The sequence below is a fragment of the Gorilla gorilla genome, chromosome 16 (assembly GCF_029281585.2).
Source record: "Gorilla gorilla gorilla isolate KB3781 chromosome 16, NHGRI_mGorGor1-v2.1_pri, whole genome shotgun sequence".
NCBI lineage: Eukaryota > Metazoa > Chordata > Mammalia > Primates > Hominidae > Gorilla > Gorilla gorilla.
In genome coordinates, this window is record NC_073240.2 from 85,961,305 (window position 1) to 86,033,393 (window position 72,089).

Here is a 72,089-nt window from a genome sequence, read left to right on the forward strand (position 1 = left end):
AGGCCATGAGTTTTAAGATTAAGGAATGCTGTTCTACAGGAAAGTTGAAGATTCCTGGTTTAGATGGGTAGATGGTCTTTTGTGAAGTAGCTTTTCTGCAGAAGTTGCCAAACTATACCTACACTGGAACATTCGCTGAAATAGCTCTATCATTAGACTAATTAGTACAGGGGTTATTGTAAAAAAAAAAGTCACGCAGCACAGTTAAGAAATTTCTTGGTTTTCAGATACATTATAAGTTTTCTCTTTTAATTTCATTTTATACCCATTCCATAAAGCACATAAATGACTAGTTCCGAACCTCTTTGCATTAGCAGCTAAGGACTGAGAGCCAAAGCTATGGATCTATACCAGTAGACAACAGAATCTTTTGATATGTCCTGTAGGTACTAACCTCACCTCTGATTTCTTTCTTTACTTTCTTTTTCTTTTTTTTTTTTTGAGATGGACTCTTGCTCTGTCGCCCACACTGGAGTGCAGTGGTGCGATCTTGGCTCACTGCAACTTCCGCCTCCCAGGTTCAAGAGATTCTCCTGCCTCAGCCTCCCAAGTAGCTGGGATTACAAGTCATGGCTACCACGCCTGGCTAATTTTTGTATTTTTAGTAGAAACGGCATTTCACTATGTTGCCCAGGATGGTCTTGAACTCCTGACCTCAAGTGTTCTGCCTGCCTCAACCTCCGAAAGTGCTGGGATTACAGGCGTGAGCCACTGTGCCCGGCCTCCTCACCTCTGATTTCATCCTTTTCTTCTCCCACATTTCTCTCAACCTGAATTCTTCAATTATTTTCTATTTCATCACATAGTACTGGAGGTATCTTTATGGAACAAGAGAGTATAAATAAGTTTAAAATATGCAAAGCACTGCAATAGGGACTAGCAGATATCAAAGGATAAATCAGAGGCTGACTCTGTCTTAATGCCCTCCAGGAGCTGACCCTCTGGTGGGGGAGAGAGACACACATAAGGCAAACCACTCTGAGGGCAATGTTCGAGAGGAGCACGAACAAAGTACGGGACAGTGCAGAGCAGGAAGCATGACATGGGCTCAGAAGCTCCATCCGGAGTAAGAAACACTCCTCTCTGGAGCTCCCAGAGCATCTCTATCATTGCACTTATTTTTATGTATTTACTTATTTTTTTGTGATTGCGGGAAGAATATAATTATACTTAAGATCCTATGTGGAAAAATCTGTTTATGTCCATTGCCCCTGTTAAGGTACTGAGCAGGAGGGACATGGTCTTATCCATCATCTTGGTATCCCCAGGGCCTAGCCCAAAATCTGGCACAGAGCAGATGCTCAATAAATGTCTGCTAAATGAATGAGAAAGCTTTCAGTAGGTAGGGAAGTGACCAGGCACTCCAGGCAGAGTGACCAGCATAAACAAAGACAGAATGTCTGTACCGTAAGACCAACGTCCAGGGTGCAAGAATGTGATGTCTGGTGAGAGTGCAGCTGGAAAAATCCTTAGGACCTAGAATGACACATGGAAGGCAACATCTTCACCATTTTTTGGTAAGCCCTGCGCATTCTAGTTTTGATAATGCTTTTTGGTTACACAGCATTCTTTCTATATCCAGAGAGGTTTTATTTGCTAATTGAATGGCAATAACTATGGTGGCTTCACACCCACCATAGTTGTGTGTGAAGGGTCATATTTGCTATTTTACTTCTGAAAGCCTACCTTGTATTACTTATTGTTCTAGCAAGAGACAGTAGTGGTGAAGATATACCTGGCTACAAAACAACCTGAACAGGCCGTCCTGAGTGAAAGAGCTGCTTGATGAAGGTAGACATCCATTTACCTAGCTAGAACCAGCTGGGTCATCTCTGAAGTTTAACAGTGGAAAATGTCATAAAAAGAGGCCCAGCCCTCAGATTCTGAAATCAGCCTCCATGCCACCTTCTGAGAGGTTAGCTAGACTTGGTAAAAGGCTTATGCAAATACTAAGAAATGCACTCAGGATAACAGAGAATTTCTCTATTCCAAGCCCTGGGTCTCTAAGAAGGAAGCCTGTGATTCCTTAAGAAAAATGATACATGCCAATACTTCTCCCATCAAGAAAGAAGACACAACAGCCTAAGCCTAAGGACACACACAAAAAAGAAGGAAGCAGGATTAACAGTTAAAAATCTGGGAAGGGTACATGCTGTTTAAATGGAACCATGGAGAGAGAAAGTTTTCAGATAAATTTGGCAAGACCAAGAAAATGTACTTACTAAATAACAGGAAAGTACAGATCACTTTAATGATTCATACGCTCTGCCTCCAAATAACAGGCGCAACAACAATGCTAACTGAAGCTACTGCCTCTGGCTACAATGCATGATCATACTGAACATTTAATAGATGCTGTTTCAGGCTACTGAGGAAAGACAGAACAGTGTCTATGAAATGGGGCTCCTGTCCTGGAGGAGCTTACAATCTGCCAAGGACCTCGAGGCCATATCCACAAATTTAAACAAACAGTGTGAGGGTGCAAATGCTGAGTGACAGCAGAACTTGTGAAGACGGTAAGACTCAGATAAACAGAAATAAGATGACATAATACAAGTGGAAACACTCAGCAAAGGAGGAAAAATAATACTTTTTTTTTTCTTATTAAGCATGTGAGGGGTCCACTTTCTTTTTTTTTTTTATTATACTTTAAGTTTTAGGGTACATGTGCACATTGTGCAGGTTAGTTACATATGTATACATGTGCCACGCTGGTGCGCTGCACCCACTAACTCGTCATCATGCATTAGGTATATCTCCCAATGCTATCCCTCCCCCCTCCCCCCACCCCACCACAGTCCCCAGAGTGTGATATTCCCCTTCCTGTGTCCATGTGATCTCATTGTTCAATTCCCACCTATGAGTGAGAATATGCGGTGTTTGGTTTTTTGTTCTTGCGATAGTTTACTGAGAATGATGATTTCCAATTTCATCCATGTCCCTACAAAGGACATGAACTCATCATTTTTTATGGCTGCATAGTATTCCATGGTGTATATGTGCCACATTTTCTTAATCCAGTCTATCGTTGGACATTTGGGTTGGTTCCAAGTCTTTGCTATTGTGAATAATGCCGCAATAAACATATGTGTGCATGTGTCTTTATAGCAGCATGATTTATAGTCCTTTGGGTATATACCCAGTAATGGGATGGCTGGGTCAAATGGTATTTCTAGTTCTAGATCCTTGAGGAATCGCCACACTGACTTCCACAATGGTTGAACTAGTTTACAGTCCCACCAACAGTGTAAAAGTGTTCCTATTTCTCCACATCCTCTCCAGCACCTCTTGTTTCCTGACTTTTTAATGATTGCCATTCTAACTGGTGTGAGATGGTATCTCATTGTGGTTTTGATTTGCATTTCTCTGATGGCTAGTGATGATGAGCATTTTTCCATGTGTTTTTTGGCTGCATAAATGTCTTCTTTTGAGAAGTGTCTGTTCATGTCCTTCGCCCACTTTTTGATGGGGTTGTTTGTTTTTTTCTTGTAAATTTGTTTGAGCTCATTGTAGATTCTGGATATTAGCCCTTTGTCAGATGAGTAGGTTGCGAAAATTTTCTCCCATTTTGTAGGTTGCCTGTTCACTCTGATGGTAGTTTCTTTTGCTGTGCAGAAGCTCTTTAGTTTAATTAGATCCCATTTGTCAATTTTGTCTTTTGTTGCCATTGCTTTTGGTGTTTTGGACATGAAGTCCTTACCCATGCCTATGTCCTGAATGGTAATGCCTAGGTTTTCTTCTAGGGTTTTTATGGTTTTAGGTCTAACGTTTAAATCTTTAATCCATCTTGAATTGATTGTATAAGGTGTAAGGAAGGGATCCAGTTTCAGCTTTCTACATATGGCTAGCCAGTTTTCCCAGCACCATTTATTAAATAGGGAATCCTTTCCCCATTGTTTGTTTTTCTCAGGTTTGTCAAAGGTCAGATAGTTGTAGGTATGCGGCATTATTTCTGAGGGCTCTGTTCTGTTCCATTGATCTATATCTCTGTTTTGGTACCAGTACCATGCTGTTTTGGTTACTGTAGCCTTGTAGTATAGTTTGAAGTCAGGTAGTGTGATGCCTCCAGCTTTGTTCTTTTGGCTTAGGATTGACTTGGCGATGCGGGCTCTTTTTTGGTTCCATATGAAGTTTAAAGTAGTTTTTTCCAATTCTGTGAAGAAAGATATTGGTAGCTTGATGGGGATGGCATTGAATCGGTAAATTACCTTGGGCAGTATGGCCATTTTCACGATATTGATTCTTCCTACCCATGAGCATGGAATGTTCTTCCATTTGTTTGTATCCTCTTTTATTTCCTTGAGCAGTGGTTTGTAGTTCTCCTTGAAGAGGTCCTTCACATCCCTTGTAAGTTGGATTCCTAGGTATTTTATTCTCTTTGAAGCAATTGTGAATGGGAGTTCACTCATGATTTGGCTCTCTGTTTGTCTGTTGTTGGTGTATAAGAATGCTTGTGATTTTTGTACATTGATTTTGTATCCTGAGACTTTGCTGAAGTTGCTTATCAGCTTAAGGAGATTTTGGGCTGAGACAATGGGATTTTCTAGATATACAATCACGTCGTCTGCAAACAGGGACAATTTGACTTCCTCTTTTCCTAATTGAATACCCTTTATTTCCTTCTCCTGCCTAATTGCCCTGGCCAGAACTTCCAACACTATGTTGAATAGGAGTGGTGAGAGAGGGCATCCCTGTCTTGTGCCAGTTTTCAAAGGGAATGCTTCCAGTTTTTGCCCATTCGGTATGATATTGGCTGTGGGTTTGTCATAGATAGCTCTTATTATTTTGAAATACGTCCCATCAATACCTAATTTATTGAGAGTTTTTAGCATGAAGGGTTGTCGAATTTTGTCAAAGGCCTTTTCTGCATCTATTGAGATAATCATGTGGTTTCTGTCTTTGACTCTGTTTATATGCTGGATTACATTTATTGATTTGCGTATATTGAACCAGCCTTGCATCCCAGGGATGAAGCCCACTTGATCATGATGGATAAGCTTTTTGATGTGCTGCTGGATTCGGTTTGCCAGTATTTTATTGAGGATTTTTGCATCAATGTTCATCAAGGATATTGGTCTAAAATTCTCTTTTTTGGTTGTGTCTCTGCCCGGCTTTGGTATCAGAATGATGCTGGCCTCAAAAAATGAGTTAGGGAGGATTCCCTCTTTTTCTATTGATTGGAATAGTTTCAGAAGGAATGGTATCGGTTCCTCCTTGTACCTCTGGTAGAATTCCGCTGTGAATCCATCTGGTCCTGGACTCTTTTTGGTTGGTAAACTATTGATTATTGCCACAATTTCAGCTCCTGTTATTGGTCTATTCAGAGATTCAACTTCTTCCTGGTTTAGTCTTGGGAGAGTGTATGTGTCGAGGAATTTATCCATTTCTTCTAGATTTTCTAGTTTATTTGCGTAGAGGTGTTTGTAGTATTCTCTGATGGTAGTTTGTATTTCTGTGGGATCGGTGGTGATATCCCCTTTATCATTTTTTATTATGTCTATTTGATTCTTCTCTCTTTTTTTCTTTATTAGTCTTGCTAGTGGTCTATCAATTTTGTTGATCCTTTCAAAAAACCAGCTCCTGGATTCATTGATTTTTTGAAGGGTTTTTTGTGTCTCTATTTCCTTCAGTTCTGCTCTGATTTTAGTTATTTCTTGCCTTCTGCTAGCTTTTGAATGTGTTTGCTCTTGCTTTTCTAGTTCTTTTAATTGTGATGTTAGGGTGTCAATTTTGGATCTTTCCTGCTTTCTCTTGTGGGCATTTAGTGCTATAAATTTCCCTCTACACACTGCTTTGAATGCATCCCAGAGATTCTGGTATGTTGTGTCTTTGTTCTCGTTGGTTTCAAAGAACATCTTTATTTCTGCCTTCATTTCGTTATGTACCCAGTAGTCATTCAGGAGCAGGTTGTTCAGTTTCCATGTAGTTGAGCGGCTTTGAGTGAGATTCTTAATCCTGAGTTCTAGTTTGATTGCACTGTGGTCTGAGAGATAGTTTGTTATAACTTCTGTTCTTTTACATTTGCTGAGGAGAGCTTTACTTCCAACTATGTGGTCAATTTTGGAATAGGTGTGGTGTGGTGCTGAAAAAAATGTATATTCTGTTGATTTGGGGTGGAGAGTTCTGTAGATGTCTATTAGGTCCGCTTGGTGCAGAGCTGAGTTCAATTCCTGAGTATCCTTGTTGACTTTCTGTCTCGTTGATCTGTCTAATGTTGACAGTGGGGTGTTAAAGTCTCCCATTATTAATGTGTGGGAGTCTAAGTCTCTTTGTAGGTCACTCAGGACTTGCTTTATGAATCTGGGTGCTCCTGTATTGGGTGCATATATATTTAGGATAGTTAGCTCTTCTTGTTGAATTGATCCCTTTACCATTATGTAATGGCCTTCTTTGTCTCTTTTGATCTTTGTTGGTTTAAAGTCTGTTTTATCAGAGACTAGGATTGCAACCCCTGCCTTTTTTTGTTTTCCATTTGCTTGGTAGATCTTCCTCCATCCTTTTATTTTGAGCCTATGTGTGTCTCTGCACGTGAGATGGGTTTCCTGAATACAGCACACTGATGGGTCTTGACTCTTTATCCAATTTGCCAGTCTGTGTCTTTTAATTGGAGCATTTAGTCCATTTACATTTAAAGTTAATATTGTTATGTGTGAATTTGATCCTGTCATTATGATGTTAGCTGGTGATTTTGCTCGTTAGTTGATGCAGTTTCTTCCTAGTCTCGATGGTCTTTACATTTTGGCATGATTTTGCAGTGGCTGGTACCGGTTGTTCCTTTCCATGTTTAGCGCTTCCTTCAGGAGCTCTTTTAGGGCAGGCCTGGTGGTGACAAAATCTCTCAGCATTTGCTTGTCTGTAAAGTATTTTATTTCTCCTTCACTTATGAAGCTTAGTTTGGCTGGATATGAAATTCTGGGTTGAAAATTCTTTTCTTTAAGAATGTTGAATATTGGCCCCCACTCTATTCTGGCTTGTAGGGTTTCTGCCGAGAGATCCGCTGTTAGTCTGATGGACTTCCCTTTGAGGGTAACCCGACCTTTCTCTCTGGCTGCCCTTAACATTTTTTCTTTCATTTCAACTTTGGTGAATCTGACAATTATGTGTCTTGGAGTTGCTCTTCTCGAGGAGTATCTTTGTGGCGTTCTCTGTATTTCCTGAATCTGAACGTTGGCCGGCCTTGCTAGATTGGGGAAGTTCTCCTGGATAATATCCTGCAGAGTGTTTTCCAACTTGGTTCCATTCTCCGCATCACTTTCAGGTACACCAATCAGACGTAGATTTGGTCTTTTCACATAGTCCCATATTTCTTGGAGGCTTTGCTCATTTCTTTTTATTCTTTTTTCTCTAAACTTCCCTTCTCGCTTCATTTCATTCATTTCATCTTCCATTGCTGATACCCTTTCTTCCAGTTGATCGCATCGACTCCTGAGGCTTCTGTATTCTTCACGTAGTTCTCGAGCCTTGGTTTTCAGCTCCATCAGCTCCTTTAAGCACTTCTCTGTATTGGTTATTCTAGTTATACATTCTTCTAAATTTTTTTCAAAGTTTTCAACTTCTTTGCCTTTGGTTTGAATGTCCTCCCGTAGCTCAGAGTAATTTGATCGTCTGAAGCCTTCTTCTCTCAGCTCGTCAAAGTCATTCTCCATTCCGCTTTGTTCCGTTGCTGGTGAGGAACTGCGTTCCTTTGGAGGAGGAGAGGCGCTCTGCGTTTTAGAATTTCCAGTTTTTCTGTTCTGCTTTTTCCCCATCTTTGTTGTTTTATCTACTTTTGGTCTTTGATGATGGTGATGTACAGATGGGTTTGCGGTGTGGATGTCCTTTCTGTTTGTTAGTTTTCCTTCTAACAGACAGGACCCTCAGCTGCAGATCTGTTGGAATACCCTGCCGTGTGAGGTGTCAGTGTGCCCCTGCTGGGGGGTGCCTCCCAGTTAGGCTGCTCGGGGGTCAGGGGTCAGGGACCCACTTGAGGAGGCAGTCTGCTGGTTCTCAGATCTCCAGCTGCGTGCTGGGAAAACCACTGCTCTCTTCAAAGCTGTCAGACAGGGACGTTTAAGTCTGCAGAGGTTACTGCTGTCTTTTTGTTTGTCTGTGCCCTGCCCCCAGAAGTGGAGCCTACAGAGGCAGGTAGGCCTCCTTGAGCTGTGGTGGGCTCCACTCAGTTCGAGCTTCCCAGCTGCTTTGTTTACCTAAGCAAGGCTGGGCAATGGCAGGCGCCCCTCCCCCAGCCTCGCTGCCGCCTTGCAGTTTGATCTCAGACTGCTGTGCTAGCAATCAGCGAGACTCCGTGGGCGTAGGACCCTCCGAGCCAGGTGTGGGATATAGTCTCGTGGTGCGCCGTTTTTTAAGCCGGTCTGAAAAGCGCAATATTCGGGTGGGAGTGACCCGATTTTCCAGGTGCGTCCGTCACCCCTTTCTTTGACTCGGAAAGGGAACTCCCTGACCCCTTGCGCTTCCCAGGTGAGGCAATGCCTCGCCCTGCTTCGGCTCATGCACGGTGCGCGCACCCACTGGCCTGCGCCCACTGTCTGGCACTCCCTAGTGAGATGAACCCGGTACCTCAGATGGAAATGCAGAAATCACCTTCAGTCTTCTGCGTCGCTCACGCTGGGAGCTGTAGACCGGAGCTGTTCCTATTCGGCCATCTTGGCTCCTCCCCGGAAAAATAATACTTTTACACAACTGGTTGTGAATGAAATTTTTTTTTTTTTTTTCTGAGATAGAGTCTCTGTCACCCAGGGTGGAATGCAGTGGCACAATCTGCAACCTCTGCCTTCCAGGTTCAAGCCATTCCCCTGCCTCCACCTCCCAAGTAGCTGGGATTACAGGCACATGCCATCAGGGCCAGCTAATTTTTGTATTTTTAGTAGAGACAGGGTTTCACCATGTTGGCCAGGCTGGTCTCTAACTCCTGACCTCAAGTGATCCACCCACCTCGGCCTCCCAAAGTGCTGGGATTACAGGCATGACCCACCACGCCCAGCCCGAGTGAGTAAAGTATTAATGTCTTCCTCCCAATAAGTGTATAAGGAGGAGGGATTGGATAGATGAGGACATAAGTACAAGGATGTTTGCACTCATAAGGATGCTTACTGTTGGTGGAATTCAAAGTTTGAATTCAATGTAGGGAAAGGGTAGTATGAACACAAAATTTATGGTCCAAACAAGAAGCATTTCTGAAAGTAAAAGGCAGGCTAAAACTAAGTATTAATAACAGGTGATAATTATCCAAAACAGGCACAGACTGGCACACTGCAGGGGGACCAGTACACAAGCAACAGGGAGCCACTGAATAAGTATTTCTGGATTCAGGCGATGGCAATGAGAATGGAATGATGGGGTAAATGGAGGACTTAGTACGTGGCTAGATATGGTAGGGAAATGACAAATCTAGGTGAATATTCCTTCACAGAAAACATGAAATATGGAGGGGAAGTTTTCAGGAACTTGAGTTTAAAGACGGGACAATCAAGTGGAAGTGTCCAGAGGAAAGGGAGACATGGAACTAGAACTGAGGACAGACATTGGAAATAATTTAAAAAGATTGATTAGCAGGCGGTATAAGAGCAGACAAGTAACAGCCAAAGAGATAATCCCATTATCAATTTCTCATTTGAAGTTTGATCAATTTTCATACTCTTCTTCAATTCCTTTCACTCACAATCGTTGAGCCCTCCCTATTCTCCACTTGCCCTGCCAAATCTCAAAGAGCTTATCACGCCATTCAATTAGCAAATAAAACCTCTCTGGCATTTCTTACATTTGCAAAGAGCTTTTAGGATATATTTGCTAATAAAATCTCCCATTTTAAGTCTTATGTTTAGCACTAAACTAGACAAGATAAAAATTGGGAATATAATACCCCTCCCCACAAGTAATCTTTTTATTTTTGGCTAATGGAGTGATTCAAATATTATTAAATGATTTGATTACCTTTTCAGAGAAACTTAGTTGTTGCTTGCAACTACAGCATCCAGGAAAGGAGGAAACATCATACTTATATAAAACTGGTTGCGAATATATGCAAGGGAAAAAAGTATTAATGTTTTCCTCCCAATACATTTATAAGGAGAAATCTGGAGTAGATGAAGATACAAGTACAAGGATGTTTACATTCAGGCAAGCTAGGATCACAGAGAACCCTAGGATCCCAACCTTGGCCAGCAAAGCACACTGCTTCTCCCCTAGAGTAATCCTAGAAAGGCTGGTACAAAAACCAGTGTACTGATTAGGCTGAGCAGTGAACTGCATCTTCCACAGGTGATGAGGGGGGAAAAAATGGAATAAATGGCAATTTCCTGCTATTCCACACAGGGAATGTTCAGCTTCTGGTTCATGAGAAAATATAAGTACTATATACGCCTCACAGACAGGTTCAAAAAAGCATTTGTTAGCAGTGATTTGCCAAGTTTCATACTCTGTTGAGAATATTAAGAGCCCATATCCAAAGTAGGAAGGCTAACGCCTGGTTAATGGGTTTAGGAAGGTACTATTCTCCACAGGGGAGGGCTTCAGAAGAGTAATTGTCCCTGTTCTCATGCCATTAGCATTACGGCATAGATTGATTTCCACTGCAGTTGAACAAATAATAGAAACTGTTCAAGTAGCCTAACACAGAAAACTCACTTTAAGATTTCACATTAATACAATAAGAGAACAGATAGAATTAAGAGTATTTTGTGCTCAAAAGATATTGGTTTACTCTATACTCCCTATTTCCCTCACTGCCTTGATATTAAAAGAAAACATACAATTGGGTTGTGCACTCACTACTTTAAACTGCTTGCTTTAAGTCTGCATTAGAGAAATGCAAAGTCAGGCACTTGAGAGAACAGGTTCAGACAAATGAGACTTTAAAGACACCAAGCAGAATGCTTGTCCTCCAGCCCTTTCCTCTGCCTCTAGATGCTAATGCACACTGCCTTGGTGTAGAAACGACTGAGAATGTCTCAAGTGTAGAAAGGGTTATGACTTTTTATAACCAAGTGAGATTTTCTGAACCTCTCAGCAACACTAGCTGGATTTCATACACATCTGAGTCATGGGAAGAATCAATTTTATGACTAAGAGATTTCCTCTGACTGTCAGTGGCTACTTTTGCTTCACACACACATACACACACACACACACGCAAAACAGACAAAAAAACTAGTTGTTAGTATCAGAGCAACCTTCTTAGCTGAAGGACTGTTCACACCAAGCCTTTATATCCCCCAAGGGGTACTAAGAACCAGCCAAAGAAGGCAAATTTCAGAAGCTTTCCCGACAAACACAATTCAGGGATAAGGGGTTGAATGTGCAAAGTCTTTTATTTAAAATTTTAAAAGTTAAGACTTACGACCACCTCAGTATATGCCATTCCTAATAGAAGGAGGTATGACGGTTTCAAACTCGTGCAGAGCTGCATTTTCATTTACAAGTCTCTGTAGGCACTTTAGAAGTGAAGCTTGGCTTCAAAATACAAACACTGGGGGCTTTGGCTCAACCTTTTAATATAAAAAAATTCACTGATGTACAAAAATTTGAAAGTGTGACAATGATAATTATGAAATCCTGTGACTGAAAGTCCCCTCGAGTGCACTCTGTGGTGCACATGCGCCCGCCCACACAAACTCTGGCGTGGAAACATAAACTAATGCAAACCAGTGCTACTCAGAAGCACCAACACGTGTGTTCTCCATTCCACCAATCACAGACCAGTATCTACTCCAAACATCCAGTAACGAAAACTATGGCATCTTCCCAGGAACAGCAAGGCAGGCTTCTTACTCACGATGAACCAGCACGAATAAACCCAGCAAAAAGAGCACTGCATACTAGAAAATAAACACAGAACCACAAGTCAGAGAAGCGTTGAAAAGTTCAGAGGTTCTAAGAGTTAATTAACAAACTGGTCTTTGTGAATATATTGCTAAACTACCCAATTATTCTTTCATCTTTTAACTGTAATCCATTTAAAAGTTTCCAATACTAAGCAAAAGATCACATTTCTTTAAATAATTTTCTTTTTTTTTTTTTTTGAGACAGTCTCACTTTGTCACCCAGGCTGGAGTGCAGCAGCAACCTCCACCTATCATATTCAAGCAATTCTCGTGCCTCAGCCTCCCCAGTAGCTGGGATTACAGGTGTGTACCACCATTCCTGGTTAATTTTTTTGTATTTTTAGTAAAGACGGGGTTTTGTCATATTGACTAGGCTGTTCTCGAACTCCTGACCTCAGGTGATCTGCCTGCCTCAGCCTCCCAAAGTGCTGGGATTACAGGCGTGAGCCACTGCGCCCAGGCTAATAATTTTTTTTTTTTTTTTTTTTTTTAATAGAGACGGGGTTTCGCTATGTTGCCCAGGCTGGTCTTGAACTCCTGGGCTCAAGCGATCCACTCACCTCGGCCTCCCAGAGTGCTGGGATTACAGGCGTGAGCCACTGTGCCTGGCCCAAAAGATTACATTTTTTAATAAAACAAATAATACAGACTCTTACCTTAAATTTAGGATAGTCATTCATGAGGATCGTCACAATTCCAATATAAGGAACAAATCTAAAACAAACAAAAAACTGATTATCACAGAATTTCCGATGTAAAGCAGCTGTTGTCATTCACTGAATATTATCAATATCTTCTATAGAATACTAATTTTCAATTCACAAAGTCCATTTCTATATACTGCCCTATTTGATCCTTTCAAAAGCCCAAGTGATAGGAAAGTTAGGAATATCACCATTTTAGAGATGAGGAAACAGATGATCATGCCCAAGGTACATGGTTTCTGTGTGGCAGAACCAGCACCAGATAGAGCCAAGGTCTTAGATCTCCAGGTGGTGACTCTAATGCTACATGTTGATACAGTGCTAGGGGCTAGGTTTATCATCATAACCTTCAGGAAGCTGTCAATCTAGCTGGGGAGACAAAGCAAGCACAGCCAGAATATTACAAAGTACTTCATGTTAAGTGGCCAAAAAGTGAGTGTAAGAGCTCATTATAGTACTTAGGATTTCACCACCTTCTCATTTTTTAACCACCTGTAAGCTGTGTTTGGTCCTATTAACTTGAAACTTTTCTAGAACAGTTTTCATCACCATATGTAGCAAACCAGTCTCAACTCCCATTTTCCTTTCCATCTTGGCAGCATTTGACTTTCATGACCACAAATATGCTCTGGAAATTCCTCCTTCTTGGTTTCTTAATGTACCACAAATTTGTTTCTTCACCTAACTCTTTGGCTGCTACACTTTCTTTTCACTAGCTCTTTCTAATTCCTCATGCCCCTAAAGTTTTTCCCCTCAAACTAAGCAAAACCACCTGTTAAATTATCTTACAGCACCTGATACATTTCCTTTGAGGTCTTTATAATAATTATCATACTTTTACTTAAATAATTAGTTGTACAACAGATTCGATACATGTCTGTCTCCCCTACCAAACTAGAAGCTCTATAAAGGCAACAATGATGCCTATCTTGTTCCCCCTGTATCCTCAAGGTCAACATAGTGCCTTACACATAGGAGATATCCAGTACATCCTGCCTGATTGAATGTCTGAATGTCCGGGCCTCTTCTTTTTGCCCTCTCTTGGGGAAATCCTATTTTCTCCCAGGGCTTAAATTCCTCTCCATGCAAAAGACTACTTTGACATCATAAGAATTCACGGCAGAAAGAGAAAATTAGCAGGGTACCATCGATGTGGGCGGAATAGGTGGTTAGCAAATGTAAAACTTTCTTCTTTATCCTCCTCTTCTATCGCTGGACTCCAGAGCGGACTGGCAATATTGTACTAAGCTAGAGCCTGTCATAGGGACACTGAGCTGAAGTGGAGGCTGACCTTTGCACACTTTAAAACAGCCCAGACCATGCCAAAGACAGCACAAACAGAAATTACCTCCCACCTAATATCTACGCCATCAAAGCCTCAGGCAAACTTGAAAACATACATTTTGTTTTTGACACATTTCACTTCCCTTTAAGAATTCCCCTTACTTCCTGTCTCTTGTCTTCATCCCTCTCTGTCCTCTCCCTTCTGGCAGGATCACTGAGACCTGTCTCTCTTGCCCCATCCCCAAACTCCCATTCCATATACTGGTGTTTCTTAAAGCCTAGACCTCCTCTGTCACAACCGCTTGATGGCTTGTTAAAAATGCAGATTCTTGGCTGGGCACGGTGGCTCACGCCTGTAATCCCAGCACTTTGGGAGGCTGAGGTGGGTGGATCATGAGGTCAGGAGATCGAGACCATCCTGACCAACATGGTGAAACCCTGTCACTACTAAAAATATAAAAATTAGCTGGGCATGGTGGTGCACGCCTGTAATCCCAGCTACTCAGGAGGTTGTGGCAGCAGAATCGCTTGAACCCGGGAGGTGGAGGTTGCACTGAGCCGAGATTGTGCCACTGCATGCCAGCCTGGTGACAGGGCGAGACTCTGTCTCAAAAAAAAATAAAAAATAAAAATACAAATACAAATGCAGATTCTTGTATCTTTCCCAGACCAACTAAGCCAGGGAATTTCTGAAAGGTGGGGCCGAAATAATGCTCCTGTACATCAAAATTCAAGAAGTACAATTTTAGTGTGAGATGCACATATAGGTATGTGATGGCAAATAATATCCCTTCTTAGGGTTCATGCTTTCATCTCAACCCCTGGGATCTCCAAGAGCTGAAAAGTAACAGTCGTTAAAGAATGGCACGGCTAAGCTCTAAGAGGATGGATAGAGGTTTTCTACATTTTATATATATTTATATATATATATTATTTTTCCTTTTTAATGCAGTAACTGTTATTTCTTTTGTCTCATTTTTAACACTTCCATAAAAGCAATAGCTTTCAGTAAATCACCTAATTTAAGAACATAAAGGCAAATGCCTCACAGTAAAGTACAGATTAAGAGCTATAAAAGCATCTGTGATTTCTACTAAAACATTAAGCTGCTAATTCTGATCTGATGATCAATAAGCAGCCATTCTAATACACAGAGACTCTGTTACCTCCATGCAATGATATCTATGCCCAAAGAACCACAATCCTCAGCTCCCAGCAACCACATAGCCTGCTTGTGAATAATCCATGGAATTTAAAAAAAAAAAAATTTTTTTGATACATGATCTTACTCTGGCACCCAGGCTAGAATGCAGTGGTGTGATCATAGCTCACTACAGCCTTGAACTCCTGGGCTCAAGCAATCCTCCCACCTCAGCCTCCCAAGTAGCTGGGACTACAATTGCACGCCACCATGCCTGGCTAATTTTTAAATTTTTTTGTAGAGACAGCATCTCACTACATTGCTCAGGCTGGTCTCAAACTCCTGGGCTCCAGCAGTTCTCCCATCTTGGCCTCTTAAAGTGCTGAGATTACAAGCGTGAGCCACCACACACAACCTGAAACTTTTTTTTAAAGGTTGGCTTTTCTTTGCCCACTGTAAGTGAAATGAAAGCAACTTGGTCTTTAGGAGTAATATAAGCAAGATCTAAGGATCCCAGAATATGACGAGGCAGTCCAAAGTCAAACAAAAGATTTAATTGTCTGTACCACTGTTACCCTCCATGGACAGAGATAAGCAAAGAGCTGATAATCAAGTGTATAATGCTGCTATCATCAGTCATCTTAAATTCAAACCATTTGCACTTTTTGCCTATTTTGCTCAGATAAACTCATGTGCTAAAGCAGAGTTGCTAATAAGCAGGAGGTTTAAAGTAAGTAAAATGAATGCCATCCACAAAGCCAACTCCAACACCAGCCTGTGCCAAGTTAATATCTAGAAGGTAAAATGCATTTCATAGAGTTAAATACATTTCCGTGGGAATTCTTGGGATCAAAGGTACTGCTGAGGAAGTAGCCTCAGAAGAAAGCACTGTCTCCTGATGCTCATAGAGATCATTAGACAAAAGGCCAAACAGTAAAGAAAAGATGCCACAAAAGTTAAGAAGAGACCCCAGCACAATTCTGTCAAATATCAAAAGGGGTCTATATCTGGGAAGTCTGAAATCCAGCAGCAACTAAATGAGAGAGTAAGAGAATATACGACGACCAGAAAAGGATCATCTTGTTTCTAGAATGACTTGTTTCAAGTAAGAAGTACATTCAAAAAGTCTTATCCATAAAACTGATTTCAGTTAACAGAGAGCTCAATTACTCTACTCCTTCCTTATATATTTTTAATTCTTCTTTCCATTTTCAACATTGCTGTTCCCCGATCCTCTGCCAATCTTTCACCCTTTTCACCTGCTGCTTTCTATTCCTTCTTAACTAATGGGTGCTCTTGAATTTTTCAACTTCCTGAGTTTAGAAAGAAATCACCTTTATTAATACTTAATTGGTTCAGTATTAGTTTCATTTTCTAAAATTGTTTTTATTACATGCTACGACATGAATAAGCCTTAAAAACATTATGCTAGGTGAAAGAAGCTGGACACAAAAGACTACGCATTGTATGATTCTGTTTATATGAAAAGTCCAGAATAGGGAAATGCACAAAGACAGAAAGCAGATTAGTGGCTGTCAGGGGCTACAGGAAGTAGATGGGGAGTGACTGCTAATGAGTACTGAGTTTTATTTTTGGGGTGATAGAAATGTTCTGGAATTAGATAGTGGTGACGGTTGCACAATCTTGTGAATATACTGAAACCCACTGAATTGTACTCTTTAAGATGGTGAATTTTATATTCTAATATATGTGAATTATATCTCAATAAAAGTTTTTTAAAATTATTTTAATTTAGAGCCTTAGGCCTCAACATAAAATTTTTTTAGTGTGCAGCTGTTAAAAAAAGAGAGAGACCAGCCTGGCCAACATGGTGAAACTCCATCTGTACTAAAAATACAAAAAATTAGGTGGGCATGGTGGCACATGCCTGTAATCCCAGCTAACTGGGAGGCTGAGGCAGGAGAATTGTTTGAACCTGGGAGGTGGGGGTTGCCGTGATCATGCTGTTGCATGGGCAACAAGAGTGAAACTCTGCCTCAAAAAAAAAAAAATTTTTTTTTTTTAATGCATAAAGGAGGTGGAGTGCAGTGGCTCACATCTGTAATCCCAGCACTTTGGGAGGCCGAGGCGGGCAGATCACCTGATGTCAGGAGTTCGAGACTGCCTGGCTAACATGGTGAAACCCTGTTTCTACTAAAAATACAAAAAATTAGCTGGGCATGGCTAATCCCAGCTACTCAGGAAGCTGTAATCCCAGCTACTCAGGAAGCTGAGGCAGGAGAATCCCTTGAACCTGGGAGGCAGAGATTGCAGTGAGCTAAGATCGCACCATTGCACTCCAGCTTGGGCAACAAGAGCAAAACTCCATCTCAAAAAAAAAAAAAAAAAAAAAAGCATAAAGGAAGCCAGGCACAGTGGCTCACACCTGTAACCCCAGGACTTTGGGAGGCCAAGGTGGAGGACTGCTTGAGCCCAGGAGTTCAAGACCAGCCTGGGCAACACAAGGAGAACCAATCTCTACAAAAATTAAAAAAATTAGCCAGGTGTGATAGCATGCACCTGTGATCCTAGCTACTGAGAAGGCTGAGGTGGGAGGATTGCTTGGGCCTGGGAGGTGGAGGTTGCAGTGAGCCATGATTCTGCCACTGCACTCCAGCCTGGGTGATAGAGTGAGATTCTGTCTCAAGAAAAAAAAAAGCATGAAGACGTATGTACTACAGTAACAGACTTGCCTGTGGAAAAGCTCTGTTCTTAAGATTTGTGTACATCCTGACTTTGAAATACCAGTTTAGTGTTTTATAAACACAATTTCCACAAAAGAAAGTGTTATGTTCCATTACGTGTCAAGCTCAGTAGAGGTACAATCAATGGAAAGTAAATTTATATAGTTAAGATTCTGTGCTTCTGCTGTTCATGTCTTAGGTTTTTTTTCCCTACAGAAACTTCCTTAATGCAGAGAGTACTAGACTATTACATTTTTTTTAAGTAAAAGCTCAAAATGGTCTATAGTTTCAATGTTGGGATTTTAAAAATAGCATTAAATAGTGTGGAATTTTTTCTTTTCTTTTTTTTTTTTTTTAAGACAGAGTGCCGCTCTGTCGCTCAGGCTGGAGTGCAGTGGCGTGATCTCGGCTCACTGCAAGCTCCACCTCCCGGGTTCACGCCATTCTCCTGCCTCAGCCTCCGGAGTCACTGGGACTACAGGCGCCCGCCACCATGCCCAGCTAATTTTTTTGTATTTTTAGTAGAGACGGGGTTTCACTGTGTTAGCCAGGATGGTCTCGATCTCCCGACCTTGTGATCCGCCCGCCTCAGCCGCCCAAAGTGCTGCGATTGCAGGCGTGAGCCACCACACCCAGCCCAGAATTTTTTCAAAAATTCTCCAGAAGACAAGTTACTTGAGTGAAAGCTCCCCTAACCTTTCGTAGGATGATGCATCTTTTACCCAACCAATGGGCCAGAGTGAGCAGACAAAGCTGTAATAAACACTTAAGAATCAAGACCCAGGCCAGGTGTGGTGGCTCACGCCTGTGGTCCCAGCACTTTAGGAGACCACGGTAGGCAGGTCACTTGAAACCAGGGGTTCCAGACCAGCCTGGCCAACATGGCGAAAACCGATCTCTACTAAAAATATAAAAAATTAGCCAGGAGTTGTGGCACACACCTGTAATCCCAACTACTTGGGTGGCTGAGACATGAGAATCATTTGAACCTGAGAGGCAGAGGTTGCAATGAGCTGAGATTGCTCCACTGCACTCCAGCCTGGGCAACAGAGCAAGACTCTTCAGCCTGGGCAAAAGAGCAAGACTCTGCCTCAAAAAAAAGAAAAGAAAAAAAAAAAAGAAGACCCAGATAAAGGAACACTCAGTTGTACTAGCAGGAGTATAAATGAAACAGGCTTGGCAAAATTTGTCAAAAGCCTTAACATATGAGTATGCTTCACCCAGTAATTCCACTTCTAGGAATTTACTCTGAAGAATGATTGGGCAGAAATGCTGAGATATACATAATAAGGATATTTATCATAACATTGTTCACAATAAAAAAGCTGGAAACAATCAGAATACCTAACAACAGGAGACTGACTGAATAAAATCTATATGTTCTATCCATAGGATAGAGTATATGGTCTTTCCATACAGTGGAATAGCATACAGCTTTGAAAATGATGATATGATGATAAATATATTGATTTGTAAATATGCTAGTAATTTTTTGGGTAAAAAAGGGGTTATAAGATAGTGTGACCATTCTCCTTTCACACACAAAATGCATTTTATGTTTGTATAAATATGTACATACTAGGGCTGGGTGCTGTGGCTCATGCCTGTAATCTCAGCACTTTGAGAGGCCAAGACAGGTGGATCATTTGAAGCTGGGAGTTTGAGACCAGCCTGGGCAACATATCGAGACCCCATCTCTACTAAAAATACAAAAAATTAGCTGAGTGTGGTGACACACACCTGTAATCCCAGCTACTCAGGAGGCTGAGGCACAATAATCTTTTAAGCCCAGGAGGCAGAGGTTGCAGTGAGCTGAGATCATGCCACCCACGCTCTAGCCTGGGTGACAGAGCAAGACTGTCTCCAAAAAAAAAAAAAAGGCAAAAAAAAGTACTCATTAATATTTTTATCTCTACACATAAAGGCTAATATAACGCAAACCAAAAAGTTAATAGTAAATATTTATGGAGATCAAGAAAAAGGAGACAAGAAGTGACTCTGCTTTTTGATTATCGATATTTTCTTATGTTTCTACATGAATCTGACATTTATAATTTGAGGAAAAACAAAGACTCAAAGAGATTGGAGAGTTTAAATAATCACATTTGCAGCATCTTGGGAACTGAGGAAGATGGGGACTAGTATTTCTCAGAAGCACTGATGACCTAATTTGGATTATAAAAGTATTTTTAGCTCCATCAAAGGAAAAGTTCCTTAAAGCGGGGACATATTAAAACAACAATAACAACCACAGCTCTGAAGCAGGCAAAGCACAATGATACCTGTTCTGATCTGATCTCTTTGGCCCCAAACTGAGCATCTCTCGTGCTGTAACTGAGGAAGCTTTCACTTAGCAACTCATACTTCCTTCTCTATGGGAACTGCGTATCTCAGACCTGCTTACTGGTGTAATAACTCTGTATCCATACAGTCTGTTCTAGGTCAAAAGGAGCAGAGGTTCTGACAGTGGCAAAAGTGCCATGTGGCATCTAACTAGTGAGAATTAGCAACTATCCATTTCAGAAATGTTACACTAGTAATTTTTGTATGATGGTTAAGGTGGACTATGCAGCCAGCCACTTACGATCATCAGTATAATCTTAGATACATAACCTAACTCATTTATGTTTCCTCATCTGTAGAATGGGAATATTAGGGTTGTTCTGAGGTTAAAATGTGGTAATACTTGTAAAGCACTTAGAATGAGTCTCTGGTACACAATAAGCCCTAATAAACGTGAGTTATTGTTAATACTATTAATTACATTAAGGGAGCAACAATGCCATACTTCCTTAATACCAACAACTTACAATTCCTGTCCTCCACTGAACTGTTCTCCTGACAAAATCTGAAACAAACAGGCTTAATATAACTTTTTAATTTCATTCAACCTCATCAATTTCAAGACTAGAAATATTATGGATTAAATTAACATGATAAAACTAATTTGGATGAACACTTTGAGTTATTGACTTAGTACTTCTTAAGAAATATAAGTATAACCCCATCCCTACTAAAAAAAAAAAAAATTAGCCGGGCATGGTGGCGGGCGCCTGTAATCCCAGCTACTCGGGAGGCTGAGGCAGGAGAATCGCTTGAACCCAGGAGGCAGAGGCTGCAGTGAGCTGAGATCGCGCCATTGCACTCCAGCCTGGGTGACAGAGCAAGACTCCATCTCAAAAAAAAAGAAAAAAAAAAAGAAATGTAACTTTCATGAGGCAGGATTAATAGTGCTCTAGACCCCCAGAGGCTAGCATAGTGTGGACGTAAGAGCACATGGAAGGTGCCCACTATTTCTTGAGTGAACCAAATAAGTGAACACATTTTTTAAAATTGTCACATCCAATTCACCATCTCATCACTAGTATTCTATTATTCTTTTATTGCACCCCACCCAGTTCCTCACCTTTGGAGTAGTATACCTGAAATTTTAGACACTTTTTAAGAAGCAAAATTTTCAAAGGACACAAGGGTGATTTGGTGGAACCAGAACCAAACCTCTATATTCAACTGTGTATGATCAAATAATATGATTGAGAGGGCCACACTTCAAGTGATATAAAAAGTTTGAGATGCTCCCCTCTATACTTACCCCCTGGCTCTCCCCACAACGTCTTTTTTCTCTAGCCAATGTTGTCCTTGTTTATAGAGGCCTCGGTCATCAACCGCATTATTATCTCCTTTGGTCAAAAACTTGATATGCCCATTTTGCCTTAAAAGAGTAAAGGAAACCCAAGTCATCAAATACCTTCATGGCATTTAAAGCACAAAATCTGTTCTTGTTAACCAAAAATGTTTGTGGCACTGGGGTATCTTATCACCATTCTAGTGTCAAAATAATTATTTATGGAGCTACAAGAATGTTAATAGCTGTGTTGTTTATAAACGACTAAAGACAAACTAAAGATCCAATATTAAGGAGCTCAAATATTATGTAAGCATTAAAATAATGGTATAGAAGAATGACAAGACTGTACAAATTTTATGAAGTGAAGAAAAGAATACAAAATAGCATGTACAGTACAATCTCATTTTTATATTAAAATAAATACACACTACCAATTTTCTGGAAACACAAAGAACAAAGGAACATAATAAACTATCTCACAGGATATAATTGGCAAGATACAGACTATGGGAAACTACAGAATAACCCAGTTTCTCCAACTAATGACTTGCAAGGAACAAAGAAAGTTAGGGAAGTAACCTATAGATTAAACAAGAGACGGCCAGGCGCGGTGGCTCACGCCTGTAATCCCAGCACTTTGGGAGGCCGAGGTGGGCAGATCACCTGACGTCAGAAGTTCGAGACCAGCCTGGCCAACATGGCGAAACCCTGTCTTTACTAAAAATACAAAAATAAGCTGGGCATGGTGGTGGGTGCCTGTAGTCCCAGCTACTCAGGAGGCTGAGGCAGGAGAATCACTTGAACCCGGGAGGCAGAGGTTGCAGTGAGCCGAGATCATGCCACTGCACTCAAGCCTGGGCGACAGAGCGAGACTCCATCCCAAAACGAAAAAAACAAAAAAACAAGAGAGTATAAAGCCACATCAACTAAGTGCAGCTGAGGACTTTATCTGGGTCCAGATTCAAACAAATTGTTTAAGAAAGTTATGACACAGGGCTGGGCGCGGTGGCTCACGCCTGTAATCCCAGCACTTTGGGAGGCCGAGGCGGGCGGATCGCGAGGTCAGGAGATCGAGACCATCCTGGCTAACATGGTGAAACCCCGTCTCTACTAAAAATACAAAAAACTTAGCCGGGCGTGGTGGCGGGCGCCTGTAGTCCCAGCTACTCGGGAGGCTGAGGCAGGAGAATGGCGTGAACCCGGGAGGCGGAGCTTGCAGTGAGCGGAGATCGCGCCACTGCACTCCAGGCTGGGTGACAGAGCGAGACTCCGTCTCAAAAAAAAAAAAAAAAAAAAAAAAGAAAGTTATGACACAATTGGGGATTTGAACAAATATCAAAAACTTGATGAAACTAAAGAATTGTTTGGCCAGGGGCAGTGGCTCACTCCTGTAATCCTAGCATTTTAAGAGGCCAAGGTGGGTGGGTGGATCACTTGAGCCCAGGAGTTCAAGACCAACCTGGGCAACATGGCAAAGCAAAAAATACAAAAAAATTAGCCAAGCATGATGGTGTGCGCCTGTGGTCCCAGCTGAGGTAAGAGGATCACCTAAGCCCAGGGAGATTGAGCCTGCGGTGAGCTGTGATCGTGTCACTGCACTCTAGCCTTGGAGACAGAGTGAGACACTGTCTTGAATAACAAATAATAATAACACAGGAAGGGGAAGAGGTGGGAGTAGAGATGGAGCAGAATTGGCTATCATATTAATCATCACTGGGACAGGGATGATAGATACATGGGGGTTCCTCATACTCTTCTGTACATGTCAGAAACTCCCCAAATTCAGAAAATAAAAGCAAAAAAAAGGTATTAGACAAGATCTAAAATAATACAGACCAATGTATAAATAGACCAATGGATAAACAGTGGCTATCTATGGCTTTCTTTAGATTACCTTTATCTTCTTTTTTCTCTAACAAACATGAATTACTTTTATATTAGGAAAAAATGTTAGCTTTCAAAGAAGAAATACCTCAATTCTTCAGATATGCCAGGGTTTACAGGAACAGTATTTTGTTTTTTTGTTTTGTTTTGTTTTGTTTTGAGACAGAGTCTCACACTGTCACCCAGGCTGGAGTGCAATGGCGTGATCTCGGCTCACTGCAACCTCCGCTTCCTGGGTTCAAGCGATTCTCCTGCCTCAGCCTCCCAAGTAGCTAGGATTACAAGCGCCCGCCACCACACCCAGCTATTTTTTTGTATTTTTAGTAGAGACAGGGTTTCACCATCTTGGCCAGGCTGGTCTGGAACTCCTGACCTCATGATCTGCCCACCTTGGCCTCCCAAAGTGCTAGGATTACAGGCGTGAGCCACCGTGCCCAGCCAGGAACAGCATTTTGTTGATCAGAAAATTATTAGTTTAATTCTACTAAAGAACCATGAAGTTTCTAGTAATTTTAAAATTTAATTGAAAGCAAAGTATATTTTACAGTTGATAAAGACTAGCTGAAAATTAATTCAAAGTGCATTTGGATTGACCACCGTAGTAGAAAGAAGAAAATTAGCTTCAGGTTTCTACGGGCTAATATCCACTTAGATTCTAAGTCGGAAACTGGCTCACTAGATGTTAAATCTGCAGAGGAAACTAAATTGGGAGGTGTTGCAAACACCAAAGATGGTTAAGTGCAAACAGTCACATTAAAAATAAGATGCCAGTTAGAAAAAATGCAAATATATACAGAGAAAAATAATCTGTAGCTGACAATTCAGTAAGTGAAAAAAGGAAAAATTCTGAAGGGTAAAAGAGGACAGGTGCTAGGAGGGGCTCACTGCAAGAGTGAAAGTCAGGAACAGCAGGAAGGAAAACTGAATTCAACCCAGAAAACAATATCAACTCCACACATGCAGAAAAGGCAAATCAGATATGAGGAGATAAAAATCCAGGAAATGGGGAACTCCCCAGAAAAAGGAAAGGGTGCTAGAGAGATCTGGACTATTCCCAAAGACTTGATTTGCTGGCAAAACAAACAAACAAACAAACATACTAACACACCCAATTTCCCCTTCTGGGATGTAATCAGGAGTTATCACTATAGTTTTTTTGAAAAAGCATAGATAGATATTCTTCATCTACTTAGTAGTGAAACAAATATTCTCTGGTGGCTACCGACTCTTATTAGACCTATTTTTTTTTTTTTTTTTGAGACGGAGTTTCGCACTTGTCACCCAGGCTGGAGTGCAATGACGCGATCTTGGCTCACTGCAACCTCAGCCTCCCGAACAGCTGGGATTAAAGGCGTGCACCACCATGCCCAGTTAATTTTTGTATTATTAGTAGAGACAGGGTTTCACCATGTTGGTCAGGCTGGTCTGGAACTCCTGACCTCAGGTGATCCGCCCTCCTCGGCCTCCCAAAGTGCTGGGATAACAGGCGTGAGCCACCGCACCTGATCTTACTAGACCTATTAAGTCCTACTCCAGCATTTCACAAGTCATAGGCTCAAAATACTGAGTGAAGGCATATTTACATAGGATTTTTCCCTTGCTGGAACAAGGACCAAATATTTAATATTATCTACTTCTAGGGAGATCAAAGAGTTTAGAATTTAATTCACCCATCACAATACTGCGAAATTAGGAAGAATGAAATAACCACTTTACAGATGAGAAAAAATAAGACCCCAAAAGCTAAATGGGTACAGAATAACGTATCCATCTGCATGGGAAAAGCAAAGCTAAGGATTAAGTCACCCAATGGTAAAATTTCTCTTTCCAAATACTTAATCACATGCCAGTGTTCAGTATCAGCCAATTATAACATCTCCTGATATGGTTTGGCTGTGGTCCCTACCCAAATCTCATCTTGAACTGTAGTTCCCATAATTACCACGGGTCATGGGATGTACCCAGTGGGAGGTAACTGAGTCATGGGGGCAGGTCTTTCCCAAGCTGTTCTCATGATAGTGAATAAGTCTCATGAGATCCAATGGTTTTATAAATGGGAGATCCCCTGCACATGATCTCTTGCCTGCCGACATGTACGACATGGATTTGCTTCTTCTTTGCCTTCTGATTGTGAGGACTCCCCAGCCATGTGGAACTGTGAGTCCATTAAACCTCTTTCCTTTATAAATTACCCAGTCTCAGGTATGTCTTTATTAGCAGCATGAGAACAGACTAATATACCTCCTATAGGATGAACTTACTAAATACATACATTTTGAATATTATTTGTCCCCATATTTAAGAACAATGTTAATACTATTAAACCAAATAGGGCTGGGTGCAGTGGGTCACGCCTGTAATCTCTGCACTTTGGGAGGCAGAGGTGGGTGAATCATTTGAGGTCCGGAGTTCAAGACCAGTCTGGCCAACATGGTGAAACCCTGCCTCTACTAAAAATACAAAAATTAGCTGGGCGTGGTGGCAGGCGCCTGTAGTCCCAGCTACTTGGGAGGCTGAGGCAGGAGAATTGCTTGAACCCGGGAGGCTGAGGTTGCAGTGAGCCAAACTCGCACCATGAACTCCAGCCTGGGCGAAAGAGCGAGACTCCGTCTAAAAACAAAAAACAAAAAACAAAAAACCCAAATGGTAATCCTGACCAGATATTTCAGTCTCCCCAAAAGAAAAAAGAAAATTGAAAATTTCTGAATATTAACAGGGTCTGTTATCTACACAGGCCTGCAAGTTGAAGGTATCTCAAGAGTCTGAAATAAATCACCAAAAACCCCAGATTACAAGTACCATATTTAAAATCATCAGAATTCTGTACAAAATTATTTTAAAAATTTAAGGATTTTCCAATTAATATATTCTCTGTCTATGAATCTGCCCAGAAGCAGTTTTAAACTGAAGTCTATGACTCATTCAATTTCTTTTTCTTTTCTTTTTTCTTTTTTTGAGATACAGTCTCACTCTGTTGCCCAGGATAGAATAAAGTGGCATGATCTCGGCTCACTGCAGCCTCAACCTCCTGGGCTCAAGTGATCCTCCTACCTCAGCCTCTTGAGCAGCTGGGACTACAAGTGCACACCACCGTACCTGACTAATTTTTTTTTTTTTTTTTTTTTGTATTTGTAGATACAGGGTTTCACCATCTGGTCTAGATGCCCAGGCTGGTCTAGAGCTCCTGCGCTCAAGCACTCCACCCACCTCAGCCTCCCAAAGGGCTGGGATTACAGGCATGAGTCACCACACCCAGCCAAACTCACTCAATTTCAAAGGATCACAAATTAAAATGGAGAAATTTTCCTCCAGCTTAAACAAGGCCTGAGCTCAATTTGATTCTCTCTGATATATTTAGGGGAAAGTTGGTTCAGCTTTGTTCACAACAGGCATTGCTGAGAATGAACAACACAAATCCACTTTCAGAATCTGGAAAACATTATCCATGCTGAATAAACCTCTGTAATTCCAAAATAAATTTCTTTTTTTTTTTTTTTTTTTTGAGATGGAGTCTCACTCTGTCATTCAGGCTGGAATGCAGTGGCGTGATCTCAGCTCACTGCAACCTTAGCCTCCCGGGTTCAAGTGATTCTCCTGCCTTAGCCTCCTGAGTAGCTGGAATTACAGGTGCCCACCACCACGCCTGGCTAATTTTTGTACTTCTAGTAGAGACGGGTTTTGCCATGTTGGCCAGGCTGGTCTTGAACTCCTGAGCTCAGGTGATCTGCCCGCCTCAGCCTCCCAAAGTGCTGAGATCACAGGCATGAGCCACTGCTCCCGGCCCCAAACAATTTCTAAAAATTTAAGTTATTCCTTCCCAGTCAATAATATAATGTCACTTTAAATTATAGTATTTCCACATACATACTGATATCTGATTTTATTAAAAAAAAATAAGCAGTCATATCTTTATTTCGCCAATGAAGAAAGAACTCTTCTAAACCAGAATGTTTATAGGAATTTCAAAAAGCAACAGTTGACAGTTTTCTCTTCTTTCAAGAACTGAAATCCACCAGGTGCAATGGCTCATGCCTGTAATCCCAGCACTTTGGGAGGCCAAGGCAGGCGGATCACTTGAGGCCAGGGGTTCGAGACTAGCCTAGCCAACAAGGTGAAACCCTGTCTCTACTAAAAATACAAAAATTAGCTGGGCATGGTGGCACATGCCTGTAATCCCAGCTACTCAGAAGGCTGAGGCATGAGAATCACTTGAGCCCGGGAGGTGGAGGTTGCAGTGAGCCGAGATAGCGCCACTGCATTCCAGCCCGGGTAACAGAGGGAAACTGTCTCAACAAACAAACAAAAAAAGAACCGAAATCATGCCTACTCTTTCACTTCTCGTCTGTGTGTCATACAGGATGCCTCCCTTTTCTTTCATTTCTTTCTTTTTTCTTTTTTGAGACAGGGTCTCACTCGGTCGCCCAGGCTGGAGTGCAGTGGCACAAACACGACTCACTGCAGCCTCAAACTCCTGGGCTCACACAATCCTCCCACCTCAGTCCTCCAATTAGCTGGGACTACAGGCACATGCCACTACGCCCAGCTATTTATTTATTTATTTATTTTTTTTTTTTTTTGAGACGGAGTCTGGCTCTGTCGCCCAGGCTGGAGTGCAGTGGTGCAATCTTGGCTCACTGCAACCTCCACCTCCCAGGTTCATGTGATTCGCCTGCCTCAGCCTCCCAAGTAGCTGGGATTACAGGTGCCCACCACCACACCTGGCTAATTTTTATATTTTAGTAGAGACAGGGTTTCACGATGTTAGCCAGGCTGGTCTTGAACTCCTGACCTCAGGTGATCCACCCACCTCGGCTTCCCAAAGTGCTGGGATTACAGGCGTGAGCTACCATGCCTGGCCTTTTTTGGTTTTGTTTTGTTTTAATAGAGAAGGAGTCTCACCATGTTGCCCAGGCTGACCTCAAACTCCTGAGCTCAAGCCATTCTCTCACCTTGGCCTCCCAAAGTACTGGGATTGTAGGCGTGAGCCACTGTGCCCAGCCAGAAGATTCTATTTAGGATCTATCTTTATGTCACAGTTTTTTGGAATTATATACAGAGTCACTGACAGGTTGGGAAGTAAAAGGGAACCAAGAAAAACCTCTGGAAAAACCTTCAGGGAAAGAAATGAACTAATAAATAATTATTTACAGTTTTCAAAATGTTCACTAAACTTTCCAGCATTCATAAAAATGGACTGGAAGAAGGCCTAGAGGTTCCTCACTGTTTTACAATCTTTAGGCTACCAAAACTAAATACCACAAACACTTAAACAAAAGCACTTAGAAACAAAGATGCTATACTTTGCACATACTTTTCATGAATCTTCAAGACTCGGTGAACTATAGGAATCTCTCTTCCTTCTATCCTAAAAACAACAATTTCTCCCACTCGTATGGGATCTTCAACTCGATTTGTTAGAAAGAGAAGATCTCCTCTATGAAATGCAGGTTCCATGCTGCCACTGGAAGGGAAAGAAGAATATAACAGCAAAAAGAAAGTATGAGATTAAATATACTTTCAAAATTAGATATTCAACAAAATAAAAAATATCACTTTTGGCGCATACTCAATACCCTAACAACTATATCAACAGAAATGTGTATTGTTCTCAAAATATGGTTTCCTCAGACTAAAAAGTTACGCCAAAGGATTTTTGTTTTAGTTATTAACCTTCACTAACTAGTTCCATTTCAAGTATCACTAGTCAAAGAAGCTTAAATCTTGAAAAGGTCAGTGTTACTAATTCCTTAACCTTTTAAAATTTCAAATGACAAACAGAATATAAAAGAATGAACTTTAAAACAATGCCCTTATTCTCACTTCATCTGAAAACACTAAACATATTCAAATATGCAAATGAGAACTGGATCATCTTCCTCTGCCATTTATAAAGATAACAGCCAAGATGACCTTATATGTTCAACTCATTTAGAAGGAAAAATGGCTCATCAAGTCAAAGAACAGCCAGCTACAGAGATAATGCTTGTGTTATCAATTTACTTATTTTAAAAAGAGAAAAAAAGAAAACCAAGGAATAAGCAGAGATTTTTGCCTAAGAATTTCCGAAGCCAGGAAAACATTCAATTCTATGGTAACAAGTAAGACTAACTTCTACAGAGTATCTTCTTACCTCTTACCTCTTCCATCCTACGCCAAGTGCTAAAAAGGTCCTAAGATATTTGCACTAATTTATGAACCCCTTTTTATCTATAAAGAAGTAGCCCATCAGTCTTTTTCAGAAACTCAAGCTCCGGTTTTCTATAACAACAGCTTAAGTAAGAACAGAAAGACAAGAAATAAAGTTCAATGCACGAATAAGTACAAACTCCAAACACTTTTGTTTAAAGACTCTCTTCCCTCTATGTAAAGGGATATGGCAGTGGGTCTCAAATTTTGCTGCACATTGGAATGACCTGAGGGACTTTTAAAAAATCTCAGCCAGGTGCAGTGGCTCACACCTGTAATTCCAGCACTTCGGGAGGCCGAGGTGGGCAGGTGACCTGAGGTCAGGAGTTCGTGACCAGCCTGACCAACACAGTGAAACCCAGTCTCAACTAAAAATACAAAAATTAGGTGAGCATGGTGGCGCACGCCTGTAATCCCAGCTACTCAGGAGGCTGACGCAGAAGAATCACTTGAACCCAGGAGGCGGAGGTTGAATGGGCTGAGATTGCGCCATTGCACTCCAGCCTGGGCAACAGAGTGAGACTCTGTCTCAAAAAAAAAAAAAAAAAGAAGAAGAAAAGAAAGAAAAGAAAAGAAAAGAAACTGGGGGCCAGGCATGGTGGTTCAAGCCTATCATCCCAGCACTTGGGAGGTTGAGGGGGGAGGATCACTTGAGATCAGGAGTTCAAGACTCAGTCTCTGTAAAAAAAAATTAGCCAAGTGTGATGGCACACTCCAGTCTGGGCGATGGAGGGAGGCCCTGTGTTAAATGTTCTTATCACAAAAAAATAGAAAGGGAAGAAACTTTTGAAAGTGATGAATATATTCACTTGCTTGATTGTGATGATGGTTTCACAGGAATATACTTACCTGCAAATTGATCAAGTTGTATATATTAAATATGTACAGCTTTTTGTATGTCAATCATATCTCGATAATTTGGTTAAAAAAGAGTAATCTAAGTACTATTACTTAGGTTCTAGATAATGTTAATGCACTATTACTTAGATTCTAGATAATATTAATAATTCCATTTATTTTAAATATGCACTCCATTATCTCCAGAAAAGATTTGGGCTTACAAAATTAAGCCCAAAATATGACAAAACTGTAATGTTTCTTTTCTTTTTTTTTTTTGAGACAAAATTTCAATCGTCACCCAGGCTGGAGTGCAATGGAGCGATCTCTGCTCACTGCAATCTCCGCCTCCTAGGTTCAAGCAATTCTCCTGCCTCAGCCTCCTGAGTAGCTGGGACTACAGGCGCCTGCCACCATGCCCAGCTAATTTTTGAATTTTTAGTAGAGATTGGGTTTCAACATGCTGGCCAGGCTGGTCTTGAACTCCTGGCCTCAAGTGATCTGCCCGCCTTGGCCTCCCAAAGTGCTGGGATTACAGGTGTGAGCCACCACACCCAGCCTATAATGTTTCAGTCAAACAACCAAGTGGTAATTCTCTAAAAACGAGTTACTAAATTAGGTTTTAAAATCACTAAGAGTGGTTGCGCATGGTGGCTCATGCTTGTAATCCCAGCATGTTGGGAGGCCAAGGTGGGAGGATCCTGGGTTGGGCAACACAGTGAGATCCTATCTGCTATGGTTTGGCTGTGTCCCCACCCAAATCTCATCTTGAATTCCCACGTGTTTTGGGAGGGACCCAGCAGGAGGTAACTGAATCATGGGGCAGGTTTTTCCTGTGCTGTTCTAGTAACAGTGAATAAGTCTCACGAGATCTGATGGTTTTAAAAAGGGGAGTTCCCCTGCAAAAGCTCTCTTCTCTTGTCTGCCGCCATGTGAGACCTGCCTTTCACCTTCTGCCATGATTGTGGGGCCTCCCCAGTCACGTGGAACTGTAAGTCCATTAAACCTCTTTCTTTCGTAAATTGCCCAGTCTTGGGTACGTCTTTATCAGCAGAATGAAAATGGACTAATACTCCGTCTCTACAAAAAAATTAAAAAATTAACCAGGCATGGTGGGGCAGGCCTGCAGTCCCACCTGCTCAGGAGGCTAAAATGGAAGGATCCCTTGAGACTGGTAGGTGGAGTCTGCAGTGAGTTATGACGGCGCCACTGCACTCTATCCTGGGTAACAGAGCGAGACCCCATCTTTAAAAAAAATATTCACTAAGAGTATGAGTGCAAAGATAGGGAAGGAAGCAGAGTGGAGAAAAAAAATTCAGTACTATTTGTCACCATAAGAGATGGTATTAATGCCTTCAAAATTCCTGGAGTCTAGTTTAGAAGCGATATTTAAAGGTCAGCAGGAAACTTGGAAATAATTAGTGATGATTCTATCCTGACATTGAGAACATGCTACAGAAAAACTCTTAATTTGCGGAAGTACTATAACATCTAATGAACTAACAACTAAATATCAGGCCTGGTGTATCAAAATGAGGAATATAAAAAGACAGAAGAATTTCAGGAAAATAAAGTACAACGAGACACTTTATTAAGGGATGTGACAAAAACAAACCTTAACATGGTAACCTTTTTGTAGAAAGGTCATGAGCCCTTTGGAGTTCTGAATGGAAATGCCTAACAAAGTTAGAATTTCTTTTCTCTCTTTTTTTTTTTTTGGAGACAGGGTCTCGCTCTGTCACCCAGGCTGAAGTGCAGTGGTGCAATCACAACTCACTGCAGGCCTCAACCTCTAGGGCTTAGGTGATCCTCCCACCTCAGCCTCCCGAGTAGCTGAGACTACAGGTCCATGCCACCACACCCGCTAATTTTTGTATTTTTTGTGGAGACAGGGTTTCACCACGTTGCCCAAGCTAGTCTCAAATTCCATAGCTCAAGCAATCCGCCTGCCTCAGCCTCCCAAATTGGTGGGATTACAGGCATAAGCCACCGTGCTCAGCCTGAGAATTTCTTACAACTGATAAGTAGTGACTAATTTTCTTCCAGGCCCTTTTCTGGAAAAGAGTAGTTTCTAAGAGAATGATATGCCAGTTATTTCATATCTCAATTTTTCTCCCAAGTAATGCCATGCAATTCCATGCCTTGAAAGGAAAAACTGTTACCTGAGCACCACTACAATTGGACTTTCACTTCCAGTTATTACCATTAACCCCTTCCAGATCATTAGTGCCGATGAGACAATCATTCCAAAATTTAGGACTTGATAATAGAGCTGCAAGAACAAAAGAGAAGAGATCAGATCCATCATTATCCCCACTTCGGAAAGCAACTGAAAGCAGTAACAATTTGAAAGTTTCAAGCAGTACTATTAGGACAACTACAGTTCTGAGACATTCTTTAATATATTATAATAATTATGCCATCAGCACATCAAAACAGGCCCCCCTTCTTTCACCCAAAGCACCCTGCTCCATTTTGTTTGGTAAAACATCAGTTACATTTATATAACACCATATTATTTTAAGAACATTTCACACAAGTTATTTCATTTGGGCTCCATAATCATTCAGCTTAAATTTATCACTCATGCTACTTACCATCCAAGAGTAATCTGTCTCTGCTTCTGAACTCCTCTATTACTTTTTCTTTTTCTTTTTCTTTTTTTTGAGATGGAGCCTCGCTCTTGCTCAGTCACCCAGGCTGGAGTACAGTGGTGCCATCTCAGCTCACTGCAACCTCCGTCTCCTGGGTTCAAGAAATTCTCCTGCCTCAGCCTCCCGAGTCGCTGGGACTACAGGCATGCGTCATCACGCCCAGCTAATTTTTTTGAATTTTTAGTAGAAACTGGGTTTCACCATGTTGATCAGGCTGGTCTCGAACTCTTGACCTCAAATGATCTGCCCACCTCCGCCTCCTAAAGGGCTGGGATTACAGGCATGAGTCACCACACCCGGCCCTCTATTACTTTTCTACTATACTTATCCCTTGATAATCATGGGAATAGTCAATGACATTTAACTCTACCTTCTCATTTTACAGTTAAGGAAACTGTCTCGAAAAGAGGAGACTTCACCAAGTCCTAAGCTTATCAGTCACATAGTCAAGACTTGAAGGTCAGCCTTCTTACTAAATTTGCAGTACTCCAACAAATTCTAAAATTCTGTGACTTGAATAAACAGATAAAACACCAGACGGCATTTCAATTTCAAATAAAGAAAATTCAGAACATGTGGAAAAAGGCAAAAAATATTACAAAATCAGATAAGATAAATAATGTGAGCTAACTGTTTTGGGCCAAGGCTGGAAAAAGTATAGAGAGGATGACTGGACACCATGGCAAATAGTTCAAGGAAAAAGCTGGTACTGGAAAGTACTGGGAGAAATCTGAAAAAGCATATTAAGGTCCAACTATGAAGAAACTTAAACACAGGACTGAAACTGTGGATGTAACAAAATATTAGTAATATAAAGTGAAAAAACAAAAGTTTCAAAAGGTCTTACTCTGTTGCCCAGGCTGGAGTGCAGTGGCACAATCACAGCTCACCGCAGCCTCCAACTCCTGGGCTCAAGCAATCCTCCCACTTCAGCCTCCCGAGTAGCCAGACATAGTAATTTTTGTATGTTTTGTAGGGACGAGGTTTCGCCATATTGCCCGGGCTGATCTTGAACTCCTGGGCTCAAGCAATCCGCCTACTTCAGCCTCCCAAAGGGCTGGGATTACAGGTATGAGCCACCATGCCTGGTCACTTTTGTTAAGATTTGCTTGTGGACATTCTACACAACTGTCCTAGTCTCTTCAAAAATCCAATGTCATTCAATGTCATGGAAAAAAAGGTGGAAGACTGTTCTAGATTAAAAAGTACTAAAGAGATATAACAACCAATGTAATGCACAAACTTTGGTTTCTTTGTTGTTTTTTTCTTCTCATTCAGTTCTAATAATGCACAAACTTTGGCTGGATCTTGGTTCAAAAAAAAGAGCATAAGAAAAAATCTGAACTATAAAAGATATTTTGGGGTGAACTGGGGAAACTCAAAATATGATTTGAATATTAAATGACATTAGGAAATTCGTGTTTTGTTTTTTTTTCTTTTTTTCTCTCTTTTTTTTTTTTTTTTGAGACAGGGTCTTGCTCTATCACACAGGCTGGAGTGCAGTGACATGATCTCAGCTCACTGCAACCTCTACCTCCCAAGTTCAAGTGATTCTCATGCCATAGCCTCCCAAGTAGCTGGGATTACAATGGGCATGCATCATCACGCCCGGCCAATTTTTGTATTTTTAGTAGAGACGGGGTTTCACCATGCTGGCCAGACTGGTCTCAAACTCCTGGCCTCAAGCAATCCACCCGCCTTGACGTCCCAAAGTGCTGGGATGACAGATGTGAGCCACTGTACCCGGCCTCTAATTTCCTTAAATTATGTGATAATGGTGGTGTGGTTATGTGGAATACTGTCCTTATCACAGGAGATGCATATTAGTAGTAGTTAGCTAGTAGTTGTAGTTAGGGGTGAATTCTCATATCTGCAACTCATTTTCAAGTGATTCAGCAAAAAAAAAAATTCTATATATGCACACACACATAAGTATACATAGAACAAATATGGCAAAAATGCTAATAATTGTTGGATCTGTGTGACAGATTACAGGTGTTCCCTGTACTGTTTTTTCAATTTTTTCTGAAAAATTCCAAAAAATGCATAGAAAAAATGGAAGAAGCCAGGTGCAGTGGCTCACATCTGTAATCCCAGCAATTTGGGAGGCTGAGGTGGGTGGATCACTTGAGGCCAGAAATAGGAGACCAGCCTGGCCAACATGGTGAAACCCCATCTCTACTAAAAACACAAAAATTAGCTGGGTGTGGTGGGACATGCCTGTAATCAATCCCAGCTACTCAAAAGGCTGAAGCACAAGAATCGCTTGAACCCAGGAGGCGGGGGTTGCAGTAAGCTGAGATCGCACCACTGCACTCCAGCCTGGGCAACTGAGCAAGACTCTCTCAAAAAAAAAAAAAAAAAAAAAAGGAAGAAAATAAAATAAATGTTAGTTGTTATATTTGGGGGTGTAATACTAGGCAATTCTTATTTATTTCATTTTGATCATCTACATTTTCTACTTCTTCTCTTTTTAAATCAATTGTTATTTTTAATCAAAACATTATACACACATACATACAAGAATATGTAAAAAAAAAAAAGCAATATCCTAGCCATGGCAGGCCACCTACATCAACCATTTTCATCTCTTCTAGCTATTCATTCTGGTGTTTACCCCAACCACTCTAAAAACTGTTTGTTTACTTTCATACTAGGGTGTTAATGCATGATGTTCAAAATGTACAATGAGGGGCTAGGCACAGAGACTCATGCCTGTAATCCCAACACTTTGGGAGGCTGAGGTAGGAGGATCACTTGAGCCTAGGAGTTCGAGACCAGAAAGCAAGACCTTTATCTCTACCAAAAAAAAATACAAAAAAAGGCCGAGTGCAGTGGTTCACGCCTGTAATCCCAGCACTTTGAGAGGCCGAGGCAGGCGGATCACGAGGTCAGGAATTTAAGACCAGCCTGGCCAACATGGTGAAACCCCATCTCTACTAAAAATACAAAAATTAGCCAGGCGCAGTGGTGCATGCCTGTAATCCCAGCTACTCGGGATGCTGAGGCAGGAGAATTGCTTGAACCCGGGAGGTAGAGGTTGCAGTGAGCTGAGATCACACCATTGCATCATTCCAGCCTGGGCGACAGAGCAAGACTCCATCTACAAAAAAAAAAAAAGAATGTAGAGGAAAATTTAGCACACTAAATAGAGATGTGGATGATTAAAAAAAAAATATCCAGAGGCTGGGCTCGGTGGCTTACGCATGTAATCCCAGCACTTTGGGAGGCCAAGGCGAGCAGATCACCTGAGGTTGGGAGTTCGAGACTAGCCTGCCCAACATGGAGAAACCCCTGTGTCTACTAAAAATACAAAATTAGCTGGGCTTGGTGGCACATGCCTGTAATCTCAGATACTCGGGAGGCTGAGGTGGGAGAATCGCTTGAACCTCGGAGGTGGAGGTTGCAGTGGGCCGAGATCGCACCATTGCACTCCAGCCTGGGCAACAAGGGCGAAACTCTGTCTCAAAAAAAAAAAAAAAGAAAAATTAGCTGGGTGTGGTGGTGCATGCCTATAGTCCCAGCTCCTTGGAGGCTGAGGCAGGAGAATCACTTGAACCCAGGACATAGAGGCTGCAGTGAACTATGATTGCCCTACTGCATTCTAGCCCAGGTGCCAGAGCAAGACTGTGTCTCAAAAAATAAATACAATTGTGATGAGGAATCCAGCTCTCTTGTACCATTTTCTATTTTCTCCCTACAGTTAACCTGTTTTTCCTGCGTACTTTTTAAAAACGTTTCAAGTTTCATATTCTTCACACTTGATCTTAGCCAAAAGGCCGAGAAGCGATCAAGTTTCATATTCTTATAAATGCACAGTTAATCTCTGAAAAGACAGACAAGAAACTGGAGAAAAGGAACCAGGAGTCAAGGTGGAAGAAAAATATTTTCTGATATACATACTTCACATTTTTACAGTTTTTACTATATGCAAGTATCACCTGTTCAAAACTAAACTGTTTTGGTTTATTTTTTTAAGTCCATGCTAATGGCCAGAACACTATTTTTCTAGCATTCCAATGAAGCACGGTGTACTCAATCAATGTAATTAATCAATTTCCACAAAAGGAAATATGAACATTTTCGCAGAGACACTTAGAAATATCTGCTGTTCTTTCAGTAATAGAGTGATGTGAGCACATGGATAATCTGAAACCTACTTTGACACTCACATTTACAGGTAAGGAAACTGAGGCACAGAGAAGCTAAGCGACATGCTCATGGCTGCTTATCTACTGGCTGGCAGAGTAGCACTATTAGAACTCTGGCCTCCTAAATTCTACGTTTTCAAGATGGTGGCTTTTTAAAAGACAAAATGGGTCTTTTTATTCTGAAGGCTGAATTGAAGATGTGGAGTGGGACATGATAGAAGTAGGAAAACTAGCTTCTAAGACACAATTATGTCAACCAGAAGATAAACAGTGAGGAATTCAGTTAAGACTCAATTTTCCAACTTTCTGCACTAAAAATATCACCTACAGTACTGGTTAGGACAATAGATTCTGGGCCCTAATTCAGAACCTCTGAGGAAGGGGTTGTAGGATTCTACAATGTATATAGCTCCACAATCCCTTACTCAAAACCCTTGGGAGTCAGATGTGTTCCAGGATTCAGAATGGGTGTGATTTTGAAAAGGTAATACTTGCATGTACCCTATGTTACATATACTCTTAGCAGGGTTTATGGCAATATCCCAATATCAAACACATTAAGATTTTGGCAGCAAAACAAAAATTCACACTGAAGTAAATAAAAACTAAAAACAAAACAAAACAAAACAAAACCCCGCAGTTCACGTCTATTTTGTTGAGGAAAAAAAATTTCCATTTTCAAAAGGGCTCGGTTATAGAGTTGCCAGAAGTTACCTAATTAGACATTTAATAAGATAACTGCTATTTAAAAGAAAAATGCCCACCGGGTGCAATGGCTTATGCCTATAATCCCAGCACTTTGGGAGGCCAAGGTGGGAGGACTGCTTGAGCCCAGGAGTTCGAGTTCAGCCTGGGCAACATAGTGAGATCCCTATCTCTAAAAAAAAAATAACAAAATTTAAAAATTAAGAAAAAAAAAGCGCCAGCCAAGGCAACATAGCAAGACCCTGTCTCTTAAAAAAAAAAAAAAATTAATTAGCTGAGTGTGGTGGCACACACCTGTAGTCCCAACTACTTAAGAAGCTGAGGTAGGAGGATTGCTTGAGCCCAGGAGGTTGAGGCTGTAGTGAGCTGTGACAGCACCACTGCATTCTAGCGTGGGCAACAGTGTGAGACCTTGTCTCAAAAAATAATAATACAATAAAAATGAACAAGTTAAAATATATAATTTCCTATGTTCTTGCAAGAAGGTCACTATCCCAGCCATAATTATCCTTCTCCTTTTTCTCAGACATATAATACTTTTATTATGGAATTATTATTGTGAAATGTAGCTAATCATCAAGATCATCTTCCTCATTTTTATTAGAGAAAGATGTTAAAAGTTCCTGATTATGTATAACTGGTATGTTCCTTAAAAGGTACCTATTTGTATACTGCTAAGTCAATCTGCAAGCCAAAACCTAGACAGAAGCACACTATTTGCTAAAACAAACATTGTATCTGAGCAAAAGATTGAAAAGTGTCATACTCTTCTCCCTTTCTTTTTACCCTCTCTTTTCCTGCCAACAGTCTTTACTCAAAAGTCAAACATATTGCCTCCCTAGCCCCTACTTTCTTTATCACTATGTCTGAATCCTTAGGAATGTATATAATTGGAAAAAAAGTGTTGCCTCTTTCTGTATTGGCAGAAATAAGGTGGCAGCTACCTAACCTCATATCATCTGATCACATCAAGCTAACTATTAATAAAGACATTGCAACATATGTAGAATAATAACCACAGAATTGAATAGCCTTATTATTTTTTTCTAAGAAATGACCAGAACAATATTTCTTCAATGCTCAAGGTGAAACTAGAAAAGAATGATATCAAAGTTCTATATAATATCTCTCAGCAGCTGTGATATAGGGATTTGTGTTTACTATTCTTTTTTTTTTTTTAGGAAGTATTGTATAGAGCCTTCCCCCAAACTCCTGTGACTAGAATAAGCCACAAGACAATTTATAATCCACTCTAAATAATATATAATAAGAAATTAAGAAAAACCTAACACAGAAAATTCAGCAAGATAAAAGTTGATAATAATTTTAAATACTATAATTTAATGGGCTACCATCTAGAAGCTACATCCTGTGTATTTACTGATCACAATGATCAAATACACCATTGTGCTTCCTATTCTTGTAAGAGATATTTGATGTTCAACATATAAGATATGTTCATAGAAATCAGAAGCAGGCCGGGCGCGGTGGCTCACGCCTGTAATCCCAGCACTTTGGGAGGCCGAGGCGGGCGGATCACGAGGTCAGGAGATCGAGACCATCCTGGCTAACACAGTGAAACCCCGTCTCTACTAAAAAATACAAAAAAAAAAAATTAGCCGGGCGTGGTGGCGGGCGCCTGTAGTCCCAGCTACGCGGGAGGCTGAGGCAGGAGAATGGCGTGAACCCGGGAGGCGGAGCTTGCAGTGAGCCGAGATCGCGCCACTGCACTCCAGCCTGGGGGACAGAGCGAGACTCCGTCTCAAAAAAAAAAAAATAAATAAAAAAAATAAAAGAAATCAGAAGCAAAAATGTGTCTTAGAGCTACAAAATAGCAGTTGGCCTAAGTCTTAAATTCCATTTATCTTAAGACCTCAAATTAAGGGACTCATTAATCCATAATCACAATTCTCCTGCTTTCTAACTCATGAAAGGAGAAATCAGAAGCTAGATATTACAGAAGGTATACTGATAGCAGCTAGAAGTGAAATTGACGGTGCTGAAAAAAATTGAAATATCTTCAAATGGACACTATTATTGTGACCCAATAAAATCAATGCAAGACCTGGAATGAATCTTAAATGATAATTTTTTAAATTCCTAATAGTCTAAATAAGCATACCATCATTAAAACAACTTTCACTTTAAAAATCTGTTAAATCTTTTAAAATCTGACAAGTGAAAACATATTTAACATATACAAACACATGTACAGCAGCTTCCCTCATAATAGCCTCAAACCGGAAATAACTCAAATGCCCATCAACAGATGAATTCAGGCTCACTGGAACATTTTGGATTTTGGATATTTCAGATTTGGGATGTTCAACCGGTAAAATGCAAATAGAAGTATTCCAAAATAAAAAAAAGTCCAAAATACTTCTGGCCCCAAGCATTTCAGATAACAGATAATCAACCTGTACATAAATCGTAGTATTTCCACAAAATGGAATACTACTCAGGAATACAAAGGAATTAACTATTGACACATGCAACATAGGTGAATTTCCAAAATATGCTGTCCTGGCCAGGAGTGGTGGCTCATGCCTATACTCCCAGCACTTTGCGAGGCCAAGGAGGGCAGATCACTTGAGGCCAGGAGTTTGAGACCAGCCTGGCCAACATGGCGAAACCCCGTCTCTACCAAAAATACAAAATTTAGCCAGGCGTGGTGGCAAGTACCTGTGGTCCCAGCTGCTCGGAAGATTGAGGTGGGAGGATGACTTGAACCTGGGAGGCAGAGGTTGCAGTGAGCTGAGATCACACCACTGCACTCCAGCCTGGGCAACAGAGCAAGACTCTTGTCTCCAAAAAAAAAAAAAAAAAAAAACCAGGAAACAAAAAAACCAAAATATGCTGTTCTAGCCAAAATGAGTTAAAGAGACCAAATTTACCTTCCTGCCTGAAATAACTAAAACACTGGACAAAATATATGAAACAAGGGTTTTCGGACATTGGATATATGACTGTGTTCAGGTAGTAAGGACTGTGATTACTTAGAAAGGGGAAACAAAGAAGGTGAGACCTACAACTGCCTCAACTTATAGATCGGAGAATTTCCAGACCACAGGGCAAAGGAGAAATGCAGACAGAGCCTAGCAGTCTCCCTGACTTGAGGATAAAGAACTGGGGAGTTCACCCACGCACGGTGGCTCACGCCTGTAATCCCAGCTCTTAGGGAGGCAGAGGCAGGAGGATAGCTTGAGCCCAGGAGTTCAAGACCTGCCTGGGCAATACAGCAAGATCCCCGTTCTCCACAGAAAAAGAAAAAAACAAAGACACACACACACACACACACAAAAAAGAACTGGGAGTTCAGGGAGGCAAAAGCAATGATCAGTGCATGCATGTGAGGGGACTCCTGAGGATGGAAAAACAACCATCTAAAAGCAGCGGATGGAACAATTCTCACAGCTCTTATGGCGTAAGAATAGTTTGTTTCCACCAGACAGAGTGGAAATCTTCAAGGGGCTTTGGATTAGAGTACCAGAAAGGTATTATTCACTTGTAGTGCAAAATTAGCCACAGACTAAAGGCTGCTCTGGATCCATCTAACAAAGCTTCACAACAGCTTGAGAAGACCAAACTGTTTCCAACTAACTTGCCTGTAACCCAGAACAAAGCTCAAGAATATTTACGCAAATCCAAAAATATCCAGCACCCAAAAAGGTAAAATTCACAAAGTCTGGCAACCAATAAAAAACTACCAGACATGCAAAGAGGCAAGAAAATATGACCTATAATGAGAAAAATCAATAAACAGAAACAGACCCAGAAATGGCAGAAATTATAGGATTAGTAGAAAGGGATATTTGCTGGGCGAGGTGGCTTATGCCTGTAATCCCAGCACTTTAGGAGGCCAAGGCGGGCAGATCACATGGTCAGGAGTTCTAGACTGGCCTGGTCAACATGGTAAAACCCCATCTCTACTAAAAATACAAAAATTAGCCGGGCATGGTGGCGCATGCCTGTAGTCCTAGCTAATCAGGAGGCTGAGGCAGGAGAATTGCTTGAACCCAGGAGGTGGAGGTTGCAGTGAGCCGAGATCACACCACTGCATTCGAGCCTGGGCGACAGAGGAAGACTCTGTCTCAAAAAAAAAAAAAAAAAAAAAAAAAGGTAGAGGAAAAGTTAGCACATTAAGTAGAGATGTGGATGATAGAAAAAATATCCAGAGGCCAGGCGCGGTGGCTCACACCTGTAATCCCAGCACTTTGGGAAGCCGAGGCAAGCAGATAACCTGAGGTTGGGAATTTGAGACCAGCCTGACCAACATGGAGAAACTCTGTCTCTACTAAAAATACAAAATTAGCCAGGCGTGGTGGCGCATGCCTATAATCCCAGCTACTCGGGAGGCTGAGGTAGGAGAGTCACTTGAACCCGGAAGGCAGAGGTTGCAGTAAGCCGACATCACGCCATTGCATGTACTCCTACCTGGGCAACAAGAGTGAAACTCCATATCAAAAAAAAAAAAAAAAAATCCAAGACCTAAATCAAACTTCTAGAGACAAAAAATAACAATGTCTGAAATAAACAGCAGACAGGTGAAAATAACAGCTGACTAGGCACCTCAGAAGAAAAGTTTAGCAAACTTGAAGTCATAACAATAGAAATTATCTCAAGTGAAAAAGCAAATAGGAAAAAAAAAAAAAAAAGACTGAGCCAGGCATGGTGGCATGCACTTATAGTCCCAGCTACTCAGCAAGAGGCTGTAGTGGGAGGATCACTTGAGCCTATGAGTTTGAGACCAGCCTGGGCAACATAGCAAGACTCCATCTCAATAACAATAATAATAATAATTTTTTTTTTGAGATGGAGTTTTGCTCTTGTTGCCTAGGGTGGAGTGCAATGGCATGATCCCAGCTCACTGCAACCTCCACCTCCCGGGTTCAAGCAATTCTCCTGCCTCAGCCTCCCAAGTAGCTGGGATTACAGGCATAATAGATACTTATATTTTATACTTATTGAGATCATGCCACTGCACTCCAGCCTGGGCAACAAAGCAAGACTCCGTTTCAAGAAAAAAAAATGTAAATGATCTAAATACTATACTTAGAAGTTAAATATTGTCCACTTGGATAAATAAAACAACGTTCAATTATATGCTGCCTACAAAAAATGCACTTTAAATATAAAGACACAAATATTGTGAAAGAAAAAAGAGAAAAACACATATCATGCTTACATTAATCAAAAGAAAATTGAAGAAAAAAAAAGCAAGCTGGAGTGGTTGCATTAATATCACACAAAGTAGATTTTGGCAGGGCACAGTGGCTCACGCCTGTAATCCCAGCACATTGGGAGGCCGAGGTGGGCGGATCACGAGGTCAAGAGATCGAGACCATCCTGGCCAACATGGTGAAACCCCATCTTCACTAAAAATACAAAAATTAGCTGGGTGTGGTGGCATGCGGCTGTAGTCCCAGCTACTCGGGAGGCTGAGGCAGGAGAATTGCTTGAACCCGGGAGGCGGAGGTGGCAGTGAGCTGAGATCGTGCCACTGCACTCCAGCCTGGAGACACAGCGAGACTCTGTCTCAATAACAATAATAATAATAATAATAATAATAATAGAGAGGTAAGTTCATCATGAGAATGTAAAAATTCTAAACACTTCTGCAACTAATAACCCGGCTAATTTTTTCAGAAATTTTTGGCTGGGCGCAGTGGCTCACACCTGTAATCCCAGCACTCTGGGAGGCCGAGGTAGGCGGATCGCCTGAGATCAGGAGTTTGAGACCAGCCTGCCCAACATGGTGAAACCCCATCTCTACTAAAAATACAAAAATTAGCTGGGCGTGGTGGCGGGCACCCGTAATCCCAGCTACTCGGGAGGCTGAGGCAGGAGAATCACTTGAACCCGGGAGGCTCACTGCAACAGTGAGCCAAGATCGCATGCACCATTGCACTCCAGCCTGGGCAGCAAGAGTGAAACTCCGTCTCAAAAAAAAAAAAAAAAAAATTTTAGAGATGAGCTCTTGCTATGTTGCCCAGGCTGGTTTCAAACTCCTGGGCTCAACAATCGTCCTGCCTCAGCCTCCTGGGCAGCTGAGATTACAGACACAAGCAACAGTGCCCAGTTTATAAATATATTTATACCAATATATTACACAACTTTACATATTAGACAACTTTGATGAAGTAAGTCAATTCCTTGATACCAACTACCAAAATTCACTCAAGAAGAAATAGACAACCTGAATAGACCTACATATAATTTGAATTTATGGATTTAAAATCTTCTCACAAAGAAAACTCCAGGCTCAGACGGTATTCACTGGCAAATTCCACCAGACATTTAAGGAAAACAATTCTAACAATTCTACACACTAACTCTTCCAGAAAATTGCAGAAAAGTGAATACTCCCCAACTTACCCTATTTATCTAGTAAGCCCATTTTAAGCCAGTTTTAAGTAAGGTTCTGCAACAGGTCCAAGCTTTGAAAGCTGTACTAGTACCTGGGATTACAGTAGTACCCACGTGACTCAGAAGATTTCATGATGACTGGTGTGTCTGTAATGGATAGGGATGCTATATGGAGCCTTCAGCAGTCCTTTATAAGTAAATGACAGGCAAGACCTTTGGGATTGGGGACAAAGCTATACTGTCCTTTGGCGAATTATTCTCCTCTTGAGTAACAGCTTTTTAGTTTGCTACTGAGTTCTTGTAGAGACTAAAAACTTGACCATGGGCCACGTTACCATGTGACCTGAACTCCCTGACATGCACCGGATGCCTGGACGCTGTCAGATTCACCAAGCCATAAAATAGGGCATGCATAGCAGTAAGTACTCCATCATTAAGTGTAAGTGGTATACAGAAGACTGGGCTCAAGCATGTCCTGAAGACACAAGTAAATATGAGCAAGTGACTCAGATACCCATGGCTCCTAACAATGCTACCCTGCTTCCTCTCTCATCTTGCATTTACTGCCTCATGAGGAGCTCCCTCTGACAGCTGCCTAAGGAAGACTTTAGGCCTGATTTGTGATGGTTCAACATAAACCCTCTAGCACTAACTAAAAGCAGACAGCTATAGCATTACAATCTCATGCAGGGTTGATCATGAAGGATTGTGAGGAAGAGAAATCCTCCCAATGGGCAGCTTCAAGCGATACAGCAGTTGTTCATTTTGCGTGGATGGAGAGATGACTACAGATGTAGATTTACATTGATTCAAAAATGACTAGCAGTTTGGCTGGATGGACAGCGACTTGGAAGGAACATCACTGGAAAGTTGAGACAAGAAGTCTGAGGAAGAGATATGTGGATGGAGCACTCCAAATATGTATATAGAATATGAAGATAATTGTGTGCCATATAAATGCTCATCACAGAATTACCTCAGCAGAAGCTCTTAATAATCAGGTGAACAAAAATGACTTCTTCTGTGGATGTCAGTCAGCCTATTTCCCCAGCCACCTGTCTTACCCAACGGACTCATGACCAAAGTGGCTGCAGCAGCCAAGATAAAGGTTGGCAACATGGACTTCCACTCACCAAGACCTATTAGGTTCTAGCCAACACTGAGTGACTACCCTGCCAACCACAAAAAACCAACACTACCACCAATCCTGATGGCACGCTGATCATACTGGATCATTTCAATCATGAAAGGAACAGCAATTTCTTCTTGCTAGACTAGACTCCGGATATAGATTGGTCTTCCTTGTCCTTAGTATTTCTGTCAAAAAGCACCATCCATGATCTTACAGAATGCCTTATTCCTCATTGTGGTATCCCATACAACATTGCTTCTGACCAGGGGACTTACTTTATAGCAACTAAAACACAGCAGTGGGCAAGCAGTCATGGAATTCACTAGTCTTACTATGTCCCTCATCACCTTGAAGTAGCTGGCCTGAAATAATAGAATAGTAGGCCAGTTTTCGATTTATTGTATCTCAGCTCCAAATCCACCCTCCTTCCTTGTGTTACTCAAGCTGAATCCTATAAACACAAATCCTCCACCAGCTAGCTTAATATTAGGTTTAATTAATAAAGGGTATTGAAAGTCCACTGCAAAGCAACAGAGGGCTTCCCTTCCTGGTTTCAACATGATTTTATTCCACCTGATACCCAGTGGGTCTGTGTGTTGGAAGCCTGATAGTCCTCACCTCAGGGACCATCAAGGTTGACTCCAGCCCACACTCACTCTCTGCCAAATTTCTTAACCTTCCAGTAATTCACGACTATAAACCAGCTCCAGGTCAGTACTCTGGCAAATGGTATTGCCATGATAGGTTGCATGTTCCTGTGGCAGCCAAACCCTCACCAAAAGGTCTGAATCTCAGGCTTGGGAGGGGTTTGGGGTAAGGTGCTTTCTTAGTTCTTTCCTCGTTCACTCTTCCTCATCCTGGAGGATAGTAGCTGTTTTCTGCATATGCTACTTCTGGAGTCTTTTTTTTTTTTTTCTTTTTAAAGAGAAAGGGTCTCATTCTGTTGCCCAGGCTGGAGTACAGTAGCATGATCATAGCTCACTGCAGGCTCAAACTTCTGGGCTCAAGTGATTCTCCCACCTCAGCCTAGTGAGTAGCTAGGACTACAGGTGAGTACCACCACGCCTGGCTAACATTTTAATTTCTTGTAGAGACGGGGTCTCACTATATTGCCCAGGCTGGTCTTGAACTCCTGGCCTCAAGTGATCCTCCTGTCCAGGCTTCCCAAAGTGCTGGGATTATAGGCCTGAGCCACTGAGCCCAGCCAAGAGTCCTCTTTTATCCCTTTTTAGTAGTTTAGCATCTTTTAGTAGTTAACAGTTACTTATATTAGATTTTCCCTGTTCAATTACTGCTACAGTTACTGTCTTCTGCGTGACACAAATGGCCTTTTCAGAATGCAGTTATGGCACCAGCTAGGTGGCAACACTTTGTGGGGCTGGGGTAATGTCTAATGTCCTCCAGTATGTTGTATACGATCTGAACTGACAACCAACATTTGGTGCTGTTTTTTCTATAGCTAGGATTCACTAGTCCAGGAATTAAAGGATAGGAATAGGTGTGACTCCTCTCATTATTACCCCTAATGATCTGGTAGTGAAATTTCTGCTTCCAGACCAGGTGCAGTGGCTCACACCTGTAATCCCAGCACTTTGGGAGGCCGAGGAAGGTGGATTACCTGAGGTCATGAGTTCGAGACTAGCCTGGTCAACATGGTGAAACCCCGTCTCTACTAAAAATACAAAAATTAGCCAGGCGTGGTGGTGTGCACCTGTAGTCCCAGCTACTCAGGAGACTGAGGCAGGAGAACCGCTTGAACCCAGGAGGCAGAAGTTGCAGTGAGCCGAGATTGCACCACTGCACTCCAGCCTGGGCAAGAGAGCGAGATTCCATCAAAAAAAAAAAAATTATGCTTCCCATCCTTACAACTTTTAAATCTGCTGATTTAAAGGTTTTACTTATTTATTTATTTTGAGATGGAGTCTCGCTCTTGTCACCCAGGCTGGAGTGCAGTGGCACAATCTCAGCTCACTGCAACCTCTGCTTCCTGGGTTCATGCGATTCTCCTGCCTCTACTGAGTAGCTGGGAATATAGGTGCCCACCACAATGTCCAAAAATTTTTTTTAGTGGAGACGGGGTTTCACCTTGTTGCCTAGGCTTGTCTCGAACTCCTGACCGCAGGTGATCCACCTGCCTCAGCCTCCCAAAGTACTGGGATTACAGGCGTGAGCCACCATACCTGGCCTGATTTAAAGGTTTTAATTCACAAAGGTTTTAATCCATCCATTAAGGGACATAATGGTTCCATTAAACTGAATGTTAAGACTGCTACTTGGTCACTTCGGGCTCCTCATTCTAGAGAACCAAAATGCAGCAGGGTTATAATTGGCTAGGGTGATTGATCCTGACCATCAGAGAGAAATAGGGTTGCTACTACACCATGAGGGAAGCAAATGTAACTGGAATATAGGGGATCTCTGGGGCCCCTCAGTACTCCCATCTAAAAGTCAGTGCAAACTCCAACAACCCAATTCAGGTAGGACTTCTTATGACAACCCTTCAATAAAGAAGGGTAGGTCACCCCATCAGGCAAGAAATTATGACCAATTTAGGTTCCTGCTGAGAGCAGAGAAAGACAACAGCTATGATCATGTGACCAATTACAGAAACAAAGGATAGTTATAACAGAAACATAACTTTTGTTTTATCTTTATTCGAAAGCTAACATGATAAAAACAGGTGTGTATAGATGCCAAGTTGACAAAGGGTAGAATCTAACAGTTTTGTACTTTATCAACTTGGTTAAGCTAAAAGTAGGTTTCCCCAAATCCCCTTCCCTGTATGGTTCTGGGTTAGAGTTGGCCAAAAAGAAATCTGCCCAAGATTTGGAAGGTGAAAGTGCAGTAGCTGCAATTACGCAGAAGGTCACTGTAGTTAGAGATGGTAAGACAGACACTGAGGGGCCAGCAGAATTCAGCTCTTCTGGCTGACTCAGAGACTAGACAGACAGTCAATGGCCTCCTGCGGATCCTTCCATCTGCTCTCCTTTGCAGTATCACTCCAGCAGCTGGACGTGGAATCCTGTCCCACACTCCATGGCAAGCTTAGATCTGTCCACCCAAACCAGTGCTTCAGAAGAGCTGCTTAGTGACATTCCTCTGGGTCTCTAACCCACTTTTAGACTTACTTATCCAGCTTCTCCTACAATTGTGTGAGACTTTTTTTTTTTTTTTTTTTTTGAGAGGGAGTCTTGCTCTGTCGCCAGCCTGGAGTGCAGTGGTACAATCTCGGCTCACTGTGATCTCTGCCTCCCAAGTAGCTGGGACTACAGGCATGCGCCACCAGGCCCAGCTAATTTTTGTATTTTTAGTAGAGAAAGGGTTTCACCATGTTGGCCAGGATGGTCTCGATCTCTTGGCCTCATGATCCACCCACCTCGGCTTCCCAAAGTGCTGGGATTACAGGCATGAACCACCGCGCCCGGCTGAGGTTTTATTACTATAATAAATCCATTACTCAATAATATTCATAGTAGTTCTTCTTCCCAGACTAAACCCTGACTGATAAACCATGTTTTTTGGACAAAATTTTGGACAAAATTTTCCAGTTAAGGAGTAGACACCTTAAGTGTTTGGATTCTACATCTCACTTTCTTCCTTGAGCAGAAAAGATAACCCTTCTGAAGAAGAGTTAAAACCACAGTTTCTCCTAAGGGGAGCTCATCTTTACTGTTATAGGCTTGTGCCATCTGGCTGTGGAAAAGAATAATCATCCTTGTCTTTACGTCATTTGTGGAGAGAATGTTATGAAAAAAATAACAGATGTAAAATATCAAGGAATGGTAGCAAGAAAATATCTTTGTTACTATGGTACTGTATTCTGGATTTTGCTTAGTTACATGGAATAAAGAATAATTTCTGGCTGTTCAAAGGAATATATCAGCCGGGCATAGTGGCTCACATCTGTAATCCCAGCACTTTGGGAGGCCAAGGCTGGTGAATCACTTGAGGTCAGGAGTTCAAGACCAGCCTGGCCAACATGGTGAAACCCCGTCTTTATTAAAAAAATACAAAAAATTAGCCAGGCGTGGTGGCACACGCCTGTAATCCCAGTTACTCAGGAGACTGAGGCAAGATAATTGCTTGAACCCAGGAGGCAGAGGTTGCAGTGAGATGGCACCACTGCACTTCAGCCTGGGTGACAGAGTGAGACTCTGTCTCAAAAAAAAAAAAAAAAAAAAAAAAAGAATATACCTGTTGATGTTAATTGCAGTTTACAATAAAATTTTACTTGTGATGTTCTTGTGTATGTAATGGGGACTGGTATCAATATTTCTACATTGAAACTTGGCAATTCATTAATAAATGTTGATACCCTGCCAGTAATAAAGATTTTCCTGATCCTAAATAAGACCAGATTACTTTTCCACAATCAAAAAAAGTAGTAGCTTTATCCTCTGTGTTGGATACACCTCCTATTTGCTTCACATTTATTCATATTAGGTCTATGTCTAAGAAAAATTTCCCAGGTTTCTGTATGTTTCACTAGAGCGACAACTCGTTAAAAAAAAAAGTATCAAAGATACCTAGGCAACAGGGCGGAATCTCAACTCTACAAAAAACACAAAAATTAACCAGGTATGAAATGGAGTCTCACTATGGCACCTGGTATACACCTGTAGTCCCAGCTACTTGGGAGGCTGAGGTGGGGGGATAGCTTGGACCCAGGAGGCTGAGACTGCAGTGAGCTGTAATCACATCACTGGACTCCAGCCTAGGTGACAGAGCGAGACCTTATCTCAGGAAAAAAAAAATGAAAAGAAAAGAGAAAGCTATCTAGAAATCGTTAAGATATCACTGCAATAACAGTTAAGAGTTGGGTGATACTAAGAGATAGGAAGATATAAAAAGAATGAAGGATCCTATTATGTCTTAAGGACTTTACATTTAGGCAGGAAGGCATACAGATAATTAAAACCCAGAGAAATGCAAATTCAATCAAGCAATATAACTGGCCTGCGGGGAGCTAAGCACACATTTATGGGAGTCTGCTTAGTCCCTTCAGGGCTCAGACAGGGATCTAGTCACATCCTGGCCAATAAAAAAAATCTCAGCAAGCAGAGAAGTCAATTCTAAAAATTACATGTGACATACATGTAACATAAAAATAATTTGGCATAACATACTTATTTTATTAGTGAGTAAATATCTTTTTTTTTTTTTTTTAAGAGATGGGGCCTCACTATGTTGACCAGGCTAGACTTGAACTCCTTGGGCTCAAGCAATCATCCTGCCTCAGCCTCCCTGAGCAGCTGGTACTACAGGTGCACCACCGCACCTAGCTATCATTTTTATCCCCAGAATGATTTGTAATTAAAAATAGAATGTCTAAGGGAAAGCGTGCATAGTGTTAATATTCTTATGTTAAGAACTCTGTTCGGTGGCGGGCGCCTGTAGTCCCAGCTATTCGGGAGGCTGAGGCAGGAGAATGGTGTGAACCTGGTGGGGTGGAGCTTGCATTGAGCCGAGATAGCGCCACTGCACTCCAGCCTGGGCAACGCAGCGAGACTCCGCCTCAAAAAAAAAAAAAAAAAAGAACTCTGTTCATATTTGTTTTTGGTATTGTTTTGTTTTTTGAGATGGAGTCTCGCTCTGTCACCCAGACTGGAGTGCAGTGGTGTGATCTCGGCTCACTACAACCACTGTCTCCTGGGTTCAAGCGATTCTTCTGCCTCAGCCTCCTGAGTAGCTGGGATTACAGGTGTACACCACCACACCCCATTAATTTTTGTATTTTTAGTAGAGACGGGGCTTCACTACATTGGCCAGGCTGGTGTCGAACTCCTGACCTCAAGTGATCTGCCGGCCTCAGCCTCCCAAAGTGCTGGGATTACAAGCGTGAGCCACTGCACCTGGCCTCTTCTGTTCATTTTTTTGAGACAGGGTCTCACACTGTCACCCAGGCTGGAGTGCAGTGGCACAATCTTGGTTCACTGCAACCTCCGCCTTCCAGGTTCAAGTGATTCTTGTGCCTCAGCCACCTGAGTAGCTGGGATTACAGGCGTGTGCCACCACACCTGGCTAATTTTTGTATTTTTAGTAGAAATGGGGTTTCGCTATGTTGCCCAGACTGGTCTCAAACTCCTGGGCTCAAGCGATTCATCCATCTCGGCCTCCACCATTACAGGCGTGAGCCAGTGCACCCAGCTATATTTGGTATTTTAACTTTCGTAAAATTTAAGAGAATTTGGCCTAGTGAAGTAATGTCAGCCTTAAAAATTCAGTTTAAAATGTGTAATCAGTTTTAGATTTATTATGTGAATCAGAAAGTTTCCTATTTATATACAGTGCTGAAACATTTTAAGAGAACTTAAGGAGTCTCAGATCTATAAAAATTATATAAGTAGTCCATGTTTGTTGAATAATCAAAGTTCTTTAAAATATTTTTTTAATTTATAAAGTTTAATCATTTTAAGATGTTTAACTTTGAAATTAAACCAAACATAGGCTCTTAAAGGTGATTGTTGGCTGAGTGCAGTGGCTCACACATGTAATCCCAACACTTTGGGAGGCCGAGGCAGGCGGATCACTTGAGGTCAGGAGTTCGAGACCAGCCTGGTCAACATGGTGAAACCTCGTCTCTACTAAAAAAAGTACAAAAATTAGCCGGGAGTGGTGGTGCACACCTATAATCCCAGCTACTCTGGAGGCTGTGGCAGGGGAATTGTGTGAACCTAGGAGGAGGCAGAGGTTGCAGTGAGCTGAGATGGTGCCACCACACTCCAGCCTGGGCGACAGAGCAAGATTCTGTCTCAAATAAAAAAGTGATTGTTAAAATTTGCTACACTTTAAATAGGATAAGATTTGTAAACAAATTCTAAAAGTTTAAGAAAGAATTTAGTTTTAAAATTTTAGGTTTTATAATTATTAGAACTAAAGATAACTCTAAATAGGTTTTTCTGCACACAAAAACCACCTCAATGTGCATTGAAAAACACACATATCTTTGGGAGGCCGAGGTGGGCAGATCACAAGGTCAGGAGATCAAGACCATCCTGGCTAACACAGTGAAACCCCGTCTCTACTAAAAACACAAAAAATTAGCGTGTGATCACACGCACCTATAGTCCCAGCTACTTGGGAAGCTGAGGCAGGAGAATCGCTTGAACCTGAGGGGCGGAGGTTCTAGTGAGCCAAGGTCGAGCCATTGCACTCTAGCCTGCAAAACAGAGCAAGACTCCATCTCAAAAAAAAAAAAAAAAATGCTCATATTAAGGCTGGGCGCAGTGACTCACACCTATATTCAATCCTAGCTCTTTGGGAGGCTGAGGTGGGCAGATGGCTGAGCTCAGGAGTTCACAACCAGCCTGGGCAACCTGGTGAAACCCAGACTCTACAAAAAACACAAAAATTAGCCAGGTGTGGTGTCGCTGGCCCGTAGTCCCAGCTACTCCAGAGGCTGAGGTGGGAGAATCACTTGATCCCGGAAGGAGGAGGTTGCAGGGAGCCAAGATCCTGCCACTGTACTCCAGCCTGGTCAACAGAGTGAGACCCTGTCTCAAAACAAACAAACAAACAAAAATTAAAAAAAAAACAAACCTCTCATACTAATCAGTGGTGTGCTGGAACAAGCTTCCTAAATTTTCAGCAGTTCTGCAAGCTGGTTGTGAAACGCAGTGCTGTTAAAAAACTAGAATAATAAATTATATTAAAGGCCAGGAACAGTGGCTCATGCCTGTAACCCCAGCACTTTAGGAGGCTGAGGCGATCAGATCACTTGAGGTCAGGAGTTCAAGACAAGCCTGGCCAACATGGTGAAACCCCCATCTCTACTAAAAATACAAAAATTAGCCAGACGTGGTAGCGCACACCTGTAATCCCAGCTACTTGGTTGCGGTGAGCTGAGATCACGTCACTGCACTCCAGCCTGGGTGACAGAATAGAGCGAGACTCTATCTCAAAAAAAAAAAAAAAAAGAAGCCGTACTCCAAACAAAGGTAAGAATACAAATAAAATAGTATATGACTATTAGCTAAAAGGACCTTTTAAAGATCACCTAATATTCTAGGGTGGTACCCAGAGACTAAGAAAGAATACAAGCAGCACTGTTAAAAATCAATTAATTTAAACAACTTGGCTGGGTGTGGTGGCTCACATCTGTAATTCCAGCAGTTTGAGGATCCGAGGTGGGAGGATCACTCGAGCCCAGGAATTTGAGACCAGCTTGGGCAGAATAGCGAGACTCCATCTCTACAAAAAATACAAAAATTAGCCAGGCATGGTGGCACACATCCATAGTCCCAACTACTCAGGAGGCTAAGGTGGGAGGATTGCCTGAGCCCAGGAGTTCAAGGCTGCAGTAAGCTGTGATTATGCTACTGCATTCCAGCCTGGGCAACAGAGAGAGACCTTATCTTAAAAAAAAAAAAAAAATTCTAAGAAACCCAACATACCTCTACCTCTATTACAAAGCCCAGAATCCAGCACACTGACAACATGAAATACTGGGGAGGATGTGGAGCAACAGGAACTCTCATTCATTGCTGGTGAAAGGCAAAACAGTACAGCCATTCTGAAAGTGTTTTACGGTTTCTTACAAAACTGAAACATACTCTTTTCTTTCTTTTTTTTTTTTTTTTTTTTTTTGAGACAGAGCCTTGCTCTGTCGCCCAGCCTGGAGTGCAGTGGTGCGATCTGGGCTCACTGCAACCTCTGCCTCCCAGGTTGAAGCAATTCTCCTGCCTCAGCCTCCTGAGTAGCTAGGATTACAGGTGCGCACCACCATGCTCGGCTAATTTTTGTATTTTTAGTAGAGACAGGGTTCCACCATGTTGGCCAGGCTGGTCTTGAACTCCTGAGCTCAGGCAATGCACCTGCTCGGCCTCCCAAAGTGCTGGGATTACAGGCATGAGCCACTGCGTCCAGCCTAAAAACTGATTAAAACTCCGAAGAATACATACTCTATGATTCCATTTATATGAAATGCATACCCCTCTATACTGACAAAAAGCACATTAGAGGTGGGACAGAACGGGTCTTGTAGGTGATATATATGTTCTATATCTTGATTGTGATCAGTATACGTAAGCATAAAAACTTATCGGCCGGGAGCAGTGGCTCACGCCTGTAATCCTAGCATTTTGGAAGGCCGAGGCAGGCGGATCATGAGGTCAGGAGATCAAGACCATGGTGAAACCCTGTCTCTACTAAAAATACAAAAAATTAGCTGGGTGTGGTGGCGGGCGCCTGTAGTCCCAGCTACTTGGGAGGCTGAGGCAGGAGAATGGCGTGAACCTGGGAGGTGGAGCTTGCAGTGAGCCAAGATTGCACTACTGCACTCCAGCCTGGGCGACAGAGTGAGACTCCGTCTCAAAAAAAAAAAAAAAAACACTTATCAAATGGTACACTTTAAATGGATGGAGTTCATTTACTAAAGTATTCCTCTGTGGATCTGATAAGAAAAAAAAAAACAAAACTCAAAGCAATCAGACATTTAACATATATGTAATATGTAATTAGGTATAAGCAGAGAAGTTATGCAAATAATAGCAACTTTTAGAGGAACAAAACAAAATTCTAGTTTCCCTCTTTCGTCTGATTCTCAGTATCTACATGTATTGTCAATTCTTCCTCCTAGATATTATGTACAGATAAAGACCTCATTTCATAACTCTCCCTCACCCCATGTTATCCAATCCCTCCTATCCATTCCTAACAACCTCTGGGAGGCCAGGGAGGATAATTTTACCATTTAAACTTCCACTAACCCTGAATGTCCTAGATGCAATGAATTCTGAACCACAATCACTCCATATTAGAGAAACACAGGGCAGAGTAGCCTACTCATTGTATCTTCATGTTTCTGTTCTTTCTTCCTGTCCATTTTATTAGAGCAGGAAGAGTACCTTATATATCTCTATGCTTTAAAGCCTATCTAGCAGGTTTGCAAGTGCTGAGTGAATTCCTTCCCTTTTGATTATTGGAATGCTAACCAACCCAGGTTAAAGATGAAGCTATTAAGGTCTTTCAAGATCCAGCTTAAATGCTAGTTTCTCCTTGAAGCTGTTCGTAATGCCCTGACTGGAATCTCTCAAAATTTTCCTACCACTGCTAGAACAGGTCATATCCTTCTTTATCCAAGTGTTCAGGCTTTAAAGTAAGACCTGAGATCAAATCCACATCCTGCCATATACCTTTTTTTTTTTTTTTTTTTTTTTTTTTTTTTTGAGACAGAGTCTCACTCTGTCGCCAGGCTGGAGTGCAGTGGCATGATCTCAGCTCACTGCAATCTCCACCTCCCAGGCGATTCTCCTGCCTCAGCCTCCTGAGTAGCTGGGACTACAGGTGTGCGCCACCAGGCCCAGCTAATATCTGTATTTTTAGTAGAGAGGGGGTTTCACCATGTTGGCCAGGATGGTCTCAATCTCTTGACCTTGTGATCCGCCCGCCTCAGTCTCCCAAAGTGCTGGGATTACAGGCGTGAGCCATCGCACCCAGTCTACCTTCTATCTTAAGCGAATCACTAAAGCTCTCTAACAATGACATCGACCACAGTACAGCCAATACTCACCATGTGCCAGACACTCTTCTGAGGGCTTTATATGAATTAACTCATTTAATCTTCATAGCGACCCTACGTTTGCACAACATAGTGAATGCAACTAATGTCAGTGAAGTATACACTTAAAAACGGTTGAAATGGAATATTTTATGTTGCGTATCTTTTTACAACAATAAAAGTAAACATAGGCACAGACAGGCTAAGTAATCTGCTCAAAGTCACACAGCCAGTAAGTAGCAGAGCTACTTCAAACCTCTGAAATCTAGCTTTAGAGTCCATATTCTTAACTTCTATGCTGTATTGCTTCTCACAAAGTCTCATTTTCTTCATGTTTAATAAGAACGTTACCTACCTTACAGATGTATAAAGTGCGCTTCACACATGGCAAGAGCTCAAAAAAGTTATTGTTTTGCCTTAGTCCTTTTCTACACATTTAGGCTCCTTGAAGGCCGAGTCTTTCTTAACTATCTTTGCATTTCTCTCATTGTACCTAGCATAGAGTACAGTAAATATCAGACTCAAAATAAATACTTTCCTCAGAGAAATATCTGTGGCATCTAGAAATCCAAATATGGATTTAAAAAAGACAACACTATACAAGTAAAAATTTGAAGTGTTGTCATAAAGACATAAAGTAACGTTTGCGCAATTTTTATAGAATGCTCAATTCTGACTGACAGAATTGACACTGAGCTAGCTAAGGCCTGAAGGGGAGTAAGGAAAGATTGTGTATCTACTTCCCTAAGTGGCAGTTATAAGTACAAAAAATGCAAGTCCAAGGAAAAAAAAATCCTTAATGGTGACATCAGGATAATCATAACAGTAAAATACTGTTTAAAACAAAAAAAAAAGTCCGATGCAGCAAAACTAGGCTCTACAGACACACTAGGCGCAAAAGATAAAACAGAGCAACCTTTTCTAAGGACTAAATAATTACAACAATATTCTCAGTACTATTTGACATACGATCTAAAAGATCAAAGTAAAGTGTAAGGACAAAATCAGGAGACCTACATTTCCAGATCCCCGTGGCACTGATATTGGACTGTAAAACCATAGATTCCGAGGGCTGCCGCCTTAGTGCTAAGCGGACGCAAGGGCAAGCAGTGTAACTGTTCTAACTCGGAGCCCAGAGTGGTCCAAGTCAAAGTCGGTGCAGCCCGCTACGGTTCAGCTCTACTAAAGGGTTGCAAGGAGCTGAAAGCAGCAAAACGGCTTTTGTGGGGCCTACAATCGCCTTCCTGAGCGCCCCAGAAACCGGCTAAACCTCGTCTCTCCCGAAACCACCTGGAGTCGCTCCGACTGGAGAAATCAAGAGTCCGCCGCCTTAAAATGACTAAAACAATAAGCAACCCCAACTCCCACTTCAAGCGCGTACGGTTTCCATTTGCTCCCCTGCCTCAGTGGGAGGAATGGAACATGAAGCCACCGCTTCCCGCCCCGCCCCAGGTAGGCCCTGAATCAGTTCGGGGTTAAAAATAATGAGGCGGACAAGGCGGCCTCTGGCCACAGTCTCCAAAGAAAGGGAATGACCCGGGTATCAGACCAGCTCAGACCCTCACACCAGAACCCTGGGGTCCGCCGGGCCCCGCAGCAGCAGCCTCGAAGGGACAAGAAGAGCCAGGAGAAAAAGAGGACGGCCAAGCTCACCTGCCGCTTGTTCATCCGCCGCACATCGTCCAAAAAGTCTAGAGACAGCATGGCGGGGACGGCCAGCAGGACACCGGCAGGGGAAAGGGCGCGATGACCAGCGGGCGGAACTACTGGAGCTCGGGTCGGGCTCACACTGGACAGGACCCCGCAGTGCTTGTACTTCCGCTTCCGGGGCGGGAGCTGGCACGGTCGGGCACGGTCCCCGCCCCCCGCGCCCCTTCGCTGCGGAGAGCTGACAGAGAGACTCACGACCTTGCTAGGTCCAGTCTCAGGGCTTGGCCTCGCCGTGGGAGGGTTCTCACGGTCTGGCTCTCGCCTGCCAAAAACCGACTGGACGCCACTTCCCGCGCTCGGCCCCGCGGCCCTTCACCGAGGCGGCGACCCAGGCTTAGTTGGGGAGGCTGCTCTGCCACCTTCGGAAGGCGGGCCTCTGTGCCCGCCCGGCCAATCGCGAGCAACCTCTCCGGTGTGGGCGGGCAGAAGCGGTTCCGCGTCCCGGCTTGGGTATGGGTGTGGCAGTGGATGTGTCGTTTGACCGTAGGTTCTCTGGTCGAGCAAGTCTCCTGCGCTATGGGAAGCTGAGGAGGTGCTTTCTTTCTGTCTGTCTCTGTCTCTCTTTCTTTACGTCTCTGTCTCTGTTGAGGTGCTTGCTTGCTTGCTTGCTTGCTTGCTTACTTGCTTTCTGTCTGTCTCTTTCTCTTTTTCTTTCTCTTTCTCTCTTTCCTTTCTTTCTCACTGTGTCGCCCAGGCTGGAGTGCAGTGGCGCAATCTCAGCTCACTGCAACCTCCGCCTCGCGGGTTCAGGCGATTCTCCTGCCTCAGGCTCCCAAGTAGCTGGGACTACAGGCGCGCGCCACCAAACCTGGCTAATTTTTGTATTTTTAGTAGAGACAGGGTTTCACTATGTTGGCCAGGCTGGTCTCGAACTCTTGAGCTCAGGTGATCCGCCCGCCTTGGCGTCCCAAAATGCTGGGATTACAGTCGTGAGCCACCGCGCCCGGCCATCGAGGTGCTTTCAATAAGTGCTTTTCGCGTAAGGTTGGACCGTGTGAGAGACCTTCAGAGCACTGCCTGAGCCTGCCAGGAGTTTACAGTCCGATTGGAGAGAAAACAGCCTGGGAGAATTAGAAAACATCCAAATGGTGCAACAGCGTGATGAGACCACCAGTGGTGTGGGTCGTTAGGAAGTGGCTTCCTTTCTGACCTTGACTTTGCTGACAGGATTTGACATGGTCTCCTTGAATTCTACCTCCTGGTTTTCTTAACTTGGACACCTTGAAGTGACTCTTTTCGCTACCTTTTGCTTTGACTGGCCAAAGCTCCTAATACCCACGTCAGTCAACAAAGACTAAAGCTGGATTACTTGGTATCATTTCTCTTTTTTTTTTTTTTTTTCAAAATAATCCTTCTCTCCCATTAGGGAAAGATGAATGAAGGATATACTGGAACTCTTTGTAGTATCCTCGAAATTCTTTAAATGGAAAGTCATTCCAAAATAAAAACTTGAATTTATTGGAGGATGGCTGTAATAAAAAAGACAAATAATAATAAGTTTGGGGGAGGATATGAAGAAATTGGAACCCTCATATACTGCTGGTGGGAATGTAAAATGGTGCAGCCACTTTGGGAAATAGCTGCAGTTGCTCAAAAGGTTAAAGATGTGCCGTCTGCAGTGGCTCATGCCTGTAATCCCAGCACTTTGGGAGGCTGAGGCAGGCAGATCACCTGAGGTCAGGAGTTCCAGACTAGCCTGGCCAACATGGTGAAAACCCGTCTTTACTAAAAATACAAAAATTAGGCGGGTGTGGTGGTGGGCACCTGTAATCTCAGCTACTGGGGAGGCTGAGGCAGGAGAATCGCTTGAACCCAGGAGGCAGAGGTTGCGGTGAGCCGAGATCGTGCCACTGCACTCCAACCTGGGCGACAAAGTGAGACCCTATCTCAAAACACACAAACAAAAAAAGGTTAAAGATGGAATCACCATATTAACCAGCAATTCCACTGCTAGGTATATACCCAAGAAAATTGAAAACGTTTGTCCACACAAAAACTTGTACATGAATGTTCACAGCAGCATTATTCATAATAGCTAAAAAGTGGAAATAACTGAAATGTTTATCAACTAATGAAGGGATAAATAAATGTGGTATATTGGAATAATGTACTAATAATTCCGCTGGTACAATGGAATATTAATCTGGCAACAAAAGGAAATACTACAACATGAATGACCCTTGAAACAGATTTAGTGAAAGGATCCAGTCACAAAAGACAAAGCATTGCATGATTCCATTTAGGTGAAATATCTAGAATAGACAAATCCACAGAGATGGAAATTAGTGGTTGCCTAGGGCTGGGAGAGTTGGGGAAATTGGGGAGTGGCTGCTAATGGGTATGGAGTTTCTTTTAGGGGATGCTAGTTCTACAACTATGTGAATATACTCAAAACCATTAAATTGTACACTTTACATTGGTGAATTGTATGGTATGTGTATTATATCACAATAAAGCTATTATGAGAAAGAAAAAGAAACCACTGGTGTCTGGCTCACTGTTAAATTCCTAGTGGTGAACACATAGCCTAGCACATGTTATAGCCAATAAATACTTGTTGAATTTAAAAGTGTGTGTGTGTGTGTGTGTGTGTGCGTATTTTTGTTACCTCCAAAAACTGCTGCCTCTAGGCACCCCACACTTAATTGAGTTGAAAAAAAATTCCTAATTTATCCAATTTAGGAAGACTTGTGGAAGAAAATACATGTGAACTCCATGAGGACAGGGACATTGTCTTGTCCACCCCTTTATCTCCAGCTTCCATAAGAATACCAGACATGTAGCAGACACTCAATAAGTATTTGTTAATAGATGTTAAATATGGGTTCTAGTCTAAATTCTGGCTAGTAGAACCCTTGGCCTATGCCTATTAATGTTGAATTCAAATCTAAAAGTGAGCGCCAGCAACTATTTAAATGAGTATCAATCTTGTAATGTGTAGAAAAGAGCCCTAAGAGAGGCGTAAAGTCCTGTGGAGTTTCAGATGTGGCAAAAGTCAGTTCAGTTGGGGAGGCTTGTGGGGAGCTTAAAAAGGGTGTCAGGCCAGGCACGGTGGCTCACACCTGTAATCCCAGCACTTTGAGAAGCCAAGGGGGAAAGATCCCTTGGGCCCAGGAGTTCAAGACCAGCCTGGACAACAAAGTGAGACCTCTGCTCTACTAAAACTAAAAATTAGGCCAGGCACAGTGGTTCATGTCTGTAATCCCAGCACTTTGGGAGGCCAAGGCAGATGGATCACCTGAGGTCGAGTTCGAGACCAGCCTGGCCAACATGGTGAAACCCCGTCTCTACTAAAAATACAAAATTTAGCCAGGCATGGTGGCAGGTGCCTGTAGTCCCAGCTACTCGGAGGCTGAGGCAGGAAAATCGCTTGAACCCGGGGGGCAGAGGTTGCAGTGAGCCAAGATCACACCATTGCACTCCAGCCTGAGCAATGGAGTGAGACTCTGTCTTAAAAAAAAAAAAAAAGAATGCATGAGAAAGGAACAGGACCAGGGGAGAGTGATATAAACTAGGAGGATCTGCAAAGGCTTAATGAGGTCTCTTGTACTGCTCGGTGTCTCTTATGAAAATAATTCAGATATTTAGGACAGGTGATCCCAGACTTGATATAGATATAAAGCCTAAGGAATTCAATTTTCCAAATGTGGGACTCTGACATGCTATTTTCTCTGCCGACTGGGATGGCAATCTTTCTGACACATAAGTCTTTTGGGCCCTGTCAATCACAGTGTTATGTCTGGCATTTTCCTTTACAGAGAGCCTGCTGGCCCCCCTGAAGGAAGCATCTTAGTATAGAAGTTAAGTTAGACCCACTTGGCTTTGAATCACAGATCAATTGCCAGCTGTTTGATCTTGGACCAATTAGTTAACTCTTTTTCCAAAAAAAATTATTTAATTTAATGTTTCTACAGACAGAGTCTCACTCTGTCACCCAGGCTGGAGTGCAGTGATGTGATCACCCTTCACTGCAGCCTAGACTCCCCAGGCTCAAGCAATCCTCCCACTCAGCCTCCCAAGTAGCTGGGACTGCAGGCGCATGCCACCATGCCCAACTCAGTTAGCAATTTTTTAATCCCTAGTTTTCTGGTGTGTAAAGTAGGAATAGAAAAGAATTTATGTCATTTGAGGATTTAACAAAATAGTACACGTAAATAAGGCTGTTGGGGGCTGGGCATGGTGGCTGACGCCTGTAATCCCAATACTTTGAGAGGCCAAGGTGGGCAGATTACTCGAGCCCAGGAGTTCGAGACCAACCTGGGCAACAGTGGAAGCCTCATCTCTACAGAAAATTTTAAAAATTAGCCAGGTGTGGGGAGACATGCCTGTAGTTCCAGCTACTCGGGAGGCTGAGTCAGGAGGATCGATTGGAGTCCTGAAAGTTGATCCCTTAGTGAGCCATAATTGTGCTACTGCACTCCAGTCTTGGCGACAAAGAGAGACTCTATCTCAAAAAATAAATAAAATAAATAAATAAATAAAGCTGTTGTCACAATGGTTGACAAATGGTAAGTGGACAAAGAATTTAATAATTATTGAAAACAAGAAGTGGGTTCAAACTGATACACAAATTCTAGGCTAGGAAGGTCTGTCATTATGGTTGAGCCCTGGTTAACCACTTCTGTACAAATCAAGGGTCTCTACCAGCAGAAGCAAAGTAGACGTCATGTGGGTTTTTTTTTTGTTGTTGTTGTTGTTGCCCAGGCTGGAGTGGAGTGCAATGGTGTAACCTCGGCTCACCGCAACCTCTGCCTCCCGGGCTCAAGTGACTCTCCTGCCTCAGCCTCCCAAGTAGCTGGAATTACAGGCATGCGCAACCACACCCGGCTATTTTTTATTTATTTATTTATTTATTTATTTTTTATTTTTAGTAGAGACAGGGTTTCCGCATGTTGGTTAGGCTGGTCTCGAACTCCCAACATCAGGTGATCTGCCCCCCTCGGCCTCCCAAAGTGCTGGAATTACAAGCATGAGCCACCGCGCCCGGCCTGACTTCATGTTTTTAAAACTCTATTAAAAATAATTATAATCTTACCAGTTTCTCCTTCACCTTCTCAATGTAGGAAGTGGTGGGTAGAAGCAGAAGGTCCTCTATGACCCTGCCAGAAAAGGAAGTGGCCCAGGCATATCACAGCAAGCTGGTGCATAGGCCACACTGGAGATGTGGCTCTTCCCTGGTGCCATCTCCCACAAGGATCTATCTCAGTTTGCTGGGGGTTGCCTGAGGTCAGGTCAGGCGGATGCAGAGATGGGAACTTTCTGCCTACCAACCCAGTGGCTATGGACATCAGAGACCAAGGTTTTAAAAGATGTAGCAGCTCTGTATAGCATGGAATGACAGAAATGTCATTCTCAAAAATCAAAGGCACCTTCTGTGCAGAGAGATTACTGGAGTCACCCAAGTCTCCCCGGGAGATTTTTGGAAAGCTCTCTTTAAAAAGTCCCAGACAGCTGCAGGGACAGCTGTAAGAGGGAAGCACCAGCCTCCTGGGTTGGTATGTGCGTATATGTGATGCGGATTGGGGAGGACCCATCAATTTCCTGCTTGGCTATACTGCTTTAGCTGAAGAAGAAAGGGGCCTTGATGTTTGTTTTGTGAGTCCTTAGAGAGGAGAGATCCCTGATGTGAATGTGGATGTAGTGTGGGTAGAGGATCAAGAGTGGGGACACCCTTAGCCTCTTCCCTCTAACTGGGCCTGCACCTCCTCCCTCTTGGAAAAGTTGCCTTTTGAGCTCTTGGATCTCATAGTTAATGACAGGGAATTGGCTCTTGATATCCCTCTTGATAGGTTAAGGGATCCTATAGGAATCTGTTGAGGCAGTGAATCACCACTGGAAATGTGGCTTGTGTGAATCTGGATATGGATATCCAGAATACAATCACATTCATTAGCAATCATTTATATATACATTCAAGTACTTTAAAATATTTACCTAAAGTCTCCTAAGAGCCTCTCTTCAAGGTACTCATGCTGAATCTGTGTGATTTGGCTACTGCCTCCTCTCCTCTCCTCTCCTCTCCTCTCCTCTCCTTTTCTTTTAGTCACCCAGGCTGGAGGGCAGTGGCATGATCTCAGCTCACTGCAACCTCCACCTCCCAGGTTCAAGCAATTCTTGTGCCTCAGCCTCCCGAGTGGCTGGGATTACAGATGTGCACCACGATACCTAGCTAATTTTTGTATTTTTAGTAGAGATAGGGTTTCACCATGTTGGTAAGGCTGGTCTCAAACCCCTGACCTCAGGTGATCCACCTGTCTTGGCCTCTCAAAGTGCTGGGGATTACAGGCGTGAGCCACTGCGCCCAGCAGGCTACTGCCTCTTTCATCAACTTGATATCTGACGTTCCTTGCCAACTTGTTACCCTACAGTCCAGACATACTCAACCACCTATACTCCAGCATATGTCATAGGAATTAAAGAAGTGATCTCTGGAGCCAAACTGCTCTAACCCTTACTGTGTGACTCTAGATGAGTTACTTTACCTCTATATGCCTCCATTTCTTCATCTGTAAACAGATATTTTAGCACCCAGGGTTTTTAAAATTATTATTATTAGAATTAAGTGAGCTAGTCTGGATGCAGTGGCTGATGCCTATAATCCTAGCACTTTGGGAGGTCAAGGTAGGTGGATTGCTGAGGCCAGGAGTTTGAGACCAGCCTGGGCAACATGGTGAAACCCTGTCTCTACAAAAAATGCAAAAATTAGTTAGGCATGTTGGCACACGCCTGAAGTCCCAACTACTCAGGAAGCTGAGGTGGGAAGATCCATTGAGCCCGGGAGGTTGAGGCTACAGTGAGCCATGGTTGCACTACTGCACTCCAGCCTGGGAGACAGAGCAAGACCCTGTCTCAAAAAAAAAAAAAAAAAAAAAAAAAGGATTAAGTGAGCTAATGAATAAAACCCACTAGAGCCAGGTGCAGTGTCTTACACCTGTAATCCCAGCACTTTGAGAGGCCCTGGCAGGAGGATCAGTTAAGCCCAGGAGTGCAATGCCACAGTGAGCTATGATCCAACCACTGCATTCCAGCCTGGGTGACAGAACAAGACCCCTGTCACTCTAAAAACAAACCAAACAGTGGGTGTGGTGGCTCATGCCTGTAATCCCAGCACTTTGGGAGGCTGAGGTGAGCAGATCACAAGGTCAGGAGTTCAAGACCAGCCTGGCCAATATGGTGAAACCTCGTTTCTACTAATAATACAAAAAAAAAAAAAAAATTAGTCGGGCATGGTGGTATGCACCTGTAATCCCAGCTACTTGGGAGGCTGAGGCAGGAAAATCATTTGAACCTGGGAGGCAGAGGTTGAAGTAAGCCGAGATCATGCCATTGCACTCCAGCCTGGGCGACAGAGCAAGACTCCATCTCAAAAAAACAAAACAAAACAAAACAAAACAATATACCACCAGAACAGTGCCTGACACTTAGTAAATCAGTAAATCATGGTTATTATCAGAATGTCCTCCCACTTAGAGGGCTGACAAACTCTTGCTTCTCTTCCAGACCCTGTCTAGGTGTCATATCCTATGTGAAGCCTGTCCAGACCGCCCCAAGTCAGAGTTAATTGCCTTTTCATTAGTTCCTCACCTGTTTCTTTTTTTTCTTTTTTCTTTTTTTTTTGAGACAGGGTCTCCCTCTGTTACCCAGGCTGGAGTGCAGTGGTGTGATCACAGCTCACTGCAGCCTCTACCTCCTGGGTTCAAGCAATCCTCTCACCTCAGCCTCCTGAATAGCTGACACTAGAGGCAGGTGCCACAGCACCTGGTTAATGTTTTTATTTTTTGTAGAGATGGGTTCTTGCTATGTTGCCCAGACTGATCTTGAACTCCTGGGTTCAAGCAATCCTCCCACCTCAGCATCCCAAGGTGTTGGGATTATAAGTGTGAGCCATTGTGCCCGGCCATATCTTTCTATCTATTTTTTTTTTTTTTGAGATGGAGTTTTCACTCTTGTTGCCCAGGCTAGAGTGCAGTGACTTGATCTTGGCTCGCTGCAACCTCTGCCTCCCGGGTTCAAGTGATTTTCCTGCCTCAGCCTCCTGAGCTGGGATTACAGGTGCCAGCCACCACATCCGGCTAATTTTTTATATTTTTAGTAGAGATGGGGTTTCATCATGTTGGCCAGGCTGGTCTCAAACTCCTGACCTAAGGTGATCCACCCGCTTCGACCTCCCAAGGTGCTGGGATTACAGGCGTGAGGCACCGCACCTGGCCCCCATACCTATATTTTATATGTACTTTTTTTTTTTTTGAGACAGAGTCTCACTCTGTCACTTAGGTCGGGGTGCAGTGGCTCGATCCCGGCTCACTGCAACCTCCTCCCCCCTGGATTCTAAGCAATTCTCCTGCCTCAGCCTCCCGAGTAGCTGGGATTACAGGCACCTGCCACCATGCCTGGCTAATTTTTGTATTTTTAGTAGAGACGGGGTTTCACCATGTTGGCCAGGCTGGTCTTGAACTCCTGACCTCAGGTGATCTGCCCGCCTCGGCCTCCCAAAGTGCTGGGATTACAGGCATGAGCCACCGCACCCGGCCTATACGTATTTTTTTTTTAGACGGAGTCTCGCTCTGTCGCCCAGGCTGGAGTGCAGTGGCGCCATCTCGGCTCACTACAAGCTCCACCTCCCGGGTTCACGCCATTCTCCTGCCTCAGCCTTCCCAGTAGCTGGGACTACAGGCACCCGCCACCAGGCCGGCTAATTTTTTGTATTTTTAGTAGAGACAGGATTTCACCGTGTTAGCCAGGATGGTCTCGATCTCCTGACCTCGTGATCCGCCTGTCTTGGCCTCCCAAAGTGCTAGGATTACAGGTATAAGCCACCGCACCCGGCCAGTATTTTTATATGTCCCTTATTACATGGAACTTCTATCATGTTCAATCTTCTGAATCTAAAATAAGGTGTCAGTGCCTCACCAGAGATTCTTGCTGTCCTAAAGAAAAGCTCATTAACACATTTGGGTCTATAACTGGTGAACTCGAACTGAACTGGTGAACGAATATTTTTGGGGTGGAGTACTTCCTGTGTTGGGCCTGCCTAGTCCAGATTTGTCAACATCCTGCCTCCCAACTCCCACTGTTAACTAGGCTGCCCAGAGAAGAATGAATAATACCAGCCTCACCCCTCACCCTGGAGGCCCTAACCACACATAACTTCTTTCAGTTCCCCAAAAGGCTCTGGGCATTCCTTAAAGCCACTCTTTCTGGCATTCTCTAGCCCTTATTTCTCCCCTTTGCTTAGCCATTCTTTACTTAATCTTTAGGTTCCATCTTAGACATCACTCCCTCCACCCCCAACCACCAAAGCCTTCTCTTATCTCCCAAAATGGCTTAAATTATTCTCCCAGGCAGCCACTGAGCCCTTCATTCTTCCCCTATCACAACACTTATCACATTTTATTGTCATTACTTGTCTGGCTCTTCTGGTAAATTGTAGGCTTCACAAGCCAGGCAACATGTCTGTAAAGCTATCCCAAGTTACAGTCCCTGGCCCATAGTTGATGTCCAGTAACTGCTGTTAGGAGAAAAAATGGGTCAGGTGTAATGGCTCATGCCTGTAATCCCAGCACTTTGGGAGGCTGAGGCAGGAGGATTGCTGGAGCCCAGGAGTTCAAGACCAGCCTGGACAACAAAGGGAGGCCCATCTCTACAAAAAATGAGAAAAAAATAGCTATGTGTACTAAAGCCTGGGCAACAGAGTGAGACCCTGTCTCAAAAAATAAAAAATAAAAAGAGAGAGAAAAGAAATGAACAAATGAATAAAAGGAAATGAGTGTTCATCAGCAGCACCTGCAACACATTCTCCTGCCTTTTTTCTTTTTTTTTTTTTGAGATAGAGTCTCGCTCTGTGGCCCAGGCTGGAGTGCTGTGGTGTAATCTCGGCTCACTGCAACATCCGCCTCCCAAGTTCAAGCAATTCTCCTGCCCCAGCCTCCCGAGTAGCTGGGACTATAGGTGCGTGCCAGCACACCAAGTTAAGTTTTGTATTTTTAGTAGAGGCAAGGTTTTACCATGTTGGCCAGGATGGTCTCGATCTCTTGAACTTGTGATCCCAAAGTGCTGGGATTACAGGCATGAGCCACCACGTCTGGCTTCTCCTGCCTTTTTATCTTCCCAAAAGAATCTGTGCACCTAGTTTTGTTTTGTTTTGTTTTTTCGAGATGGAGTCTCTCACTATTGCCCAGGCTGGAGTGCAGTAGTGCGATCTCAGCTCACTGCAACTTCTGCCTCCTGGGTTCAAGCGATTCTTCTGCCTCAGCCTCCCAAGTAGCTGGGAGTACAGGCATGTGCCACTACGGCCAGCTAATTTTTGTATCTTTAGTAGAGAAGGGGTTTCACAATGTTGGCCAGGATGGTCTCCATCTCTTGACCTCATGATCCGCCCACCTCGGCCTCCCAAAGTGCTGGGATTCCAGGCGTGAGCCACCAGCACCCAGCCACACCTGAGTTTTTAAAAACAAACAAACAGCAGGGCACGGTGGCTCACGCCTGTAATCCCAGCACTTTGGTAGGCCAACATGGGCAGATCACTTGAGCTCAAGAGTTTGAAACCAGCCTGGGCAACATAGTGAAATGCCGTATCTACAAAAAATACAAAAATTAGCCGGGTGTGGTGGCACACATATGTAGTCCCAGATATTTGGGAGGCTGAGGTGGGAGGATCGCTTGAGCCAGGAGGTCAAGGCTGCAGTGAGCCAAGATTGCACCACTGCACTCCGGCCTGGGTGACAGAGCCCAACCCCATCTTAAAAAAGTAAAAATAGGGCCAGGCATGGTGGCTCATGCCTGTAATCCCAGCACTTTGGGGGCTGAGGCAGGCGGATCACCTGAGGTCAGGAGCTCAAGACCAGCCTGGCCAACATGGTGAAACCCCATCTCTACAAAATACAAAAATTAGCCGGACATGGTGGCGTGCACCTGTAATCCCAGCTACTCAGGAGGTGGAGGCAGAAGAATTGCCTGAACCTGGGAGGCAGAGGTTGCAGTGAGATGAGATTGTGCCACTGCACTCCAGCCTGGGTGACAGAGCAGAACTCTGTCACAAAAAACAAACAAACAAAAACACTTAAAAACAAATAAACAAAGGAGAGCTGTACTGGAAACACTTAAAATTTAAAACTAGAGACTCTCAGAATATGAATTTTCCTCACTTCCTTCAAAATCCAGCTTACCCAATTAAACATGTTTTCAAAGAAAAAAAGAAGGAAGGAAGAAAAGAGAAAAAAGTACAAAGAAAATACTCTAATGCTGAAATGCTAAGAGTGGTTTCTATGTCTGAACTGTCCAACACAATAGCCACTCGCCACATGGGGCTCGTGAGTACTTGAAACGAGGCTTAGTCCAAATTGAGATGTACTGCAATTGATAAATACATCCTAGATATGGAAGACTTGGTATGAAAAAAGAATATAAACTACCAATTACACTGATTTCAAGAAGGGATGATCATACTTTTTTTTTTTTTTGAAGCAAGATCTCTCTTGACTGGGCTGGAGTGCCGTGGCTGGATCATAGCTCACCGCAGCCTCAAACTCCAACTCTTGGGCTCTAGCGATCCTCCCACCTCAGTCTGCAGAGTAGCCAGGACTACAGGCGCATGCCATCATGCCTGGTGTATTAGTCAGGTTCTCTAGATGGACAGTACTAATAGCATAGATGTATATATGAAAGGGAGTTTATTAAGGAGTACTGGGCCAGGAGCGGTGGCTCATGCCTATAATCCCAGCAGTTTGGGAGACTGAGGTGGGCTGATCACCTGAAGTCAGGGGTTTGAGACCAGTCTGGCCAACATGGTGAAAACTCATCTCTACTAAAAATACAAGATTAGTCAGACATGGTGGTGCATGCCTGTAGTCCCAGCTACTTGGGAAGCTGAGGTAGGAGAATTGCCTGAACCCGGGAGGCGGAGATTGCAGTGAGCCGAGATTGTGCCATTGCACTCCAGCCTAGGTGACAAGAGCAAAACTCCAGCTCAAAAAAAAAAAAAAAAAAAGGAGTATTGGCTCACACGATCACAAGGTGAAGTCCCATAACAGGCTGCCTGCAAGCTGAGGAGCAAGAAAACCATCCTGAGTCCCAAAACCTCAAAAGTAGAAAAGCTGCAGCTTCAGTCTGTGGCAGAAGGCACAAGAGCCCCTGGCAAACCACTGATGTAAGTCCAGGAGTCCAAAAGCTGAAGGTGTCCGAGGGCAGGAAGCATTCAGCACTGGAGAAAGATGAAGGTCAGGAGACTCAGCAAATCTGTTCATTCCACTTTCTTCCGCTTTTTCTTTTTCTTTTCTCTTCTCCTCTCCTCTTTCTTTCTTTTTTTTGACAGAGTCTTGCTCTGTTGCTCAGGCTGGAGTGCAGTGGCACGATCTCGGCTCACTGCAACCTCTGCTTCCCGGGTTCAAGTGATTCTCCTGCCTCAGCCTCCAGAGTAGCTGGGACTGCAGATGCCCACCACCACACCTGGCTGATTTTTGTATTTTTAGTAGACACGAGGGTTTCACCATATTGGCCAGTCTTGTCTCAAACTCCTGACTTTGTGATCTGCCCGCCTCGGCCTCTCTAAGTGCTAGGATTACAGGTGTCAGCCACTGCATCCGGCCCTCTTCTGCTTTTTCTAGCTGTGCTGGCAGCCAAGGTGATGGTGCCCACTCAGATTAAGGGTGGGTCTTCCTCTCCCAGTCCACTGACTCAAGTGTTAACCTCCTTTGGCAACGCCGTCACAGACACACCAAGGAATGATACTTTGCATCCTTCAATCCAATCAAGTTGACGCTCAATATTAACCATCACACCTGGCTAATTTATAGACAAGGTCTTGGTATGTTGCCCAAGCAGGTCTTGAACTCATGGCCTCAAGCAGTCCTCCTGCCCTGGCCTCCTAAAGTGCAAGGACTATAGGCGTGAGCCACTGTGCCCAGCAGTACTTTTTTGTTTTTTAAATACAAAACAAAAAGAACACATGGCATTGGTCACATGACATGGGCTTATGCTAGTGGACTGCTCTAAAACCATCAATTTAGAAAAACAGTGCTCATTAACTACTATTCTCAAGTACACCTCTGTTCCTCTTCTTTTACTATAGATTCAAGGAATACATGTATGGGTTTGTTACATGGATATATTGCATAATGGAGAGGTTTAGGATGCTAGTGTACCCATCGCCCAAATAGTAAACATGGTCCCAGGAAGGTAGTTTTTCAACTCTCATCTCCCTTCCTCATTTTTCTCATCTCTCCCCGCTTTTAGAGGCTCCATTTTCTATTATTTCCATCTTTCTATCCATGTATGCCCATTGTTCCGTTCCCACTTGTAAATGAGAACATTTACTATTTGATTTTCTGTTTCTGAGTTATTTCACTTAGTATAATCCTCCCAAAGTGCTGGGATTACAGGTGTGAGCCACTGTGCCCAGCCAATTAAATTTATTTTTTGTTGAGATGGGGTCTCCCTGTGTTGCCCAGGATGATCTCAAATTCCTGGGCTTAAGCAATCCTCTCACCTCAGCCTCCTAAAGTGCTGGGATTACAGGCATGAGCCACCATGCCTGGCTTAATAATATCCATTCTGACTGGTGTAAGATGGTATCTCATTGTGGTTTTAGTTAGCATTTTTCTGATGATTGGTGATGTAGAGTATTTTTTTATATGTTGTTGGTTGCTTGTGTGTCTTCTTTTGAGAAATGTTTGTTCATGTTCTTTGCCTACTTTTTAAGGAGGTTATTTGTTTTTGTCGTTGAGTTGTTTAAGTTCCTTATAGTCTCTGGATATTAGTCCTTTGTCAGATGAATAATTTGCAAATATTTTCTCCCATTCTGTAGGTTGTTTGTTTATTCTGTTGATTATTTCTTTTGCTGTGCAGGTAATACTTCTGATATATTGAGAAAAGTATATTATCAAAATTAACTTCATTTGTTTTTTATATTACATATTTATTTATTTTTTAGAGACAGAGTCTAACTCTGTTGCCCAGGCTGAAGTGCAGTGATGTGATTAAAGCTCATTGCAACCTCAGGCTCAGCCTCCCAAATAGCTGGGTCTACAGGCACATGCCACCAGGTCCAACGAGTTAAAAAAAATTTTTTTTTTTTTTTTTAGACAGGGTCTTGCTCTATTGCATAGGTTGGAGTGCAGTGGTGCAATCACAGCTCACTGCAGTCAATCTCCCAGGCTCAAGAAATCCCAAGTAGCTGGGACTACAGGTGCGCACCACCACACCTAGGTAATTTTTTGTATTTTTTGTAGAGATGGGTTTTCCCCATGTTGCCCAGGCTGCTTTTGAACTCCTGAGCTCAGTTAATCCACCTGCCTTGGCCTCAAAAAGTGGCGGAATTACAGGTGTGAACCATTATGCCTGACCTAATTTTTAATTTTAATTTAATTTAATTTAATTTTTTTTTTTTTTGAGACAGAGTTTTGCTCTTGTTGCCCAGGCTGGACTGCAATGGTGCGGTCTCAGCTCACTGCAGCCTCAGCCTCCTGGGTTCACGCCATTCTCCTGCTTCAGCCTCCCGAATAGCTAGGACTACAGGCACCCGCCACCACGCCCAGCTAATTTTTGGTATTTTTAGTAGACACGGGGTTTCACCGTGTTAGCCAGGATGGTCTTGATCTCCTGACCTCGTGATCCGCCCACGTCGGCCTCCCAAAGTGCTGGGATTACAGGCGTGAGCCACCGCGCCTGGCCTAGGTCTGTTCTTTAGACAGATATTTTGAAATCACTCAT

The 72,089-nt window shown here is 42.7% G+C and overlaps 1 protein-coding gene across 3 annotated transcripts; it reads right to left on the reverse strand.

The window, feature by feature from the left end:
* Positions 1–11,287: 11,287 nt before the first annotated feature.
* Positions 11,288–57,761, reverse strand: SEC11A (SEC11 homolog A, signal peptidase complex subunit). Of its 3 annotated transcripts, XM_063698794.1 has the most exons (8): positions 57,327–57,448; positions 56,029–56,166; positions 32,330–32,439; positions 28,456–28,605; positions 21,225–21,344; positions 20,443–20,480; positions 12,476–12,533; positions 11,714–11,813 (listed from the first exon to the last, which is right to left on the reverse strand). In XM_063698794.1, the coding sequence occupies exons 2-7, from the start codon at positions 56,107–56,109 to the stop codon at positions 12,508–12,510; spliced, it is 525 nt and encodes a 174-aa protein (XP_063554864.1). In that variant the 5' UTR covers positions 56,110–56,166; positions 57,327–57,448; the 3' UTR covers positions 11,714–11,813; positions 12,476–12,507. The 3 variants fall into 3 exon arrangements, with proteins under 3 accessions (XP_055218827.2, XP_004056747.1, XP_063554864.1); XM_055362852.2 differs by lacking the exon at positions 20,443–20,480 and having other exon boundaries at positions 11,288–11,813; XM_004056699.5 differs by lacking the exons at positions 20,443–20,480; positions 56,029–56,166 and having other exon boundaries at positions 11,288–11,813; positions 57,327–57,761.
* Positions 57,762–72,089: the final 14,328 nt, after the last annotated feature.

What these genes read in the sequence shown, in the direction of transcription:
- SEC11A (XM_055362852.2), bottom strand. Translation starts at nt 56,109, where the DNA reads ATGTGTAGAAAAGGACTAAGGCAAAACAATAACTTTTTTGAGCTCTTG. An exon ending in CCAATTGTAGTGGTGCTCAG is followed by an intron (nt 28,606 to 32,329) that starts GTAACAGTTTTT and finishes TTTCCCTTCCAG; the next exon opens with TGGCAGCATGGAACCTGCAT. An exon ending in GTCTTGAAGATTCATGAAAA is followed by an intron (nt 21,345 to 28,455) that starts GTATGTGCAAAG and finishes TACTCTTTTAAG; the next exon opens with GCAAAATGGGCATATCAAGT.